Source organism: Cynocephalus volans, chromosome 8 (genome assembly GCF_027409185.1).
Source record: "Cynocephalus volans isolate mCynVol1 chromosome 8, mCynVol1.pri, whole genome shotgun sequence".
Lineage (NCBI taxonomy): Eukaryota > Metazoa > Chordata > Mammalia > Dermoptera > Cynocephalidae > Cynocephalus > Cynocephalus volans.
This window is the reverse complement of record NC_084467.1, coordinates 78,205,147-78,277,235: the sequence shown is the minus strand read 5'-3', so window position 1 is coordinate 78,277,235 and position 72,089 is coordinate 78,205,147. Positions and strand designations below refer to the sequence as shown.

General features: G+C 36.7%; 1 protein-coding gene and 1 pseudogene across 1 annotated transcript; both read left to right on the top strand.

The window, feature by feature from the left end:
- LOC134384201 (microtubule-associated proteins 1A/1B light chain 3B-like) overlaps window positions 1–144 on the top strand; it is a 369-nt pseudogene extending 225 nt beyond the window's left edge.
- Window positions 145–21,514: 21,370 nt separating this feature from the next.
- LOC134384200 (guanylate-binding protein 4-like) lies at window positions 21,515–58,275 on the top strand. The gene is given in 11 exon segments (XM_063105790.1): window positions 21,515–21,704; window positions 29,622–29,749; window positions 31,547–31,656; window positions 31,864–32,060; window positions 43,031–43,279; window positions 44,356–44,636; window positions 55,270–55,360; window positions 55,363–55,479; window positions 56,523–56,624; window positions 56,972–57,162; window positions 58,054–58,275. Coding segments are annotated over 11 exon segments (1,878 nt in total).
- Window positions 58,276–72,089: the final 13,814 nt, after the last annotated feature.

The following is a 72,089-nucleotide window of genomic DNA, read 5'->3' as shown; positions in this document are numbered from 1 at the left end:
GCTGTTTATGAATGGACACAGTATGGTGAGCTTCTCCACCCAGACCTCAGAAGTGTATGAGCGAGAGAAGGGTGAAGATGGGTTCCTGTATATGGTCTATTCCTCCAGGATGCATTGGGAATGAAATTGTCAGTGGAAGGCTAGGAAAATGCACCTATACTGGAATTTATAAAACCCTTACCAACCAAAAAACAGGGATGCTACCAACTGAGATTGACCAGTTTTATGTCATGGCAGGCTGCCTAGGAGTTTTAGGAAGTTATTTTTGTATTTCAAGCAGAGAAACTGAGCTCCAAATGAGCACATTCTGCTTTGGGAGAACTGTATTATTTAAACTAGGCTATCTTGTTTTCAAATTCTAGAAGTTTAAAAATAAAATACTTGGCATTCTACATTGCCAATAAAATACACCTTTAAGTTATTTTAATGCTTTTCTTTCTCCAATAGGAACCTGCAGTTTGAGCAGTAATTTAGAGACAGAGATATTCAGTCTTCTCTTTGGATTCACAGAACCTACCACCTTTTCATAGAAGGGTTTCTATTCAACTAGAGAAATCTCCTAAGAGGACCTTTAAGAATAAGTAGTCAAGCATAACCCCCCAGAACACATTTGCCATAATAGCTGTCACAAAAGCAGGGTAAAACAGGGAAGTATAAGAAAACCACTGTGACTTTGAACTATAGATAGAGGTTCCCGATTTCTATCGAAAGTATACCACTGCTCTTGCAGTGTTGGAAAGTTCTTATTTGGTTTGTTCAGTAGACAGTTACAGACAGAAACCACCACTGCTCAATAGGAACCTTGAATAATCTATAATTTTAGTTTTGTTTCTTTAAAGGCACTAGAAGAGTGGCATTTTTTCTGTTTTGAATTTTTTCTGATCTAACACTTCAAACTAGTGACTAAGTGAATAAACAAGTCGTATCAGTGTCATTCTTAAGGACAGTGGTAGAAACTACAGAATAGTAAAACTAAAAGCACTAAAATTCAGATGCACTCCCTTCTACCTTTTGGCTTAAAGCTCCAGTTGACCCATGTTTTTTTATGTTAAGTGTGTAACTAAAGTATATTATTAGAAGGTTCTCACATTTTTAAGAGTAGGTCAATTATCTCTTTGGGTCAAACAACCATAGAGTTCTCCCACTTTTAAGTGCATGTCAGTTGTGAAGAAAACACAGCAAAAAGAGACATGCTTTTTTTCCCCATTCACTTACATTTTTATTTTGAATAGCTTCAATCAAAAAAGATTTCATAAGGTTATTTACAATGCTGAGTGTACAATTAGGGATATATGGCTTTTGACAACAGGGAACCATTCTTGAGCAGCAATACAAATTTTAAAATGTAAAGATGCAGTATCATTTCTGATATAAAGCTGCTGTAAAGAAATACAAGGTTGTAGAGAATTCACAAATCATAACTATTTATGATAGTAAAGTAACTATTTTATTAAATAAATGTGCACATAATTACCAAATCTAGTACATTAAAAATATGTGTAAATGCCCACAGACTGTACAAAAATTAACACTCCACTTTGTTAAAAGTTCCCTACCTCTTCCCACCATAAATATACAAGAAACTATTTTCAGATACATCAAAATTGCATACACAAAATATTAGGGTTTCTTCTAAAGCTTGAATTTTGCTGTTCACTGGATACTGTTATCCATAGCTGTTTTTGGAACAGACTACATAAACATTGACATATTTATTACCATGCCTTTGAGACTGTGCAACTTTCATAAATGTGGGAAACAAATTTAACATCTTAAATTTAACATCTTTAAGATGTTAAATACAATCTGATAATTGAATTTTTAAGCTGCTACTTAGCCATTACTTTAATTATATATTTCAATATTTAAGCCAAAGAATAAAATTTACAGTTCTGGGAATCACTAAAGAATAACATGAGCATATTTAAAATGAATATGGAAATTATAAAACAATCAAGAGAATAAGTAACTTAAAGAAAACCGTGCTAATTCACAGCTCAAGAGGTCTAAGATATACAGTTTCATAGAATCATTCTTAGAACAATTGTTCTTATCATCTAATGTGTATTAATATCATATTATACATTTTGATGGAAAACTTCTATTGTATTTTTGTAAGAATCAGCAGTGGCAATAGCAATAACAGTGACTCTGAGTGTAACTTAAATTTTTGTACAGTTACTAAACATCGTTCAGGTCTTTGCAGCATAACAAATGAAAACCACTTGGTTCTACATTTCTGGGTAACATCTGGTACATTGATAAATGTACATCAGGAAAATAATGATCAGCTAGAAGTGGAAAACATATGCATGCTACTTGTTACAGAAGGACATAGGATAAATGTCTCATGGCAGTTTAGTGTTCACAGTATTACTTTCCTGTGTTTATGATAACTGTGGGCATCGCCGAGCTTCTGAATCCTACCCATAAAGTAATTCGATCCTACCTATAATCCTACCTTTAATCCTACGTATGAAATAATTTTAAAGTAATTCTAATTTTGTTTAGAATTTAAACATTAATCAGGTAAAACAGAAAGGTAAAAAATATTTTGCACATTTCTTTTAGCTCTGTTCTTTATTTCCTCATTTGTTTTTTCTCCTGGAAATTTTCACATCACATATGCTCATTTATAATTATCCAATCCAAAATAGGTATACTCTGACCTCTGGCGCTGCCTAATAGCATAAAACAAACTGTCAGCATGTTCATACTGCTTTGAAAAAACAGCAGTTATTCAAATCCAATTCATTTTTTTTAAGCCTCATTATTGATGAGACATACGTTAAACCTTAAAAATCTTATGAGGCAAAATGCTTACTCCAAAAATAAAATTTACTATTATCCTACATCTTTAGGTAATTAAAAACATAGAAGAAGAAAATAAAAAGACACAAAATAATACAAAGCCTGGGGGGTGGGGAACAGTTATGATGAGATATTAGAAAGATAGATCTATATATAACGCCAAAATTAATGATCTTTTTTTCCTAGGGAAAAAAGCAGTGTAACATTTAACTGAAGCAAATTAGACTACTGACACCAGACATGGCATAAGATCCATTTAATGATTTGAGGAACATCTCAAGAAGGCAGTGAAGCACTTCGCTGGTTAGGAAAATAAAACCCAGGCAGTTTGTACAGAAATATAAAACCATAAATGGAAATTACCTGAGTTGTTCTATAAGCAACATCACACAAACTCACTCCTAACTCTAGGCTATCAAAGGGAACTGGTGTATGTTTGCATAGAATTATTTGGAAGAAATATTGGAATCAAATGAAAACAGGCTTTCAAGCTGTTTTCACTGGAGGCTAATTAACGAACATTTTATTTTTTATCAATCACAAACTGATTGCCTGTATATAATCACAGACTTTTTCTAATAATGGAGTTGTGAAAATAAATTTAAAGAGGTAAACTAGTCTCAAAATCTAATATCTAAAAACCTTTCAAACACCAATTTCTCCTGTACTCAAAATAAAGAATATCACTGAGGGTTACAGTAAAGAAAATTCTAGAAATGTATATAAGATTTAGGTTACTAAATGAAGACATAAGACTTTACCAACTGATTGTTAATTTATCTGTCAGGCCAATACCTTTTCTTTGTTTTGCTTTTATGAAAGCAAAGCTCTCAAATCAGCTACTATATCAGAAGGGACATAAATTGAATAGTGCCATTCTGACACACAGGATCAGAAAATTCTAAAATTATATTCTCCTGAATAATGCTCTTCTTCTGCCACACTGAGACTGATTCACTGCTATATTATAATAATGATCTAACATGATCCATTCTCCTCAACTAAAGCTTTAGCTTCTGTTGTTGTCTGAGATTTTGATGGCCATTCTGGGTCAACCAAGAGCCCCAGCTCCAGACACATGTGCTTTGCCTTTGTATCTTCTTTCTACAGCCCAGGGTCCAGGATAATTATTAATGTCAAGAGTTAAACATCTCTCCATGTCCAACCTAGAATAAAGGACCAGTGCTTCCCACTACGTGCATGGGGTTCACTATTTACTATTTTCTCGGGAGTTTCGCAGAAAGGTTAGAGTTATACAATTTTAGACTGTACATATAGCAGTTCACAACTTGCCTTTGTGTATTTAGAGGTATAGAATATCTGTATTTGTTAGTGAAAAATTGTTTACTGTAATGGAGGGGAAAAGCAGTATTACTGCATCTGGGCCCTCAAATGATCATTAAAGAAATTCCTGCCACATGCTCTCCCCACTGCAAGCATCTGTCCACATGGCTAACTTTTAATATGTATATTTTTATATTATGCAAATTGTTAATCAGTCTGTCTTGTTCAGATTGTATGTCATTATATCTGACATTCTTGTAACTACTATGTGATCAATAAGATTCCTACTTATTGTACCTGCTGAGAGGGGTGACCTATATACTGCATTACTGGGTGGTCACTTTATTTATAGGATCTTTAAAACAGGTACATTTTTAATGAACTTAGGTGAATAAAGGCATAACTAAAATTGTCATAAAAATAACTTTCTCATCAACATAGCTTTCTCTCCAGCTCCGTAAGACCTCTGCTCAGGGACAAGGAGGCTATGATAGAGGAAGAGTATAAGTTGCTGACAAAAGTGAGAGAGAGCAGTCAGGGAAGTAAAGCAGGTGACAAATGAAGCTAGTGCCATTGCCCAAAAAATCAAGAGAGGAATTTCCAGAAGGCAAGGTCAAAGTTGTCTGAGAGAACAGGGAGGTCAAGGTAAGCAAAGATGTTGCCTTTAGTGTGCAGTACAGAAGATTCTCTAAAGAGAAAGTAGCGGGGCGGAATTGTACTTGAAGGGGTTACAGAGTGAGTGGGGAACCTCCATACCATTTTCCATAGAGGCTGCACCATTTTGCAGTCCCACCAACAATGTATGAGAGAGTTCCTTTTCCTCCGCAACCTCGCCAGCATTTATCGTTCAGAGTCTTTTGGGTTTTAGCCATCCTAACTGGGGTGAGATGGTATCTCAGTGTGGTTTTGATTTGCATTTCCCGGATGCTGAGTGATGTTGAGCATTTTTTTCATATGTCTGTTGGCCATTCGTATGTCTTCCTTAGAGAAATGCCTATTTAGCTCTTTTGCCCATTTTTTAATTGGGTTGCAGATAGATCTACCATATGACCCAGCTATCCCACTGCTGCGAATATACCCAGAGGAATGGAAATCATCAAGTCGAAGGTATACCTGTTCCCCAGTGTTCATCGCAGCACTCTTTACAATAGCCAAGATTGGAACCAGCCCAAATGTCCATCATCAGATGAGTGGATATGGAAACTGTGGTACATCTACACAATGGAATACTACTCTGCTATAAAAAAGAATGAAATAGTGCCATTTGCAATGACATGGATGGACCTAGAGAGAATTATATTAAGTGAAACGAGTCAGGCACATAAAGAGAAATATCATATGTTCTCACTTATTTGTGGGAGCTAAAAATAAATAAATAAATACACAAAAAAAACCGTGGGGGGGGGGACGGAAGAAGACATAACAATTACAATTCCTTGAAGTTGATACGACAAGGGAACAGAAAGGAGATTGTTGGGAGGGAGGGGGGAGTGGGAGGAGGGAGGGAGATTTTGGTAATGGGCCACAATAATCAACCACATTGGATATTGACAAAATAAAATAAAATAAAAGTGAGTGGGTATAAAGAAATGAGTCTAGTGTTTCTGAATTATTTCTAAAGGAAGAAACCCACTGATTAAAAATTATGATTTTTCATGAATCTTCTTCATCTCTCACTCCACATCTCAGTTTTTTCTTTCTTGGTCTCAGTGTCAGTGGGCTGTTTGTACAGCATCAACTTAATGTTTTTTTCTTCTTGTGAAAAGAACACATTTGGAGCCCTTTCAATTTCTTAGCTGCAGTCAGAGCAGTACTGAGTAATTTCCATCAAAGACAATGGTAATTTAATTGTGTCCCTAGTCAACACAGTGTCAGTAAAGAAAATGGCAATCCTAATGCATTTCAAGCTCTCAGTTTAGGCCTCATGTCTACTGGTTCATAATTCAACACAGCACAGTAGTGGCACTCGGGGATTTGCTGCCCACTATGACACCAGGATTTCATCTGATCTTGTGTCCCACATCAGGCTCAGCTGCAGTCTATTTATGTGCTGTTCATTTTTAAGAAAACTTGTAGCCATAATTGAAAACGGTTTGGAGGTTTCTGAAACAATTATGGTTAGAACTCACATACAACCTAGGAATCCCACCACCAGGTATGTACCCAAAGGAATGGAAATCATTATTTCAAAGGGATACCTGCACTCCCATGTTTATCACAGCTCTATTAACAATAGCCAAGATATGATACCAACCTAAATGCCCATTGATGGATGACTGGATAAAGAAACAATGGTATATATACATAATAGAACACAGACATAAAAAAGAATGAAATTCTGCTATTCTCAGTAACATGGATAAGCTTACAGAAAATTATGTTAAGTAAGCCAGACACAGAAAGAGAAATACTGCATGTCTTCACTCATAAGCAGGAGCTAATGAAAGGAGAGAGAGAGAGAGAGAGAGAGAGAGAGAGAGAGAGAGAGAGAGAGAGAGAGAGAGAGAGGATGGAGGGAGGGAGGGAAAGAAAGAAAAAAAATGAAAAACCACAATAATAGGTTAAACACTCAGAGGGAGAGAACAGATCTATGATCACTAGAGGTGGGAAAGGGGGAGGGGAAGGGGGTTAAGGAGAAACTAGGTAATGGACACAAAGAATAATTACAATTTGTAATAATGAGGATGTTAATAATACTGATTTGATTATCACATATTGCACATAAATACTGATAGTCAACTCTGTTCCCCATAAATATGCATAATCAATTATGTTTCAAGTGTAAAATAAAATATTAAAAAATCAATTTAATAATTAACTAGGAAAAAAAATGATGGTCAAGTGACATGCTATAGATATGATAGAGCTTCAAGTCTTGCTCCAAACAAACACTCTGTAGCCAACACAATATATTGATTTTTTTGTTGTCCCTATTTATATTCTTGCATTAGGTTAATATCAAATATATGAAGAGCCATTTTTATATCTTACATTACTCTCCTTAATTTTTTAAATATACAGAATACTTTATGGTAACTATTTTAATGTCTTTTTCTGCTAATTCTAAAATTTGTTTAAACGCTACCTTGGTAATGATTGATTAATTGATGTCCTCATTTTGGGTTGTATTATCCTGGTATTTTGTATGCCCTGTAAATTTTATTAAATTCAGACATTTTGAATTTTACTTTGTTCGGTGCTATTTCTATATTCCCTACATAGTCTTGATAATATTTAGAAAGTTTTCTTTTTAAGTTTTGTTTTAAAATTAATTTAGGCATGACTTGAGCAGCGCTCAGCCTTGGATAATGATTTGCTTATCCTGAGGACTGACCCATTGGTGTACTCTTCCTAATGACTCATGAGTCATAACGTTTGTCAGTCTGGCTGGTGGGAACAAGCACTATTTTCAGTCCTATGAGAGCACTGATCCCTCTATCCCTTTTGGATGGGTCTTTCCCCAGCTTTGGATATTTCCTTACATCCATTTAATGATCGGTACTCAGAAAATATCTAGGGGAAGTCTGCAGTTTTCTCTTTGCACAGCCCTCTGTTCTTTTGCCCAATAAATTCTAGCCTCTTTTGTTTCTGTGGACTTTCATTCTTGTCCTCATATCAGGGAGTCCACTGGGCTTCTATGAGACCACAAACATTTAACCCATGAGAATCAGGTAGTCCTCGGTCATATTTACCCAAAAGAATTTTAATAGTCTAAGAATATTTTCTGATGTTATTTGAGTTTAAGACAATCTTTGATTAGAGCTCTTAATTCAGCTCATGGTCAAGGTTTAAATTCTATAGTTGCCTGCATACCTGAACCACAGGAGGGAAGAATCTTAAGAAGTAACTGGCATTTGGGGCTTTTAGAAGAATTGTTGGAAAAAGGCAAGAGGTCTAGGCAAGGGGAAGAGGAAAAGAGTATATGGAGGTGTAGAAGGAGAGACATAAGAAGGATAAGTGGGAAAGGAGAGGGCTGAATATAGGGAGGTAAGTAGAGGCAAAGAAGGGAAGTTTTTACTAATAAAATTAGTCTAGTTTCTTATTGTTTAAGTTTGTGAAATTGCTCGTTAGTTTTGGCCAAAGAATCTTTTAGTAAAGTAATCTTTGGTTCAGAAATTTATTTGGAGGCCTCTGCATAATAATCCAAAAATGCTATCTGTTGGGCCTGAGAAATTTTATTTTCTTTCTTTTCTAAGGTGCCTCTCAAATGAACAATTTTGTTCAAGGCAAATATTCCCCAGAGTGGCTACAGAAGGCCCAAATTATCCTTAGTGAAGTTATGTCATTTAGAAAACATAGTTGAAAGAGTTAAAATTGTAATAAGAGGCTGGCTGCTTAGCTCAGTTGGTTAGAGCTTGGTGTTATAACACCAAAGTCAAGGGTTCAGATCTCCATATTGCCCAGGCACAAAAGAAAAACAAAAAAATAAAACAAAACCCCCAAACAACCAAACGAACAAAAAAAAAGGAAAAAAAACTGTAATAAGAGTACATATCAGAAGCAGGAGGAAGGGATTTTTCCTGGAAGAGGAAAGGATTTAGATTCAGATAATTCCGTGAGATTTGGTGAAGGTCTGTAAGAATGTAATCCTTGTGTCCCTCATGTCTGGTGCCTCCAGCCTGAAAGTTAGCCTCCTCCAAATGTAAACCCAACAACCTGTGCCCTCCAGCAGCTGGAATACCAGAAATAATGCTCTCTGGATCAAAGCCAAACTCTTAGGACAAAAACTGGGATAGAAGGAGAAGCTCGTCCAGTTTTATTGGTGACCCATAGCAAAGTTTGTCCTAATGGATGCTCATGAGGTGAGAACTGCAAACTCCCCAGTCTGTGAGGTCAGCTGGAACAGGGGGCTTATAGGGCCTATGTATGTGTTCTTTCCTTGATGCAAAACACTCCTTCGTATGAAGAAAACAACTTTTAAACAGCAAAACACAAAACAGTAACACACATACACACAAAATCAGCATAAAAAGGACGAACAGGTATTGTCTGAATCCACCAAGCATGCTAAACAAGTGGGAATCAATAACAAAACCAGGTACCAAACTGAGAATAAATAGCCAAGGAATTTAAGGCAAGGAGAGTGGAGTCAGGCTGGCGCTGACTGGCCACACTAGCATGGACTGTGTAGCAAGGCACAAGGGGTTTCTGTGAGTACTGCACCTGGTCATAGGCTAGGATCTGCAGTGACAGTGCAGTGAAAGCTCCAGGAAAATTGTGGAAATAGACGAAGGCCATGCAAACCGAACAAGCAATGGCTATTCAGAACTTGCTGTAGCAAGGGAATCAGCTACCATTACTTGCATTTGGCAGAGACTCAAAGGCAGGCAGAGGAGAGGAAAAGGTTTATAGTGGCAAAAGCAAAAGTTTCAGGTATTCTCTGATTGCAGGTTGTTGCCATGGGGTAGCTGAGAGAGTGCTAACTAGAAGCAGGGCATCCTATCCATTTGTTTAGAGAAACTTATTTGGCCTTCTCTGGTTGGTGCTAAGTTGGAAGCAGAGTCAAAAATTAGTGAAGCTGTCAGTTATTGATCAAGTACCAACCATTTTGGGTCAATTGCTACAGAAGTTGTGGTTTGGCTATTTAGGCTGTTTGCTAAAAATTTGGGTCATAATTCTATTTTTATATATGATCTGGTTGTTCACCATTATGTATTCAGTCTCTCAAAAGCAATTGTTAAAAACAGATTAGTGTGTACTAGAACATATTGAGAATGCTGTCTGCTCATTTGGCTTTACTATCTATCTCTTTTGAGTGCTCCCTTTAGGACAATTTTTTAGCATCACATGGCCTGTTCACCAGTACTCTTGTTCCAGAAAAGGCCACAAGTCTGCAAATAAATATTTCCATTTCTTTGTACCTTAATACACTTAACAGGATGATGAGTTAAGAGAGTCCACTTTGTTATCTTAATCTTTTCCCTGTTTTCAAAAGACAAACCCATCAGAAATCTCTTTACTAAAGGGTCTGCATAATTTCAAAACCAATTTTTTTATACATGTTTTGGGAGGTATAACATTGACTACCATCACCTGCGTATAACACGTGTTAATCAAATTAATATTATCAGCATATTCATTTTTACAAATCATCATTATTCTTTATGCCTCTTACCCAATCTCTTCCCACTCCCTCCCACCCCTAGTAAACATATATTTATTCTCTCCTTCTGAAAGATCAACATATTATTGTCGATTTTCTTTCTTTCTTTCTTTCTCTTTCTTTCTTTCTTTCTTTCTTTCTTTCTTTCTTTCTTTCTTTCTTTCTTTCCTTCCTTCCTTCCTTCCTTCCTTCCTCCCTCCCTCCCTCCCTCCCTCCCTCCCTCCCTCCCTCCCTCCCTCCTTCCTTCCTTCCTTCCTTCCTTCCTTCCTTCCTTCTTTCTTAGCATCCACTTAAGAATGAAGACTCGTGGTAATTTTCTTTCTGTGTCTGGCTTATTTCACATGCAATTTTCTCTAGGCTCACCTACATTGCTGCAAATGGCAGAATTATGAAAAGAAGTCAGCATGTGCCTGGAATGCTTGTGTAATATATGTGAGCCCCTCTAGATTATGGACAGGGTATTAAATGGCAGATGTTGACTTAGGGACAGGATATTCAAAGTTAATAAGACATGTCTTGTCCCTCACTTGCTGCATCTATAAATGAGGAACCAGGTTTATTATGACTGTGTCTGCTATTTTAGGAAATCAGACCTAAAAAATAATATGATGCTTCTTCATTCAAGTCTTCTTAAAAGTAAACTTCAAATTTGAGACAAATGTTGTTATATTGCAATGATCCAATAGATTTTATTTTTTTTTCCAATACAGTGGTCTCTAGGACTTGTTTCAAAAATAACATTTGAAAGTTCTAGTTGAGGAATCATGTCAAATCTCCGTATCTACTGGCAGAGCACCAGCAATTCCATTCATGGCTGTTGAGTCACTGCCTTATACTCAGAGCTTTCAGTTTCATATTAGTCTACTTCCATTACAGACTTTGCTTTACTTCTAATTATATGGCCGCTGAAGGAAATCCAGAAAACCCCACAACACTGGAGAAGAAAAGTAACAGCACAAAGATTGAGTGAGAGACAGAGAAGTGCTAGAAAACACTCCTCTTAAACTGAGGAGAAAAAGGAACAGGTAAGAACTCTTACTACTTTTTCATCAAAGCAGCTTTCTCTTCAATTCTGAAGGTTTGCACTCTCCAAAATAGAGTCTGCAATAAGACTGCGGCAGGACAGAGCAGGTATTTATCAGGGTCAGTTAGTTTCCTTAAAAAGGACCAGCATCAAGATAGACTGCAGCTAAGCCTGAGGTGTGACAAGAATTCAGAAGAATTCCTGGTGTCAGCAGGCAGCAGCACATTCCAAACGCCACTATTGTGCTTGTGCTGAATTAGGCACCAGCAGATGTGGGGCTAACTCGAGAGTTTGAAATGCCTTAGGATTGTCTTTTTCTTTGTTGATTTTGTGTTGATTGGGGAACACAAATAAATTACCATTGTTTCCGATGAGCTCAATACTGCTCTGACTGCTATTAAGAAACTGAAAGGACTACAAATGTGTTATTTTCATGAGAAGGAAAGTACATTAAGTCAAATACAATGTAAAAGCCCTCTGACAAAACTGTTTAAGACAAAAAAAGAAAAAACTGTAACCCGGAGTGAAAGACGATGAAGATTCTTGAAAAACCGTAATTTTAATCACATGCCTGTACATTTTTTCCAGGTAGTTTTCTTTCTTTAGAAATATTCCAAACCCATGAGATCCAATTTCTTAGTGCCCACTTAACTCCTTATCCCTTGTAAAGTCTAATTCTGCCCCACTGTTTTACTAGAGGGCTGCTTCTTTTAAGTATCTCCTATTGTATATCGCTAAAGGCAACATTTTTGCTAATCTTGTCTTCTTTACACTCTTGGGCAATTTTGACCCCACCTTCCGGAAACATTTTTCTCTGCTTGGATTCCTTGATAAAGCATTAGCTTTATTCATCACTTGCTTATCCGACTGCTCTCTCTCTGTCAGCTTCTCCCTCTGCTCCTTCAAATGGAAACAAAACAAAACAGAAATCTAGAAGTGTGTGGTTGGAAATATAGATATTTTCTTTTAACAACTTCCTCTCTAGAACTCTTGTTCTTTTCCTCCTACTCTTAATCTTTTTCTTTTTTTCTTTCCCATGTTTTTCTCTCCTCTTGTTCTCTCTTTTGACAACCAAGTATAGTGATATTCATTATCTACTCACAGCCCCAACATAACCCTAGGAACTAAATTTTACTTTTTCCATATTTTAGAAAATGGGCTTCAAGATGGTTAAGTGGCATGCCAAACATCATACTAATTCTTGTTCCAAACACATCATACTGACTTCAGTGCTGCATTCATTCATGCACTTGTCTTAATATGCAAAAAATTCTTTTGTATATCTTCCAAATCTTTCCTTAATTTTTGAACATACAGAATATGGTTATAATAACATCTGTATTTTAATATGCTTTTCTAATTCTACATGTGTAAGTTCTGTTTTCATTGACTTATTTATCTCCTCATTTTGGATTGTATTTTCTTGTTACTTTGCATGGCTGGTAAATTTCTGGAAAATAATTCATAAGGTTTGTTTTTAGTACAGTTTTGGATTTACAGAATAATTGAGCAGATAGAGAGTTCCATAAACTCACCAACAAAGATTTCCCTATCATTAACATCTTGCCATAGTGTGGTACATTTGTTACCTTTAATGAGCCAATATTGTTGCATTATTATTAACTAAAGTCCACAGTTTACATTAAGGTTCAATCTGTGTTTTACAGTTCTATAGGTTTTGACAAATCCATAATAGCACGCTCCTTCCATTACGGTATCATACAGGATAATTTCACTGCCCTAAAAATCCCCTGTGCCTCAGATATTCATCCCTCTCTTTTTCACCTTGAATCTTGAACCCCTAATAACGACTGATTTTTTTTTTCAGTGTCTATATTTTTTTCCTTTTCCAGATTGTCATTTAGTTAGAATCATACAGTATGAAGGTTCTTTCAGACTGGCTTCTTTCACTTAGCATTATGCATTTAAGTTTCCTCCTACCTTTTTTGCCTGCCTAAATAGATCATTTTTTTTTTTTTTTAGCACTTAATAATAGTTCATTATCTGGATGTTCCACAGTTTATTTATCCATTCACCTACTGAAGAACATCTTGATTGCTTATAAGCTTTTGCAATTATGACTAAAGCTGATATAAACATTTGTTGGCAGGTTTTTTGTGTGAACATAGTTTTTTAAAACACATTTGGGTAAATTCCATGGAGCACAATTGCTGAATCATATGGTAGAAGGAATATGTTTACTTTTGCAAGAATCTGTCAAACTCTCTTCCAAAGTGGGTGTTTCATTTTGCATTCCCATCAGCAATAAATGATAATTCCTACCATTCCACATCCTCACCAGCATTTGGTGGTGTTTTGAATTTTGGCCCTTATTATAGGCATGTGTAGAGGTATCTCATTGTTGCTTCAACCTACAATTCCCAAATGACATATGATGTGGAGCATCTTTTCACATGCTTATTTTTCATCTGTATAACTTCTTTGGTGAAGTTCTTTTGCCCATTTAAAAAATTTTGCCCATATTTCTAAAACACTCTAGATTTTTGCACATTTTTAAATTGGGTCATTTGTTTTCTTTTTGTTGAGTAGTAAGAGTTCTTTGTATATTTTGGATACAAGTCCTTAAGCAGATATATGTTTTGCAAATATTTTCTCCAAGAGTGTGACTTGTTTCCTCATTCTTTTAACATTGTTTTCCAAAAAGCAGAAGTTTTTAATTTTAATAATTTCCAATTTGCCTCTTTTTTCTTTAATGGATTATGAACTTGGTGTTTTACTTGAAAACTTATCACCAAATCCAAATCCAAGGTCAGCTAGATTTTCTCTTACATTATCTTCTAGAAGTTTTATAGTTTTGAATTTTACATTTTAGCATTTGATCCTTTTTGATTTAATTTCTCTGAAAGGTATAAGATCTATGTCTAGATTCATTTTCTGACATATAGATGTCCAGTTGTTCTAGCACCATTTTTGAAAAGACTCCTTTTTTCCATTGAATTTTCTTTGCTCCTTTGTCAAAGCTCAGTTGATTATATTGGGGTGGATATATTTCTGGGCTCTCTAGTCCATTCCACTGACTGATTTTATCTTTTTTTTTTTTTTTTTTTGGACTGTAGCTATCTTGGTTACTGTAACTTTACAGGAAGTCTTTAAGATGGATACCGTCTACTGTCAGGCCTCCAACTGTGCTTTGTTTCTTGAGTATTGTGTTGACAATTCTGTGTCTTCTGCCTTTCCGTGTAAACTTTGGAATCAGTTTGACAGTATCTACAAAATGACTTGCTGGGTTTTTGAACGGGATTGTGTTTAATCTATAGAACAACTTGGGAGGAAATGACGTCTTAAAAATACTGTCTTCTTTTTCTTGGCTGTGGAATTTTTCCCCTTTTATTCAGATCTTTTTTTGATTTCTTTCATCATAGTTGTAGTTTTCCTCATAAAGGTCTTGTGCATATTTTGTTACATGTATACATAAGTATTTAACTTATTGTGGTGCTCATCTAGATGGTCTTGTGTCTTTTTTTATAGTGTATATTTAAGGTGTACAACATGATGTTTTAATATACATATATGATTGCCTGCTGAAATGATTACTACAGTTAAGCAAATTATCCTCTCCATCAGCTTCCATAGTTCCTATTTTTGTGGTAAGAGCACCTAAAATCTAATCTCTTGGGAAATTTTTAGTATACAATACAATATTATTAGCTATAGTCTTCATGTTGCACGTTAGATCTCTAGACTTATTCATTCTATATAACTAAAAAGTCTGTACTTTTTTGACATTCTCCCTATTTCCTCTCCCTCTGGGCCCCTGGTAACTACCATTCTATTCTGTTTCTCTACATTCATCTTTATTTTCTTTTTCTTTTTCTTTTTTACATTCTGAATATAAGTGAGATCACACAGTATCTTTCGTTCTGAGTCTTGCTTATTTCACTTGGCATAATGTCTTCCAAGTTTATCCATGTTGTCACAAATTGAAATATCTCCTTTTTAAGGCTGAATTATGACCCATTGTGTGTGTGTGTGTGTGTGTGTGTGCATATATATATACCAAAATTTCTATATCAATTCATCTGCTGATGAACACTTACATTATTTCTTTATCTTGGCTGTTGTGACAAAAATAATACAATGAATATGGCAGCGCAATAATCTCTATGAGGTGATGATTTCATTTCCTTTGAGTATATATGAAGCAGAAGTATTAATAGATCATATGGTAGTTCTATTTTTAATTTTTTGAAGAAGCTCCATGCTCTTTTCTACAGTGGCTAAAACAATTTTCATTTCTACCAGCAGTGTACAAAAGTTTCCTATTCTCCATACCCTTGAAAACACTTCTTATCTCTTCCCTTTTTTATAACAGACATCCTAAAACATATTAGGTGACATCTTGTGTTTCTGAATTGAATTTCTCTGATAATTAGATATATTAAACACTTTTTCACATAGTACCTCCTTGCCAAATGGACATTTGCTTTGGAAAATGTCAATTCAAGTCCTTTGTCCATTTTTGAATATTTTGGGGGTATTTTTTTGCTTAAGGAGCTTTCTGAGTTCCTTATATTTATTGGATATTAATTCCTTGTCACATATAAGCTTTGCAAACATTTTCTCCAACTCTTTTCATTTTGTTGATTGTTTCTTTTGCTGTGAAGATTTTTAGTTTGATGTAGTCCCACTTATTTCCATTTTTGTTGCCAGCACTTTTGGTGTCAAATCCAAAAGATCATTGCCAAAACCAGTGTCAAAGAGATTTCTCAGCTAATTTTTGACAAGGTCACCAAGAAGGTGAAAAAATAATCTATTCAATAAAGGATGCTGGAATGGAAATCAAAAATGGGCAGGAGTAGCTATTCTTATATTGGATAAAATAGATATTAAAACAAAAACTATAATAAGAGACAAAGAAGTCCACTATATAATGATAAAGGGATCTATCCAGCAAGAAGATATAACAATCGTAAATATATATGCACTCAGCATTGGAGAACCCATCATGGAAAATGGAATGGAGGTTCTTCAAACAACTAAAGATAGAACTGCCATATTATCCAGCCATCCCACTGCTAGGTATATACACAAAGGAATGGAAATCACCATGTCAAAGGGATACATGCATTCTCATGTTTACCATAGCTTTATTTACAATAGTCAAGAGTTGCAACCAACCTAAATGTGCATCGATGGATGACTGGATAAGGAAAGTGTGGGATATTTACACAATGGAATACTATTCTGCCACGAAAAAGAGTGAAATCCTGCCATTAGTAGCAACATGGATAAACTTAGAGAAAATTATGTTAAGTGAAATAAGCCAGGGACAGAAAGAGAAATACTACATGTCCTTATTCATAAGTAAGAGCTAAAAAATAAACAAATAATTTTTTTTAAAAGAAAGAAAGTGCAATGATCACAATAATACTTTGAAATTTCAAAAGGAGAGAACAGAACCAATGTTACCAGAGGTAGGAAAGGGGAGAAGGGAAAGGAGGGTAAAGGAGGAATTGGTAAAGGGCTATGCAAAATGATTACATTGTATAATGTTAAACATACTAATTATCCTGATTTGAACATCACATATTGCACACAAGTATTGATATTCAATTCTGTACCCCACAGATATGTACAATCAACTATGTTTCAAAAATATAAATAAATAAATAAATAAATAAAATATATGGTGCTGGGAAAACTGGATATTCATAGACAAAAGAATAAAATTGGACCCTTATTTTACACTATACACAAATATCAGCTTAAAATTTTTTAAAAACCTAAATGGAAGACCCAAACCTGTAAAACTCCTAGAAGAAAACGTGTGAGAAATCTTTTTGACATTGATCTTGGCAATGATTTTTTGGATTTGACATCAATAGCACCTGCAACAAAAGCAAAAATAGACAAATAAGACCGCATTAAACTAAAAAGCTTCTGCACAGCCAAGAAAACAACAGAGTGAAGAGACAATCTAGTGAGAGGTAGAAAGTATTTGCAAACCTTATATCTGATAAGGAGTTAATATTCAAAATATGTAGGAAATCAAACAACCAATTAGTAAGAAAACAAATAACCCAATTATAAAAGGGAAAAGAATCTGAATAGATATTTCTCAAAAGAATACAAATGACCAACAGATACATAATAGGGTGCTTGACACCACTAATCATAAGGGAAATGCAAAGTAAAACTACATTGAGATGTCACCTCACACCTGTTAGAATGGCTATTATCAAAAAAATGAAAGATAACAAGTGTTAGTGAGGATGCGGAGAAAAGGGAACTCCAGTACACTGTTGGTGGGAACATAAATTGATAAAGCCATCATGGAAAATGGTATGTAGCTTTCTCAAAAAACTAAAAATAGAATTAACACGTGACCCAGCAATCTCACTTCTGGGTGTATTTCCAAAAATAAATAATATCATTATGTCAAAGATATATCTACTGTCATGTTCATTGCATCATTATTCACATTAGGCAGGATATAGAATCAACCTTAATATCCATTAACAAGTGAATGAATAAATAAAATGTGATATATACACACAATGAAATACTATTCAGCCACAAAAAAGAAATGAATTCTGACATTTGTGACAACATGGATGAACCTGAAATACATGATGCTAAGTGTTATAAGCTAGCCATGGAAAGATAAATATTTATAAAAGTAGTGAACAGAATGCTGATTGCCAGAGTCAGAGAGATGGGGGGATGGAGGGAAGGAATGGGCAGAAGTTGACCAAAAGGTACAAACTTCCAGTTAGACAAAAGCAATACGTTTTCAAGATTTATTGCACAGCAAGGTGACCATCGTTAATAATATTCTATTGTATATTTTTACAATTGCTAAAAGAACAGATTTTAAATGTTCTCACTAAAAAAAAAATGATAATATGTGAGATGATGGATATGTTATTTATCTTGACATAATCATTCCACAATGTATACATGTATCACAACATCACATTGTACCCCATAAACATGTATAATGATTTGTAAATTAAAAATAAGAACAGAATAAAAAACCAGATTGTCCATTTCTCCTTGTGTGCACAATGGTAGCTGTATCTTTATTTATTTATTTTTTTTTGAGCATGACCTTTGAGCATCATGTTGATGCTCATATCTTGCTGAACGTTTCACTTGAGATGGAAAAAAAAGGGTATTCTGCTCTTGTTGAAATATTCTATAAATGTCAGTTACATCCAGTTGATTGGTGGTACTGTTGAGGTCAACTATATTGTTTTTGATTTTATGCCTTTTGGATTTGTGAATTACTGGTAGACATTTGTTGAAATCCCCAACTGTAATAGTGGATTTGTCTATTTCTCTTTGCAGTTCTACCAGTTTTTCTATCATGTACTTTGAGACACTTTTGTTAGAGGCATACATATTAAGGATGTTATGTCTTCTTGGTGCATTGGTGCTTTTATCATTATGTAATTCCCTTCTTTATCCCTGGTAATTTTCCTTGTTCTAAAGTAGGCTTTGTCTGAAATTTATACAGCTATTTATACAGCTATGATTGGTGTTAGTGTGGTATATCTTTCTCAATTCTTTTACTTTTTAATCTATCTGTACCTTTATATTAAAGTAGGTTTTCTTTAGAAAACATAGTTAGATCTTAGATTTTTTTCTATTCTATCAATCTCTGTATTTTAATTGTTGTGTTTAGACTATTTTTATTTAAAGTAATTATTGATATTATGTTATTTATATCTACCTTGTTTGTGACTATTTTTCATTCATTAAACTTATTCTTTCTTTCTAACCTTCCCCTCATTTTCTGCCTTCTCTGGTTTTAATTGAGCATTTTATATCATTTTATTTGCTCTTCCCTCTGAATATATTGATTATATTAAAAAAATACTGATTCCTGAAGATCTTTCAGTATGTATCTACAACTAATTTAAGTCTGCTATCAAATAACACTGTACAGAATCATGGGTATTGCAGTTACATTATAACAGAGAATCCCAATTCCTCCCTCCATTATTTATAACATGCTTGCCATTTATTTCACTTTTCCATATGCTATAATCACCTGATACATTGTTGCTGTTATTACTTTGAACAAAGTGTTTTATCTATTGGACAAATTAAGAACAAGCAAATTAATAGTTTATTTTACCTTTATTTCTTTTCTGATGCTCTTCCTTTCTTTATATAGATCTGATGTCATTTTCCTTCTCTCTGAAGAACACTTTTACTATTTCTTGTAAGGCAGGCCTACTAGTCACAAATTTTCCTCAGTTTGTCTGAGAAAGTATTTCTCCTTCATTTTTGAAAATAATTTCACTGGATACAGAATTCTAGATTGGTGGTTTTTATCTTTTAACAGTTTAAATATTTCACTTTATTCTCTCCTTGCTTACTTGGTTTCTGAAGTGAAGTCTGATGTAACTCATACCCATGTTCCTCTATAGGTAATATGTTCCCCACCCATCTTTTTTTCCCCCAAGATCTTCTCTTTGGCAGTAAAGCATGGATTCAGCATTTAAATCCAGGCAGTTCTCTCCAAACACATTACATCATGCTGCTTTTTAAAGTTAATTTATTAACTAAATTAATTAGTCATCCCTTTCTTTCCATTTATGTCAGTCAGTCCCTATCTATCTTCCTGTCTCTCAGTGCCTCTTTTAAAAATGTTGTCGATGTTTTCCTCTTTCAATCTATATTACATTATTCATCTTTTTACTTTGACACCATCATGTCCATACGTCTATTATAAAAATTTTTCTGCTTATATTTCAATCGAGGATATATCATCTATTTGCCAAAATGGACCCTGTGTTCTTGAGATACTCATGGTTACTGGAGCAGAGACTTCTATTTATCTTCCAATATCCATTCCCTTCTCCTCCCATTGTTAAAGAATACTTGATTTTTATATAGGTACGTAGCAACCCACTAGAGAAATTAAATATCTCTACCTTTTTTGCGGATGGCTTGGCAATGTGAGGCAATTCTAGGAAATGCAGTTTGAGTCATAGTGATATGTGTGAGATCTAGCATCCAGGAGGTGTCTCTAAGGGAGAGGCCAAACCACTTCCCTCCATCCTTCTTTTGCTGGATAGAAGGTACATGTGATGTGAGCCATCTTTTAGCATGAGGTGGCATGTTAAAGGATGGGTAAACAGTACACAGAAGGCACCAGTGCCCTTGGTGACTCTGCGAAGCAGAACTATGACCTCTTGTCCTTTTGACTCACATAAGAGAAAAATATATACTTTTAGCTTTTAAGCAAGTTTTCTGAGACTTTTCTATTACCCACGGATGAGTCAAGTCCTACTTAATATACATTCTAGCATATGAAATTAAATTAAAATCTAAGATGTAGATATAAATATAAAATCTAAGATATAGACATAAATGTAAAATCTAAGATATAAAGAATATAAATATACTTTTTATTCTGGTATTGAGCATGGCATCAAGCTCATCAAATAGACTATTAATAAATGCATAAAGGTAATACATGAGACAAGATATTATTAGATTCATGCCTTTATAAGGTTATATGAAGTCCCTAATGACAAAATACCTCAGTAGTTTATAAGATGATGCTGTAGTTATAGCAGTATTCATTTGTACTACACTATGCATCATAAAAACTTCGTATGTGATTAATCAGAAAGCTCCTGCAGTTGCTCTATTAAGAAACATATCAAATATAAAAAGATGTTTATTTGAGGATGTTGACTCTGATAGATAAGTTTTTGTAGCAGGTAGTGTAGCAAACCAGGTTGATCACTGTTCAAATCTTGCTTCTGCCACTGACAGACACTAAAACCACTAACAAACCATTCAGCCTATTTATATTACCTTTACTCATCTATTAAAAATTAGTAAAATTATTTAACATTTAGGGCTCTTGTAAGAACCAATAGCATCTGTACAGGCCTCAACATGCACAGGGATTTATTCACTACAATATTATTTTTCAAGAAATTTTCTTTTTTTACTTTATAGAGTTATAGTTGACATATAATAAATCATATTATTACCATTTTTAGTGCTCTTTTTTCCCATGCATGCATGCACATTTCATCTGATATCATAAAAATAGGTTTTTAGAGATTAGTAATCTCCTATTGGTCACCATCAATATCATCAGGGATTATAGGCATGATAGAGAAAAAATTCTATGATCTGTCAGTGTTAGCTAAACACTTTTCCCTTAGAAATATAAGGAAACTAGGATGCTTATATACACATCCCCAAGCATGAAGCTAATAAACACGTTTCCTGAATAACCATTAGAGATGACTGGGTGGTCTTGTAATATACTGAGTAGCTTTTCTGGGTTACAGGAGACCATGACATCTGAATTCGCCATGATGGCCCCCATTTGTTTAGTGGAAAACAAGGAAGAGCAGCTGACAATGAATCCAGAAGCCTTACAGATTCTTCACAAGATATCACAGCCTGTGGTGGTGGTGGCCATTGCAGGGATGTATCGAACAGGAAAATCCTACCTAATGAACTGCCTGGCAGGACAGAATCATGGTGAGTGTTGTCCGGGGCTATTTGCTTAGAACCAATGATATAATACAGGTTAATCACACCTAATGTAAAGTCATCTTTAGGAAGAGGCTACCCCCTCCCAATGAAGAAAACTTGATTTCTCAACTCTAAACTTATAAGCTCAACCTCATCTGTCTATGAAATCTCACACTTTTCTTCAATAGTAAAGAGTTCTCCCAACCCTATCTTGTTCTGTAGATCTAGAACACACTGTCTCACACCCTCACTAGAGCTCACCAATATTTTTATTTCACGGCAATTCTTCCTCTCTGTTCTTACAGTCTATGTATGTATTTCTAAAAAACAGTTTAGTCGCTTTGTCCTTCAACTATGTGTGGATAATATTATATTGCATGTATTCTTTTCTATGCTGCATATTTGTCTCATTAAGAAGTTTGCACAAATTATCTACTATCTTCTGTATATCTGTAATTTATTTTCACTACTTTATAGTTCACCATTTTATGAAGGTACCACAATTTATTTCTTCATTTATTGTTGATTACCATTGAAAATTATTTCTAGGTTTTTCATTTTTTGTAGTTAGGCTATTATAAATATTTTGTACTTTTATCCTGGTGACCAGATTCTGAAACTTCTCTTGTGTAATATGCCCAGAAATGGAATTGCTGGGTCATAGGGTGTGTGTATCTTCAGTCTTTCTAAATAATATCAAACAGATTTTCAAAATGTATGTGCCGTTTTCATGCTTATTAGAAATAACTGAGATTTCTCCACATCCTTACCACCACTGGGGAATGACAGACAGTCTTTTTACTAATGTGGAGACTGTTTTTTTATGACATATGCCTCACGAAAATTTGAGCACATTCCAAAAGATGTATTTTCCATTTGTATTTTGTATTTTGTGAAGTTTGTCAATTTCCTGTTGTTTGGGGTCTGGTATTGGAGAATTGCAGTCTTCTTTTGGATGGAATCAAGCTTCATTGTTTTCTCATGCTTCTCATATCTCTGCTTTGATATCTGGTGGTGTAGTTACTTCTTTTAATTCCAGAAGTGACTTTGTTTTTTTTGTCTTTTTCGTGACCGGCACTCAGCCAGTGAGTGCACCGGCCATTCCTATATAGGATCCGAACCCGCGGTGGGAGCGTCGCTGCGCTCCCAGTGCCGCACTCTACCAAGTGTGCCACGGGCTCGGCCCATCAGAAGTGACTTTTTAAGTGATTTTTTTTTCCTGTAAAAGTATTCTATATTGACAGTCTGGCTGAGCACTTTAAGTTTCTATCTGGGTGAGTGCAATAGTGCAGACTTTGTGTGACTTCTTCAACTGTATTCAATCTTACAGTTGTGTGTGGGTGCCTTTGTGGTCTAGGCAGAGGAGTCCTCGGAAGTTTCTTGTTGGGGTGGGTGCTCTGCTGTCAGTGGGTAGATGTATACTGTTCCTGGTGGGTCTGTAGAGGGCTACTGGCTCAGCTGTTGAGCCTGGAGCAAGCCTGTGTGGATGCTGCAGGACCCAGCAGCTTTCTAGAGGGGTGCTGTAGGGAGGAAAAGCAGCTACCTAATCAGCTGGTGGTTTGGAAGTAGTTATACAGAGCTGTTGCAAGGCCTAACAGCTCTGAAGGTGACTGAATGATCAGCTGTTGAGCCTCATGCAAGCCTGTAAGGGTACAGCTGAGGTCAGCAGCTCTCAGAGGCCTGCCTTGGGGCATCAGAGCCCCTACCTGGCCCGCTGTTAGTGTTGGAGCAGATATACACTGAAACGATAGGTCCTGGGATCTCTGTAGAGGGCCACTGGCTCAGCTGTTGAGCCTGGAGCAAGCCTGTATGAATGACGCAGGACCCAGGAGCTCTCTGGAGGTTTGGTATAGGAAGGAAAAGCTGCTACCTTATGACTGTTGAGCCTGATGTGAACCTGCAAGAGTTTAGCTGAGCTAGAAGCACTATAAAGACCTGCCTTGCGGAGGGGCTGCTGCATGATTTCAGACACTGGGGGTTCAGTCACTGTCTGCTTGTGCCCCAACCCCACTGGCACCCAAGTGAGCACTGTAGAATGCAGGCAGTGCCTCCAGACAAAGGATTCAGGCTCACTCGTTCTGGTGCAGGGGTCTAGGCTGCAAATAGCTGGAATTGTGGCCCTGCCAGTTCCTGTGTGAGTGTGTGGAGGGTTTTGGTGGGAGGTGGGGTTGCCTCCAGGTTAGCTGTGGGCTGTGTGGGCACTTGTGGGTTCAGCTCCCACAGGCCATGCAAGGTGGGCCACAAATGTGGGGAACTGCTGCACTTTAGTGGATTTCTCACTCAGTAGGTCTGCTTACGTGCCTGGGGGAGAGTGGGTGATGAGTGACTTCAAACATGAGTTCCAAAGAGACTGGGGGACTCCCATGAGGTGGGGATCACTGGCGTTTGTAGCAGTGGTGGGAATAGCTTGGGTCTTTTCCAGCTTACCTTCTCTCAACTTGGTCCTGGGCTGGTCCCTGTGGCAGGACTGAGGCTGAATGCACTGCTCTCTACTCTGTGTGGTGCCATTCCCTTCTTCCATGCTTCACAAAAATCTCCTCAGTCTCCTGGTGCTCTGCACCATGATTTCTCAGGTTCCAGTCAAAATACATGTTTGTCTATTGTTTTGGTCTCTTTTCATGGGGAATGAACTAGTGCCGGACCTTTCTAGTCAGCCATTTTAGGGGGAAAAAAGGACTTTTTGTTTAAGATGATGCACCATGTATTATTTTAAGGTCTTACTTTCTTGCTGGCTCAGCATGTCACTAAAATCTCAGGAAATTTACACCTCTCTCTCTCTTTTCATTCTCACAGTATTTCCTCCTTCCCCCTTTCTCCCGTTTTAGTTTTCAATCTCCCACTGGCTAACAGCAAAATATTTTGATTTTATATTTTTCTTAAAGAAATTCTTTATGACCAATCAGGGGAGAGCACTTTTCATTGTCTGCCCAAAATAAAATCATAGGTTTTATTAGAGAGATTAAAGACTAAAAAAATAAAATGAGAGATAAACATTAGTTAGGGCATTTCAACACATCATTTTTGTTTTCTACTCAATATGACATCAACTAAAAATGAGGCAATTTCCCTGTGCTCTGCTGAGGAAATCCCCTGGTCTCAGAATTTTGTAACTGTGCCACCCTTCCGTATTATGGAAATGACAGAAAGAGACTGGATCCTAGTCAAGATCCATGAGGAGTGTCAGGTCACAATGCTCTCTCCTTGGCAGTGACTTGCTTTTCATTTGTTGACCTGTGATGACTAAGAGTGTGACCAATAGTTACTCCTCGCCTTTCTTACTGGGGGCACTGAAAGTTGTATTCACTCTATACCAATCAGCCAACAATCAAATGTTACCTCTATGTAGAAAAGTGCAGACCAAGCCATGTCCTAGTACTCTTTCCTTGAAGAAAGCTCAGTGTGTGGGGACTGGATGGCTTCAGCCGTACTGGACCCTGCTCCCCTATGTAATTCACCACATCCACTTCTATTCTCATTTGAAGGAAGCATTAGCATATGGCAGATTAATATCTTGGACTGTTAGATAAAATATACCATCTATAGTTTCCTGGGAAAGTCCTCTTTCCATTGTGGAATTAGTCCTTTGAGGAAAAAAAGCGTGGAATACTCCCAATAATTTACGGCCTTCCCTTCTCTCATATCGTCCCTTTTGAGGTAATAATGGAGACTCATCATTTGCTTGAAGAGGAGAAAGAAAAAGAGGACAGAGAGAGAGAGAGAGAGAGAGAGAGAGAGAGAGAGAGGGAGAGGAGAAAATACAATCAAAACTAATATATCAGTCCAGGTCCTGCAACACATGGGTGTTCCACCTGACGGGTAACTGAGAATGTTTAATGGACATAATATTTACGAGGGCTTAGAGAGGGTAAAGGGAACCAGTGCGAGGTGAGAATGTAGCCCAAGCATGCAACAGCAATCACAGAGAAGCCATTATCAACCCTGAACTCAGACAGGCAAACAGAGGATGCATACCAGAGCAGGTCAGGGACCAGAGCTATGGATGGTGCTGCATGAAAGAAGCTGTGACCTCAGGAAGAGGAACAGCCACTGAGACACCGTGGGCCAGCAGGATGAGAGTGAAATAACACATGCTGTTTTCCATTCACCTGCTGGTTCTCCCACTGTGTGAACTATACCAGAAGTTGTAGGGCAAGGAATCTCTCGTGATATAGGCCACACAGCCAGCCTCCTGGAGCACTGACCAAGGTGCAGAGAATAAAAAGTGAATCAGTAGGAGAAAATGTGAGGGGAACAAAGACAACTGATATCTCCAAATCTTAAGTTATAAATCTGTTTGTATTCCTCCTGGATATCCTGGATAGGGTAAAGGGCATAAAGAAATATCATGATTTGTAAGAATGAATATGCTAACGATAAATAAAAAATAAATCTTATCCACCATGCTGGAAATTATAGTCCTTCCTTAGCAACATATAGAACCTTGGAGGACTCATTGCCTCCTCCCTCTTTCTTAACTCTCCTACCCATTAACTCTCAAAAATTTATCCATTACCTTCATTCTCTTGTCTACTACTTCCACCCTAGTTGACCACCACATTACAACAAACTGCTGACCTGTGCCGACGTCAGTGTAGGCCACATAACACCAGGCCAGAGTCAGGAGGCTTGTTTTGAAGTGCAGACTATTTTTAACTAGGTGTGCCAACCAGTTAGAGTTTCTGAGTTTCAGTTTCATTATCCACAAAATGAGTCATTGGACTAAAGGGCCACTGAGTTTATCTAACCTCTATAATCCCAGAAGCCTTCTAACTACTCCAGGATCTCAATTCCTAATTACTCCTCTATTCCAATATCACACTCATTTTTCTAAACATATTTTTTGTTTTGTTACTATTTATTTCAAAACCTTAAGTAATTTTGTCATCAAAAAGTTGGGTCTCATTACCTACGCATTGAGAGCTGTACAATATTAATTCTGCAATTGCATTTAAAGACTCCATCCTTACTATTCTGCTACTGGAAGCCTTTTTCAGCAGAACTGGACTAGACTGGTTGATCAAACTGTCTTTCCCATGTCAGTGACTTCTCCATTTAAGTGGCCTTGTCTTAACCTAGCCCCAAGTAAGAAAAAGGAGGCATTACATGAAGATAAATAGAAACACCGAATTCTCATCTCAGCCCTCTCTCTAATTCTACATATGAATGCAAATTGTATTAGTCTGTTTCTGATGCATATAACAAAATACTTGGAACTGGGTGATTTATAAGAAAAGGAAATTTATTGCTTACTGTTTCAGAGACTGAGAAGTCCAAAGTCCCGGAACACATCTAGTGAGGGTCTTCTTAGGTGGTGGCTTTACAGCAACATAGGGGTCTCACATGGCAGAAGACAGCAGAGCAGAGAGAGAGAGCTTCTCATGTGCTCTTCTTTTAAAGCCTTCAGAACCACATTCCAGACCACCATTATTAATCCATTCACTACAGCATGGTCCAACAATCTACTCACCTCTTCAATGACCCATCTTTCAATTATCGTGATAGGATTTCTCACCTTAACACTGTCATGATAGGGGCCAAGTTTTCAACACCTGGAACTTTGGAGGACACAACTTAAGCTTCAGTGAATTTTGGGGGGCATTTAATCCATAGCATTCTGCCCCTGACCCCCCAAAACTCATGTCCTTTTCACATACACTTACGTTTGCTTAATTCCCAAAGTCTTAACTTGTTTCAACTCAAAGTCTAAAGTCCCAAGGTCCCATCTGTGAAATCAAAAAAAGCTATCTACTTCCAAGATACAATGGTGAGACAAACATAGGGTACATATTCCCATTCAAAAAGTCAGAAATAGGCCAAAAGAAAGGGGTAACAAGTCCCAAGTAACTCTGAAACCCAGCTAAGCAGGCATTAAATCTCAAAACCTGCAAATCTTGTAACTTGACTCCATGTTTGACATCCTGTGCATGCTGGTATGAGGGATGGGTCCCCAAGTCCTCGGGCAGCTATATTTCTATGGCTTTCCTGGTCTCAGGTGATGCTTTAGCTCCCACAGTCTGGCATTGCACACTGCTAGATCCACAGTTCTGAGGTCTCCAGGAGGTTCAGCTCTCATGGCTCCACTAGACATGGCCTTGGTGAGGTTTCTGTGCTGCAATTCCAACCCCACATTTCCTTTTGGCATCATTCTAGGGAATACTCTATATGGTGACTTGGCCCCTGTAACAGATCTCTTCCTGAGCCCCCAGGATTTTCCATAGATCCTTTGAAATTGGGATAGAGTCTCCCAAGCCTCAATGACTCTGGCATTCTGCCAGCCTGCAGACCTAACACCATATGGATGCTGCCAAGGCTTCCAGCTCGTATTTTCCAAAGCTGTAGGTCTAGCTATGCCTGGGGCTAACTTAGCCACAGCTGGAGCAGACGAAGCAGACAGGGTGCTAGTGCTGGAAGCAATTTCCCAAGGTGCATGGAGCGTGCCTTGGGCCTGTTCCCCAAGACCGTTCTGTCTCCCTAGACCTCTGGGCCTGTAATGGAAGACGAAACCTCCAAGATATCTGAAATGCCTTCAAGGCTTTTCTCTCATTCTCTACCACATAGCCAGGCTGCTGCAAATTTTCTAAATCTTTATGCTATGCTTCCCTTTCTTCTGTACTAATCTCCTTAGCAAACAGTCAGTGGGCTACACCTTTACTTTCATGGCCAGGCTGAGAGTTTTCCAACTTTTAGCTCTCTGCTTTCTTTTGAATTATAAATTCTGGCTTTAGATCATGTCTTTTCTGCCATAATTCAGTGTAGGCTGTTGCAAGTAGCCATGCAGCTTCCTGAATGCTTTGCTGCTTAGAAATTTCTTCTTCTGAATACCCAGGGTCAACACCTTGAAGTTCCACAGTCCATAAAACTTTTTGACATGAGAGGAATGCAGCCAAGTTTCTTGCCAGTTCATAGCAAGGGCAATCTTTGTCCCAGTTTCCAAAACCTCCTTCTTATTTCTATCTGAGAACTCCTGAGTATGGCCTTTACTGTCCCTATTTCTATCAACATTCAACTCATCATCATTTAACCAGTCTCTAAGAAGTTCCAACCTTTCCCTGGTTTTCTTGTCCCACTAACATCTAGGCTTTTCTAGCCTGCTTCTCCAAATTCTTCCAGCCTCTCCCCAACATCTGCTTCCAAAACTGCTTCCGCATTTTCAAGTATTTGTTATAAGCAACACACCACTTATCTGTTACTAATTTTCTGCATTAGTCCATTTCTGTTGCTTATAACAAAGTACTTGGAACTGGGTGATTTATAAGAAAAGGAAACAGGAAACATTGTTTATAGTTTCAGAGGCTGGGAAATTCAAAGTCCAGGAACACATTGGGTGAGAGAATTCTTTGGTGGGGGCTTTACAGCAACACAGGGGTTTCACATGACACAAAAAGGCAGAGCAGAGAGAGAAAGAACTTCTCATCTCATAACCATACCCATGACCACCATTATTAATCCATTCACTATGGCAAAATCCTACAATCTAATCACCTTTTCAAAGCCTCACCTTTTAATTATCATAATAGGATTTCCCACCCTCAACATTATCGCAGTGGAGGCCAAGTTTACAATACTAAAACTTTGGGAGACACAATTTAAGCTCTAATGAGTTGGGGAGAGTGGGCATGCAATTCAGAGCCCATGCTTTTCATTTCCTCTGGAGTGCCAAATATTAATACACAGGTTAATAGAGTTTACCTTGGTTCTGTAATGTGACATAGTTTAAGACTTCAAAGGAATGAGATTAATAGGAGAAACAAAATGTTTAAGAAAACCATTAATATATTTAAAGGCTGGATTGGCTATCCATGCAAAAATAGAAGAAAACCCTCTTTCTGCCTGGCACTTACATTCTTACAAGTTTACTCACTGTAGTTCTGGGCTGTCTGAACACTGCTGTCACTGCATGTTGTTTCTCTTCTTCCCTTGCAGGCTTCCCTCTGGGATCCACAGTGAGGTGTGAAACCAAGGGCATCTGGATGTGGTGTGTGCCTCACCCCTCCAAACCCAACCATACTCTGGTTCTTCTGGACACTGAAGGATTGGATGATGTTAGAAAGGTAAGACAGAGTGTCTTGGAAAAATCTTCTTTTCTCTTGCCTTTTAATTCACCACCTAGATTAAACTTCAATGAGATATTCTTGCAAATTGCAACACCAAATTATAGATAAGGAAGTTAAATTCTCTTACCTTCAACTTCGTTGAGAGCATAAATATTTGGGTTTTCTAGGGCAAGATTCATATCTTATTTTTAATGCTGTACTTAATGACACAGTTTAATAAAGATTTTTTGAGCAGGAGAATCTAGGATTCTGTGCTGTGTACCACAGTCACAGCAGTGAACACAGAGGCTAGATGGGGAGACAAGTACATAGTATAATCAGTAAAGGGCGCCATGGATACAACCCAGTTGTATGGGTTAGAAGAAGTTTCCTGAGGAATCAACATCTGAACTGTGACTCATTAAGTCAGTGGGAGCCACCAGTTAAGGTGTATATTAGATGCAATCAATTGTTTCTTCTTGTTTGTATTAGTCTGAGTCTACATGGAAAATAGTAGCAGTAGATTACTAGCTCACATTACAACAAAAAAAGCTGAAGGGCAGGGATTTAGAAATTCTGAATTAAATAGTTTTTTAAGTTTTAAAAAACATTAAAAGTTTTAAAGTTCTCAATATAGAATAAACTATAAAATGAAATTGAAAGAGAAAATAAAACAGTACCATTTGGGCCTCACAACTTCATGCTAAAGTGTTTAAATTTAACACGTTTATTTATTTTAGGCCACACAACTTCATCTTAACATATGTTTACATTAGACAAGTGTATTCCTTCTTGATACCAGGATCTTTTCTAGAAAAACAAAAACTATCATCTTGTTGCTTACTCTTTCACTACCTCCAAACTAATTTCCAGTTAATTAATTGGATTCCAATTATGCTCCCTCAACATCTCTCAAAAAACCCAGAATGAAAAAATGAAGGACACTTCATGGTGAAATAGATTGTTCTTTGGCCCAGATTTACTTCTTTTTATCTAACTGCATTAATATAAGGGACCAAAATATACCAAATTATGCATTGCTTTTGGCAGCAAAATTTCTTGCTGAATTTAGAACATGTGGTTTTATTTGAATGGTATCTAATTCTATATCCCTGGCCTTCAAGGCCCTTCACATCTGAATCAATTTTCCATCCTTATATTCCACACCCACATATCCATACACTACCCTAATCAAATGGAATAACTCTACAATGCCTTTAGATGACTGTGCCTTTAACAATTCTGACTCAGCTTAAGTGGATTCTTCCACCTGCATGATCCCTTCATTTCCATAAGTCCACATGTTATCAGTTATTTAAAGGTTAGCTCTTTTTTTTCACTGTCCTGATTCACAGTGAGACACAGTCTTTTCTTGCTGTTAACTCATAGAGCCCTTGTTTTCATTTATTGGATTTACCCTTCCCCCCACCTTTTTCTTTACATTATAGCTTTTGTTTTCACTCCTAGCAAAGATTATTAACATGTATACAGTTGCATGTTTACTTGCTAATCTGCCTGTCCAGAAAGTCATCTTCTTGAGGGCAGAGACTGTCATATGGAACTTTGCAGCTACATGATCATATGCAACACTCTTGCATTTCGGAGATGTCTAATGAATAGGTGTTGAATTTAATTAAATAATATTGTGTTTCTAATGTTGATCATGATAGATAAAATTTTTTAAAGAAATAATTGCCTGCTCTTTAGTGTGCATTCATTAATGACTACGTTCTAGTCATCATCTTAATGAATGAAAACATTAATGAGTGAATGAAGAGTGGTCTCTTTATTCCCTTACTTTAATTTGCTTTCTAGGTTGACCCTAAGAATGACCTGTGGATCTTTACCCTGGCCGTGCTCCTGAGCAGCACCTTTGTCTACAACAGCATGAGCACCATCAGCCACCAGGCCCTGGAGCAGCTGCAGTATCCTTCCAGGAGCTGAGCTATCATGTTTCATTGAGTTTACAGTTATAGCAACTGAGACTGACTGTTCCATCTTTTCTGTGTCTCAATTGCCATAATTAGGAAGGTGACACAGGGCAAAAGAAAATGTTTACAACATTTTTTTTTTCCTATTTGAGATCTGAAAATTGTGGTAGAGCACTTCTCCTTCCTTAGCTAAGTTCCCAGTTATGTGACCGAACTGACAAAGCTAATTAGAGCAAAATCCTCCTCAACACCTGGTGAAGTAGAGGACTCCACCAACTTTGTGAGTTTCTTTCCAGACTTTGTTTGGACAGTTCGGGATTTTGCCCTGGAACTGAAGATAGACGAGCACCCAATCACAGAGGATGAGTACCTGGAGGATGCTTTGAAGCTGATTCCAGGTATCAGAGCATGGCTTGGGAGGTAGAAGGTTCAGTGTGGATGGAATCACACTGTCATTCAGCACTTGACTTCAATTTTTTATTTGACACTGGATTAAGATGCGTTTTAATAGTGAGTAGTAAATGTGTATGTTGATTGGTGATTGGTTTTCACAGGTTATTACTTACAAAACTCTAGCTGATGGAGTAAGATAACAGGAAATTTAAGAATCTGTGTTGGACCAAATCATTTTAGACTACTTGGTACTAGGAAAAAATATTCCTGGTTACAACCACTGGTATAACTTCCTAAGGCCCAAATATTTGTGCTCCTCCTGTTCCATGCTGACAAAAGTAGCTCGTTAGATTGGAAACTGGTAAAAAACAGAATCACAAAAAAATAAAATGACCTAAATTTTTTATTGTGGTAAAATATATATAACATAATATTTACTATCTTAACTATTTTTAAGTGTACATTTCTGTGGCAATAAATTCAATTGATGTATAACCATGACTACCATCCAACTCCAGAGCTTTTTACCTCCCCCAGCTGAGGCTTTGCACCCATTAAACAATAACTCTCCATTCCCCATCCCCTCATTAGCAGCTACCATTCTATTTTATGTCTCTGAATTTGACTACCTAAATAGCTCGTATAAGTGGAATTAGGTAATATTTGTCTTTTTGCAACTGGCTTATTTCACTTGGTATTATATCCTTAAGGTTTAGTTATATTATACCAGGTGTTAGAAGTTTCTTCCTTTTTAAGTCTGAATAACATTCAATTATATGTACATACCACATTTAAATGTTGTAACTTAAAAAATATATTTCGTGCAGAATATTTTATTATTGCCTGGGTAGTTACATTTTTCTGAGTAAGGATACTTATAAAAATACATTTAGTGTGTAAAAAGTGACCTATCCTTCCAGTAAGATTTACAAATGTTTTGTTTTACTTTACTCATTATTTCACTTTCTTCATTCTTACAGTCTTACCATTCTTACATTGTTACCATTTTAATACATTGGAAATATTGAGGGTTTCATTCCAGACCACTACAGTAAAGAAAGTGTAACAATAAAGTGAATCACACAAATTTTTAGATTTCCTAGTGCATATAAAAGTTCTGTGAAGGGTTCCAGTCAAGATGGTGGAGTAGTCAGTTCCTGGTGTCACTGTCTCCCACAGAGTGACCAATTTGCAGCTATTGAGGAGCAGTGACAGAGGACCCGAGATCTGCACTGGAGTGGACAGGAGCCGCCCACCGCGGGACCCCTGTTCAGGTTGCTCCCCATTCCATAGAGAGACTTTAGAGCTTCTGGGCCCACATACTCCAAGCCTGCCAGGCTGGAGAAGGCAGGCGGGAGGGACTGGCTTGGGACAGACATCCTAAGAAGCTCGGGGACCCCACCCACTGAGCCAGCTGTGTGGGAGAAGGCAGGCAGGGTGGGACTTCCAGCCCAGGCTAGTTTCTGCTGCCCAGAAGTGGCAGTCCCTTCAGGATCCAAGCCAGACATCAGGGTGAAACAAGTGGACTGTGATACCCCCAGCCACAATGACAAAACACCAAAGGAAAGATACAAGAAATATGAAAAATCAAGAAAGTACATTGCCACCAAAGGAAATTAATAACTTTCAAGGGCTAGATCCCTTAGAACAGGAAGTCTTTGAAATGACAGACAAGGAATTTAGAGTAGCTATTCTAAGGAAACTAAGTGAGATACAAGTAAACTCAGTTAGACAACACAATGAAATGAGAAAAAAATATACAGGATCTGAAAGAAGAAATCCATGCCTTGAAAAAGAATGTAGTTGAGCTTGTGCAACTGAAGGATTCATTCAACAAAATAAAAAACACAACAAAGAGTTTAACCAGCAGACTAGAACAAGCAGAAGAGAGAATTTCTGATCTTGAAGACAGGCTGTTTAAATTATCACAGACAGAACAGAAAAAAGAAAACAGAATCAAAAAATTTGAAGAAAATCTAAGAGAGACAACTGACAACCTTAAGTGCTCAAATAGCCGAATCATGGGTATTCCAGAAGGGGAGGAAAAAGGAAATGGCATTGAAAACATATTCACTAAAATAATAGGGAAAGTCACAGTTTTCCAGATTCAAGAAGCCCAAATATCACCAAACACATTCAACCCAAAAAGGTCCTGTCCAAGACATGTGATAATCAAACTGACAAAACTCAAAGACAAAGAGAGACTCTTAAAAGCTGCAAGAGAGAAGTGGCAAGTCACCTATAAAGGAGCTCCAATCAGAATAACATCAGACTTTTCATCAGAAACCCTAAAAGCCAGAAAAGAATGGGATGATATATTCAAAACACTAAAGGACAAAAATTTCCAGCCAAGAATAATTTACCCAGCAATGCTATACTTCCAAAATGAAAGACAAATAGTATATTTCTGAGACAAACATAAACTGCAGGAGTTCACTACTACACAACCAGCCCTACAGGAAATTCTCAAGGAAGTACTAGGTTTGATACCAGAAAAAGAACCATCACTGCCATGAATACACAAGAAAGAACAATACCTACCAGTGAAACAAAAATGCTAACAAAAGTGAAAAAAATAGTTTATCTATCACTCCAAGAAACCAGCAAATACAGAAGACCAACAGAAAATTAGAAAGAAAGGAACAAAAGATACTTAAGACATCTAAACAAAAATCAGTAAAATGCTAGGAGTAAATCAACACCTTTCAATAAAATTCTAAATGGAAAGGGATTAAATTCCCCATTCAAAAGACACAGACTGACTGGCTGGCTTAAAAAGATGGACCCAACAATATTCTGTCATCAGGAGACTCACTTGACCTGTAAAGACATACATAGACTAAGAGTGAAAGGATGGAGAAAGATATATCATGCAAGTAGAAATTAAAAAGAAGCTGGTATAGCTATTCTTATATCAGATAAAATAGACTTTAAAGCAAAAACCATAAAAGAGATAAAGAAGGCTACTATATAATGAGAAAAGGATCTATCCATCAGGAAGACATAGCAATCATAAATATATATGCACCTAATGTCAGAGCAGCCAGATTTACAAAGCAAGCACTATTAGATCTAAAGAAAGAGATATACACTAACACCATAATAGCAGGTGGCCCGAACACCCCACTATCATCATTGGACAGATCATTGAGGCAAAAAATCAACAGAGAAACACAAGATCTAAACAATACTTTAGACCAATTGAATTTGGCAGATGTTTACAGAACATTCCATCCAGCAACCTCAGAATATTCATTCTTCTCATCAGCACATGGAACATTCTCGAGCACAGACCACATGGTAGGTCACAAAGCAAGTCTTAACAAATTTTAAAAAACTGGAATTATTCCATGTATATCTTCTGATCACAATGGATTAAAACTAGAAATCAATAATAAATGAAACTCTGAAAACTATACAAACACATGGAAATTAAACAACATTCTACTTAATGACATGTGGGTCCAGGAAGAAATTAAACAGGAAATCAAAAAATTTCTTGAAACTAATGAAAATAATAACACATCATACCAAAGCCTGTGGGATACTGCAAAAGCAGTATTAAGGAGGAAATTTATCACATTAAATTCTTACTTCAGAAGAATGGAAAGATGGCAAATAAACAGCCCGACATTTCACCTTAAATATCTAGAAAAACAAGAACAATTCAAACTCAAAGTTAGTAGATAGAAAGATCTAATTAAGATCAGAGCAGAACTAAATGAAATAGAAATAAGAAAAACAACAAAAAGATCAATGAAACAAAAAGTTGATTTTTTGAAAAGATTAATAAAATCAACAAACCTTTAGCAAGATTAACTAAGAAGAGAGAAGACCCAAATAACAAAAATTAGAAATGAAAACAGTGATATTACAAGTGACACCTTAGAAATCCAGTAATCATTAGAGACTACTATAAACATCCATATGCCAACAAATTTGAAAATCTGGAGGAAATGGAAAAGTTTCTGGATGCATACAAATTACCAAAACTGAGCCAAGAAGATATAGAATATCTGAACAGACCAATAACAATAAAAAAGATTGAAGCTGTTATCAGAACCATCCCAACAAAGAAAAGCCCAGGCCCAGGCAGGTTCACTGCAGAGTTCTACCAAATCTTCAAAGAGGAATTGATACCAATTCTCTGCAAAATGTTCCAAAAGATTGAAACAGAGGCCATTCTCCCAAACTCATTGTATGAGGCAAACATCACCTTGATACCAAAACCAGACAAAGATGCATCAAAAATAGAAAACTACAGTCCAATATCCTTGATGAATATAGATGCAAAAATCCTCAATAAAGTACAAACAAACAGAATAAAGCAACACATACAGAAAATTATACACTGTGATCAAGTGGGATTCATCCCAGGGATGCAAGTTTGGTTCAACATATGTAAATCAATAAATGTGATACACTGTGTTAATAAAAGCAAAGACAGACACCACTCGATCATCTCTATTGATGCTGAAAAAGCATTTGATAAAAATTCAACATCCTTTCATGATAAAGACTCTACTCAAGTTAGGAATAGATGGAAAGTATCTCAACATAATTAAAACCATATATGATAAGCCCACTGCCAATATTATCCTGAATGGGGAAAAGTTGAAAGCTTTTCCCTTAAAAACAGGAACTAGACAAGGATGCCCACTCTCACCACTCCTATTCAACATAGTGTTGGAAGTACTAGCCAGAGCAATCAGAGAAGAGAAGGAAATAAAGGGCATCCAGATTAGAAAGGATGAAGTCAAGCTGTCCCTTTTTGAAGATGATATGATCCTATATATTGAACAGCCTAAAGCTCTTATAAAAAAATGCCTGAAGTTGATAAATGATTTAAGCAAAGTTGCAGATACAAAAATCAACACACAAAAATCAGTAGCATTACTATGCTCCACCAGTGAACATGCAGAAAAAGAAATCAAGAAAGTTAGCCCATTTACAATAGCTACCAAAAAAATGAAATACTTAGGAATAAAGCTGACCAACGATATGAAAAATCTCTACAAAGAGAACTACAAACCACTGTAGAGAGAAATTAAAGAGGACACAAGAAGATGGAAAGATATCCCATGCTCTTGGATTGGAAGAATTAACATTGTAAAAATGTCCATATTACCCAAAGTGATCTACAGATTCAATGCAATCCCCATCAAATTTCCAGTGACATTTTCCTCTGAGATGGAAAAAGCTATCCAGACATTTGGAATGACAAAAGACCACACATAGCCAAAGCAATCCTGAGCAAAAAAAACAAAGCTGGAGGCATGAAACTACCTGAGTTTAAACTATATTACAAAGCTATAATAACCAACAGCATGGTACTGGCATCAAAATAGACACACAGATCAATGGAATAGAATAGAGAACCTAGAAATCAATCCACACACCTACAGCCATCTGATCTTTGACAAAGACAGGAAAACTACATACTGGGGAAGAGACTGCCTTTTCAACAGGTGGTGCTGTGAAAACTGGATACTCATATGTAAGAGAATGGAACTAGACCCATACCTTTCATCATATACCAAAATCAACTCAAAATGGATTAAAAAATTAAATAAACATCCTGAAACAATAAATCTTCTTAAAGAAAACATAGAGGAAACACTTCAGGGAGTAGCAGTAGGTACAGAATTCATGAATAGGACCCAAAAAGCACAGGCAACTAAAGGTAAAATAAACAAATGGTATTATATCAAACTAAAAAGCTTCTGCACAGCAAAAAACAATTGACAATAAAAAAACAACCAATAGAGTGGGAGAAACTATTTGCAAAACATACATCTGACAAAGGATTAATATCCAGAATATACAAGGAACTCAAACAACTGTACAGCAAAAAAACAAATAACCCAATTAAAAAATGGGCAAAAGAGCTGAATAGGCATTTCTCAAAGGAAGATATACGAATGGCCAACAGACACTTGAAAAAATGCTCAACCTCACTCAGCATCCGGGAAATGCAAATCAAAACCACTTTTAGATAGCATCTCACTCCAGTTAGGATGGCTAACATCCAAAAGACTGAGAACGATAAGTGCTGGAGAGGTTGTGGAGAAAAAGGAACTCTCATTCACTGTTGCTGGTGCTGCAAAATGCTGCAGCCTTTATGGAAAATGATATGGAGGTTCCTCAAACAATTACAGATAGATCTACCATATGACCTAGTGATTCCACTGCTGGGAATATACCCAGAGGAACAAAAATCATCATGCCGAAGGGATACCTGTACTCCAATGTTTATTGCAGCTCTATTTACAATAGCCAAGCGCTGGAACCAGCCCAAATGTCCATCATCTCATGAGTGGATAAGGAAACTGTGGTACATCTACATAATGGAATTCTACTCTGCTATAAAAAAGAATGAAATACTCCCATTTACAAGAACATGGATGGACTTAGAGAAAATTATATTAAGTGAAACAAGTCAGGCACAGAAAGAGAAATACCAAATGTTCTCACTTATTTGTGGGAGCTAAAAATAAATAAATAAACACACAAACAAATAAAGGGTGGGGGGAAGAAGACAGAATAACCACAAAAATTCCTTGAACTATTTAAGTCAAGTGCACAGATATGATGTGGGGGGAGAGGAGGGTGTGGAGAGGAATGGGTAAAGGGGCATGAAAATCAATTACATTGTATTTTGAGAAGTAAAATAAAAAAATAAAAAATAAAAATAAAGTAAAGTTATGTGAACTATAATGTTGTATTAAATGTACAATAACATTATGTCTAGAAAAACAATGTACCTACCTTAATTCAAAAAACACTTTATTGCTAAATTATGCTAATAATCATGTGAACCTTGAGCAAGTCACAGTCTTTTTGCTGGTAGAAGGTCTTGCCTTGTTGATGGCTGCTGTGATCAGGGTGACCATTGCTGAAGGTTGGGGCACTGTGGCAATTTCTTAAAATTAGACAACAGTGAAGTTTGCCTCATCAATCAACTCTTCCATTCATGAAACATTTCGTTGTACCATGCAATACTGTTTTGGTTTTTTTTTTTATGGCATTTTTCCCACAGTAGAACTTCTTTCAAAATTGGAGTTAATTCTCTCAAATTCTGCTGCTTCTTTATTAACTAAGTTTATGTAATGTTCTAAACCTTTGTTACCACTTATTTATTTATTTATTTTGGTGGCTTAAATAGCAATTTATTTCACATCATTCTGGAGGCTGTGATCAAGGAGTACAAGAACAAGGTGTTGGCAGTTTTGTTTCTTCTGAGGGCTCTTCTTGGCTTGTGGATGTGGGATTTCTTGCTGTGTCCTCACATGGTTTTTCCTGTGTGCATGTTGCATGTCTGTATTCTAATCTCTTCTTTTTCTTTTATTGATTATGAATATTCATGAGATACAAAGCTGACTGTCACCTCTTTGCCCAAGATGTGAAGGCCAGATCCATACTGGCAGCATGCCCATTACCACAAATTGTGATTGTACCCCATGTCCCCCACCCAATTATCGCCAACCTCCCTCCCCCTTTCCCACACTCCATTTTGTATACCTAGGTGGTATGTTCTCTCCCTCCAACACACCACTGTGGTCTTTCTTTCCTCCGTTCCTTCTTTCTTTCTTAGTTCCCACTTATGAGTGAGTACATGTGGTATTTATCCCTCTGGGCTTTATTTCACTCAGCATAAATTTCTCCAAGCTCATCCATGTAGTTACAAATGGGAGAATTTCATTCTTTTTTATGGCAGAGTAGTATTCCATGGTGTATATATACCACAGTTTACTTATCCAGTCATCCATCAATGGACATTTAGGTTGGTTCGATATCTTGGCTACTGTAAACAGAGCTGTGATGAACATGGGAGTGCAGGTATCCCTTGGACATGATGCTTTCCATTCCTCTGGGTATATACCCAGAAGTGGGATTTCTGGATCCTATGAAAGCTCTATCTGTAGTTCTTTGAGAAACCTGCATACTGTTTTCCATAGTGGCTGTACTAATTTACAGTCCCACCAACAGTGCAGGAGCATTGCCTTCTCTCTACACCCTCACCAGCATTCGTTATTCACTGTCTTTTTGATTATAGCCAGTCTAACTGGGGTGAGATGACATCTCAGTGTGGTTTTAATTTGTATTTCCCTGATGACTAGTGATATTGAGCATTTTTTCATGCACCTGTTGGCCATTAGTATGCATTGAACAAGGGATTAATATCCATAATATACAAGGAACTCAAACAATTACACAGTAAAAAAACCAAATAACCCAATTAAAAAATGGGCAAAGGAGCTGAACAGACATTTTTCAAAGGAAGACATACAAATGTCCTTTGTTGTCTTTTCAACAATTTTCTCAGCATCTTTGCCAGGAGTAGATTGCATCTCAGCCCCCCCCCCCAAAAAAAACACTTTCTTTGCTCATCCATAAGAAGCAACTTCTTATTTGTTAGTTTTATCACAAGATTGCAGCAATTGAGTCACAACTTCAGTCTCCATTTCTAATTCTAGTTCTGCTGCTATTTCCACCACATCTGCAGTTACTTCCTCCACTAGAGTCTTAAACTCCTCAAAGTCATCTATGAGGGCTGAATCAACTTCTCCCAAACTCCTGTTAGTGTTGATATTTTTACCTCCTCCTGTGAATCACAAATGTTCTTAATGGCATCTGGAGAGATGAATCCTTTCCAGAGGTTTTCAATTTACTTTTCCCAGATCTGTCAGAGGAATAACACTATCTATGACCAGCTATAACCTTAAAAATGTATTTTTTAAATAATAACACTTGAAAATTGAAATTACTCCTTGATCATGAGCTGCAGAATGAATGTGGTTAGCAGGCGTGAGCACAACCTTAATCTCCTTGCACATCTCCATCACAGCTCTTGGGTGACCAGGTACGTTGTCAATGAGCAGTAATGCTTTGAAAGGAATTTTTTTTTCTGAGTAGCAGGTCTCTACAATGGGCTTAAAATAGTTGGTAAACTATGCTGTAAACAGATGTGCTGTCATCCATGCTTTGTTGTTACTTTTATAAAGCACAAGCAGACTAGATTTAGCATCATTCTTAAGGGCCCTAGGATTTTCCAAACAGTAAATGAACATTGGCTTCAACTTAAAGTCACCAGCTACGTTAGCTCCTAACAAAAGCGTCAGCCTGTGCCTTTGAATTGACTTCTCTCTAGCTCTGAAACTCTTAGATGGCATCTTCTTCCAATATAAGACAGGCCGTTTTGTCTACATTGAAAATCTGTTGTTTAGCATCGCTACCTTCATCAGTGATCTTAGCTAGATCTTCTAGATAACTTGCTGAAGCTTCTGCATTAGCACTTGCTGCTTCACCTTGCTCTTTTATGCTGTGGAGATGGCTTCTTTCCTTAAACCTCGTGAACCAACCTCTGCTCACTTCAAACATTTATTCTGCAGCTTTCTCACTTCTCTCAGCCTTCATAGAATTAAAGAAAGTTAGGGCCTTGTTCTGGAATAGGCTTTGGCTGAAGGGAATGTTGTAGCTTGTTTGATCTTCTATTTAGACCACTAAAATTTTCTCCATATCAGCAATAAGTCTGTTTTGCTTTCTTATCATTTTTATATTCACTGGAGTAACACTTTTAATTTCCTTCAAAAACTTTTCCTTTGCATTCACAACTTGGCTGACTGTTTAGCACAAAAGGCCTGGCTTGCTACCTATCTTGGCTTTCAGCATGCTTGCTTCACTAACTTTAATTATTTCTAGCTTTTGATTTAAAGTAAGAGATGTACGACTCTTCCTTTTAGTTGAACATGTAGAGGACATTATAAGGTTGTTAATTGGCCTCATTTCAATATTGTTGTGTCTTAGAGGATAGGGAGACATGAAGAAAGGGATAGAGATGGGGGAATAGCTCATCAGTGGGGCAGACAGAACACATACAACACTTATCAATTAAATTCATCATCTTGTACTTGTATGAGCACTGTTCATGGTGCCCCCAAAACAATTACAACAGTAACATCAAAGATCACTAATCACAGATTGCTACAACAGATATAAATGATAGCAATAAAAAAGTTTAAAATATTGTGAGAAAAATTACCAAAATACGACACAGACATGAAGTGAACACATGCCGTTGGAGAAATGATGCCAATAGACTTGTTCAACACAAGGTTGCCACAAATTTTCAATATGTAAAAAACTCAATATCTAAGAAGCACAACGAAGTGAAACACAATAAAATGAGGTGTGGCATCTTATAAATTTGCTACATGGATTTTATTTAGCACGGTGGATAACTGATGGCATCTGGAAGTAATATCCATTTTTATTTATTTATTCATTCTTTTAAAAACCATTTATTGAACATCTGATAGATGCCTCAGAATCACTTGGTAAGGCTCTATGAAGTCTAATGTATAGATAAGTGGTGAAGTCTCTAAGTTTCATTTAGGTCAACCATACTCTTTGCAGTTTTTTGCTGCAAGAATTCCTAAATATATTTATGGTGTGTGTATTTTTTTGCTCTGAATTTTGAAAGTTTTTCTTTGTTGATCTGGGCATTATCTTGCCACCTCCTGATATTTTTATAACCAAATCCTACCCTTTTTTTTCTGGCATTAATTTATTTTAGGGCCTCCATTTTACCTCTGACATGGAGAAGTAGGATCAGAAAAGTACCTCTGATCATTTCTTCATTAGTCATTATTCAATAAATATTTAGTAAATATTTGACCCATCAAATTTCATGCCAGTTCTGAAGAAACCAACTACAATTATTTGACATGGAGCAGATGCCTTTCCTTCCTCTCCAGAATTGTGTCTTTGACTCTCTGCTCTGAGAAAAAATGGATTCTTCTTCCCTTTGGTGATTAGCATGAGATTGATTTGCAGTGAAGTAACATGTGTTTGGATTAAGAAGATGTACAGGCACAGGAGTTGCATTGATGCAAAGACTTATGGAAACAGAAGTATTCAGTCCCCTCTCCTGAAGGCTGTCCCATAATTGATTGCTCTTTCTCCACTTCTGTAGGCAAGAATTCCAAGTGTATTCAAAATTTCAACATACTCAGAGAATGTATCAAGCATTTATTTCCAAAACGGAAGTGCTTTGTCTTTGACCGGCCATTGAGTGATAAAAATCTCTTATTTCATATGGAGACTGTGTCAGAAGACCAGCTGGAAGGGAATTTCCACATGCAATCAAAAAGTTTCTGCTCCTATATCTTTACTCATGCAAAGGTCAAGACCCTGACAGAGGGAATTATCGTCACTGGCAAACGTGAGTCACCTTTGCCCAAAAGCATGTCTCTGTACTCAGTGTGGTAAAACTTTGATTATACTGAGGGTTTTTCAATAATTTGCATCTGTCTATGAATATAAAGTAGTAGATGTTCATGCCACAAATAGAAAACCATGTTTTTTAATTAAAGACTCCCTATATGAAGATTTACTGATGCCTAATATGTTTCAAGAACCTAATCCGCTTGTTATAAAATGACAAGAGAGAGTTGAAGAAAGAGCATATCTGTGTTTTAAGGAGGTATCATAAGGGATAAGTACTTCCCAATGAGGGTATAAAAGATATTTTGTGAATTTACGTGAATAAGGTAATAAAAGGGAGACCCTAAGTCCCTGAAAGCTCATTGAGGGTTTGAGAAACAATATTAAATATAACCATCTGCACTGGGCCATGTTTATGGACATGTGACTTATGCGGTCATGTAGTGTACCATGCTGAAATGGGCCCATACTGGGTTTTTTTTGTTTTTTTGTTTTGTTTTTTTTTTGGGTTTTTTTTTTTTGTCTTTTTCATGACCGGCACTCAGCCAGTGAGTGCACCGGCCATTCCTATATAGGATCCGAACCTGCGGCGGGAGCATCGCTGCTGCTCCCAGCGCTGCACTCTCCCAAGTGCGCCACAGGCTCGGCCCCCATACTGGTTTAATGCTCTTTGTCACTGTCTTTAAATCCTTGATAATTTTTTAAAGAAAGGGCCCCACATTTTCTTTTTGTTCCAGGCCACATAAATTATGTAGCTGGTATTCTTTATGCCCTTTACTTCACCTACCAAATGTATTATTTTATATTTTACTTGAATAGGAGAGAATTTTTCCAGAGTACTCTTGAGTATATAGGCTGTGATTAGTAATTTAAGTTATAATATAATAAATTTGAGAAACAAAAAGAGTTAATGGGAAAAATAATTCTTCATTAGAAGGAAATAGATTCACGAAAGATAAAAATAAAAATTCATTGTAAAGAGGGTTTTTGTGATTTTCAGCATGCTGATCCGTAAAATATAAAGTTCTCAGTGAGTGAGAACTTTATATTTATACCATATCTTACCTTATTCAGGGCTGGGGAATCTGGTGGAGACCTTCACAGATGCCATCAAGAGGGGAACAGTTCTTTGTTTGGAGAACACAGTGACAACTCTGGTCCAGCAAGATAGCACAGTGGCCATGCAGAAAGAAGTCGACCACTACAGCGAGCAGGTGGCCGAGCAATTGAGGCTTCCCATGGATATGCCCCAGGAGCTGCTGGACATGCACATAACTTGCAAGAGGGGAGCTGTTGGAGTCATCGTAGAGCACTCGCTTAAGGACAACCCGTGGGAATTCCAGAAGAATCTCATGGTACTTGGTCCTATCATTTGTCCTTCTTGATTCCTGTCCTTCTGGAATCATGCCTACAGTGCACCTTTTTGATCCGATGGCTTATCCCCTTGTCATTGTATAAGGAGCATGTATTCTAGTGATATAGGGTTCTACTGGTTAAAGCTCACCCTTTTTCTAAAATATGAGCATTTTATTTAATTTTTCTATTGCTGCATTACAAATTACCACAAGTATAGAAGTTGAAAACAACTCACTTCATAAAGTCACCATTCTATAGGTCAGAATCTTTGCATGAAATGTCTGGATTCTTAGCTCAGGCTCTGTATCAGTTTGCTAGGGCTGCCATAATAAAATACCACAAACTGGGTACAGATATTGATTTTCTCAAAGTTGCAGAAGCTAAAAGCTCAAGACTAAGGCATTGGCAGGTTAGGTTTTATGCCGAAGCCTCTCTCTTCAGCTTGTAGACAGCCATCCTCTCCCCACGTCTCTACATGGTATTTCCTCTATGTGATGTGTCCTAATCTCCTCTTCTCATAATTATACCAGTTATATTGGACTCATTCTAATAATGGTATTTAACGTTAATAACCTTTTTAAGTATCCTACTTTCAAATACAGTTACATTCTGAGTACTGTGGGTTAGGTCTTCAAAATATGCATTTGAGGAGAACACAATTTAGTTTACGGTCCCCCAAATTCCTGTTCTTCTCACATGCAAAATCCATTCACCCCATTCCAAAAACCCCAAATCTTAACCCAATTCAGCATCAAATTTAGGTTCAAAATCTTATCTAAATATCATCTAAACCAGGTATGGGTGAGATCTGAGGTACAATCTATCCTAGGGCAAAATATTTTTCCAGCTGTAAAACCTGACATTAAGTTATCTGCTTCCAAAATGCAATGGTGGGACAGACATAGAATAGATATTCCCATTTCAAAAGGGAGAAATTGAAAAGAATAAAGGCGTTACAGGTCCTAAGCAAGTCTACAGCCTAAAACGGCAAATTCTATTAGATTTTAAGGCTTATGAATAATCTTCTTTGGCTCCATGCTCTGTCCTCTGGACCCACGGGGCTCGCCCTGCCTGTGGAACCACCAGGAAAATGGTCCCACCCCACCCCATCGGCCCTGTGTGGTGACACTGCCTTGGGCATCAAACTGACCCCTTTGAAACTGAGGAGGATACAACCCCTGCCTGGGCCACATTGACTTGTGGTGGCAGTGGCAGCACTGCTGACCTCTGGACTGCTTTCAGGGTCTTTTGTCCCTTTTTTGAGGGATAACACATGTTCATAGCTCTATTGATCCATCCTGTAGAATCCCTAAAGTATGACAGCTTTTTTTCATTTTTGTCCTGTCTCTGTCCTCTTCAGTTTAAGCTTGCTGTGTTACTGCTGGTATAATCCCATCTCTAGTCCTGGTTTCTGCTAACGTGGCTGACTGGATCCATAAGTCAAGCTACCCTAATCTCTTTAGAAAATGATGTTCTAGCACACCCTTGTTATTCTCCTCCAAACATAGTTTCTTATTTTTGCAACATGGATAGGCTGAAAATTTTCTAATTCTTCAAATTCTGGTTCCTTTTTGTTTAACAATTTCTTCTTCAATTACTGTCTCTTCTTGCGTGGTACTGAAAGCCAGCAAGGAGAAAACAGGATGTACTTTCTACACTTTGCTTAGAAATTTTCTGTGTTAAATATATTATGGCTTACAAGTTATACCTCCCACAAAACACTAGATCACAATCTGGCCAAGTTCTTTGCCAGTTTATAAGAAGAATTGCCTTTTCTCCAGTTTCCAATAGCGTGTTTATCCTTTCTGTCTGAGAAATTAGAGAAGCATCTTTATCATTTATATTTCTACTGACATTCTGTTAATATTTGTATTCTCTAAGATCATAGAAAATTTCTCTATAGTTCTCTTTTCTTTCTGAGCCCTCATCAGAATTTTCTTAAATATCCTTATAATTACTCACAATCTTGTCAAGGCAATCTAGGCTTTTTCTAGGCTCAAAACTCTTCCAGCCTCTACTCATTACCCAGTTTCAAAGCCATTTCCGCATTTTTAGGTATATGTTACGACAGCCCTTCCCTTTCTGGTCTCATAACCTGTGTTAGAGTTCTCCAGAGAAACAGAACCAATTGTGTGTGTGTGTAAAATAACTCTTATCACATTGGAACAAATGGACTATATATTTATCTGTATTTTAGATAAGATCATAAGTACCTTGCAACCAAAAGTTGTCTTTAGTATTATATCTCCGTTATTTAGAAAGAGTGAAAACAAGAAAGGAATCTTCTTTTTTACCTGTAGATGGCGGCGGGGGGGAGGGGCAAGAGGGGGAGGGAGAGTGAGAAAGAGAGACTTTGAGTAATTGGCTCATGCAATTGTGGAGGCTGGCAAGTCCAAAATATGCAGGGTAAGCCAGCAGACTAAAGACCCAGGAAAGAGTTAATGTTGCAGTATGAGTCCAAAGGCAAGAAGATTCTGGGAGAATTCTCTTTCACTTGTTGGAAGTCTGCCTTTTTCTATTAAAGTCTTCAGCTGGTTGAATGTAGGCCAGTCACATTGTAGAGGGTAATCTGCATAACTCAAAGTCTACTGATTTTTTAAATTATTTTTAATTTTTGTACTGACACATAATAAGTGTATATATTTATGGAATACAATGTGATGTTTTGATACATGTATACATTGTGTAATAATAAAATTAGAGTAATTATCGTATTCATCACATCAAATCTTTAACATTCTTTAGTGGTGAGAACATTCAAAATCTCCTCTTCTGACTATTTTGAGATATGCAATACTTTATTGTTGGCTATAGTCACCCAATTGTGCAATAGAATACCAGCATTTATTCTTTCTTTCTAATTGTTACTTTGTACTCATTTACCAACCTCTCCACCCCTCCCCTTATACTCTCCAGTCTCTGGTAACCACTGTTCTATTCACTACCTCCATGAGATCAACTTTTATAGATTCTGAATATGAGCCAGAATATGTGATGTCTGTCTTTGTGTCTGCATTATTTTATTTAATAATATCCTCCAGGTTCATTCATGTTGTCACAAATGACAAGATTTCATTCTTTTTATGGCTGAATAGTATTCCATTGTACATTTATACCACATTTTCTTTGTCTATTCATCTGTTGTTGGACCCTTAGGTTATTTCCATATTTCGGCTGTTGCAAATAGAGCTGCAGTCAACATGGGAGTGAAGATATCTCTTCAACATACTGATTTTATTTCCTTTGAATATAAATTCAGTAGTGAAATTGATGGATTATGTGATAGTTCTATTTTTAATTTTTTGTTTTCCATAATGGTTGCATTAATTTACATTTCCACCAACAGTATAAAAAGTTCCATTTTCTCCATATCCTCTCCTGCAATTGTTATCTTTTGTCTTTTTGATGACAGCCATTCTAACTGGAATGAGATGATATTGTGGTTTAGATTTGCATTTACCTGATGATTAGCGATGTTGAGCATTTTTATGTACCAATTGGACATTTGTATGTCTCTTTTGAGAACTGTTTATTCAGGTCTTTCTCCCATTTTTTAAATCAGATTAATTGGTTTTTTGCTATTGATTTGAGTTCCTATATATTCTAGGTATTGATCCCTTGTCAGATGTATAGTTTGCAAATATCTTCTTCTATTCTGTAGGTTGTCTCCTCACTCCGCTAGTTGTTTCTTTTGCTTTGCACAAACTTTTTAGTTTGATGGAATACCATTTGTCTATTTTTGCTTTTATTATCTGTGCTTCTGCATGTGGATTTCCAATTTTCTCAGCATTGCTTTTTGAAGAGACTGCCTTTTTCCCAGTGTGTGTTCACAGTACTTAGTGAAAATCAGTCAGCTATAGATCTGTGGATTTATTTCTGGGCTCTCTATTCTGTTCCATTGGTCTATGTGCCGATTTTTATGTCAATACCACACTGTTTTGGTTACTATAGCTTTTTAGTATAGTATATTTTGAAATCAGATCAGGTAATGTGATGCCTCCGCCCTTTTTTTTTTTTTTTCCTCGAGATTGCTTTGACTATTTGGGGTTTTTTGTGCTTCCATACATGGAGTTTGGACATGTTGTCCCTCCAAAACTCATGTTGAAATCGGATTCCCAATATGGCAGTGTTGGGAGCTGTTTGGGTCATGGGGATGGATCTCTCATGAATAAATTTATACCTTCCTTGGGAGGACAGTAGTGAGTGAGTTCTTGCTCTGTTAGTTTCTATGAGAGCTGGTTGTTAATAGGAATCTGACACTGTCCCTCCATCTCTCTCTCTTGCTTCTTCTTACCATGTGATCTTGTACCCACCAGCTGCCTACCATTTTTGACATGAGTAGAAACAGACCAAGGCCCATGCCAGATGCAGCTGTCCCAGAATTGTGAGCCAAATAAATCTTGTTATATATAAATTACAGTCTTAGGTATTCTGTTATAGCAACACAAAAACAGACTAATACACATGTATTTATAAAGTTTTTGAAGTTCATCCTGTTAGTGATTTGCAGTTTTTTACTATTGTGGTCAGAAAAAATACTTGATATCATCTCTATTTTCTTAAATTTCTTAAGACTTGTTGTGTTGCTTAACTTATGATCTTTCCTAGAGAATGTTCCATGTGCAGTTGAGAAAATGCATATTGCACAGTTGTTGAATGGAATGTTCTGTAAATGACTGTTAGGTCCATTTGGTCTACAGTGCAGTGTAACTACAATGTTTTTTGGTTGATTGCTATGGTTTGAATGTGGTTTGTCCCTGCCAAAACTCATGTTGGAATTTAATTACTAATGTAATGATGTTGGGAGGTGTGTCCTTTAAGGGTGATTAGGTCAGTGATATGGTTGATGTCTTTCTCACAAGTCCGGGTCAGTTCTTGCAAACTGAATTGGTTTTTGTAGAACTGGGGTAGTTCTTGCAAGAGCAGGTTGTTATAAAGCAAGGTAGCCTCATGTATTGGGTCTTCCTCTTTCACATGTCTGTTTCCCCTTCTGCTCCTGTACCATGTTGTGACACAGCACAAGTTTCTCATGAGAAGCTAAGCAGATACTGGAGTCATGGTTCTTGGACTTCCCAGCCTCCAGAAATGACTGCCAAATAAGCCTTTTTTCTTTATAAATTACCCAGTCTCAGATACTCTGTTATGGAAATAGAAAATGGACAAATAAAATTGGTACTGAGGAGTGGTTGTTGTTACACACATACGTGAAAATGTGGAAGCAGCTTTGGAAATGTGTAATGGGTAGTGGCTAGGTGAATTTGGTGGTTCAAGCTACAAAAAACCCTATGTTGCCATGAACAGAGCATTAAGGGTAATTCTGACAAGGGCTCAGAAGATGAGAAAACTAGGGAATGTCTGGAACTTCTTAGAGACTGGTTAAGTGGTTGTGATGAGAATGCGGATAAAAATATGGACAGTAAATGCCATTCTGATGAGCTCTCATATGAAAATGAGGAATATCCGACTAGGAACTGGAAAGAGCTGTGAGAGAAAAGGAAAGCAGAGCAGACAGATTTGGAAACTTTGCAGCCTGCACATGTGGTAAAGAAAGAAAGATCATTTTCAGGAGACAAAACCAAGGCTTTGGCATGGAGACCATTTGGTAAGAAGATTAATATGGCTAAAAGAGAGCCATATAACAACTATCAAGACAATGGACAAAAAGGCCTATAAAGCAACTTAGAAATCTTTGGCGATTCCCCTCCTATCAGTCAGAACGGTTTTGGGGGATGAGCCCAGGGCACTCACCATCTGGTCACTACCCAGGGCCGCCTTTGGATTCTGTTTCTTGAATTCCATTGCAGCACTCCTGGCCTCTCCAGCTGTGGATCAGTCAGCCCCAGGTGTGGCTTAACAGATTGCTCTAGCCATCCTCCAACCACCACTCCACCAGATGTAAGCAATAAACCTGATGTCATTCACATGATGCTAATGCTGCAAGCAAGCAGAATGCAAAAGCTATGGAGGTGTGGCTTCCTCCATCCAAGATTTCAAAGGATTTTGCAGAAAACTTGAAAGCCCACACAGAAACCTACTGCAGTGTTGGAATCACAGAGATCCTTCACTAGAGCAATGCACAGTGGAAATGTGGGTTAGGGACTACCACCACAACCCCAGAATGGTAGATCCACCAGCAGCCTACAAGGCCTGCCTGGGAAAGACACAGGCACCAGCATGCAACCCCAACCTGAGAGAGCACCCACATGGTCTGCATCCAGCAAAGATATGGGAGTGGGGCTTCTGAAGCCTTGTGAACTGACCCCCCACCCCAGCATGTCCAGGAAGTTACACATGAAATGAAAACTATTCCGGAGCTTTAAGATTTAATGTAAGCCCTATTGGGTTTCAGACTTGCTTTCAGCCAGTTGTTTTTCTTTTCCCCAATCTCTCCCTTTTGAAATGAGAATGTTTACCCTATGACTGCCCCACCATTGTATCTTGGAAGTAATAACTTTTGATTTTACTGGCTTACAGTTGAAAAGAATTTGCCTTGAGACTCATATGAGACTTTGGTCTTGGGACTTCTCATTGATGCTATGGGATAAGGCTTTGGGACTTTGGGGATGGAATGATTGTATTTTGTGTGAGTTTTGGTGGCCAGATCAGAATAAAATGGCTTAGATATAGTTTTCCTCTGCCAAAATGCATATTGAAATTTCATTGCCAATGCAATGATGTTGGGAGGTAAGGTCCTTAAGTCATCATTAGGTCAATAAAATGAATTAATATCTTTCTCATGAGACTGGGTATGTTCTTACAAGACTGGATTAGTTCACAGGGGATTGGATTAGTTATTGGAAGAGCAGGTTGTTATAAAGCAAGGTGGCCTCTCACATTTTACTTCCTCTTTGCACACACCTACTTCTGCTTTTGCTTCTCTGTCATGATGTTAAAAAGCAAAAAAGCCCTTACCAGAAGCTCAGCAGATGATGGCACCATGCATCTTGGACCTCCCAGACTTCAGAATCATAAGCCAAATAAACCTCTTTTCTTTATAAATTACCCAGTCTCAGGTATTCTGTTATATAAATAAAAAGCAACAAAAACATTAGGTTTTTGTTTGAATGATCTGTTCATTGCTCAAATCAAGACAGTTGAAGTCTCCTACAATTACTGTATTGCAGTCTATTTCTCCCTTTAGATCTAATATTTGCTTTATATATTCAGGCACCCTGGTGTTGGGTGCAGATATACTTTCAATTTTTGTAACCTATTGCTAAATAGTTCCCATTATCATTACATAATGACCTTCTTTGTCTCTTTATACAGTTTTTGACTTAAAGTCTATTTTATCTGATATAATTATATCTGCTCCTTTTTGCTTTTGATCTCCATTAATACGAAATATCTTTTTATAATTCTTTCACTTCCAGTCTATTTATGTCCTTACAGGTGAAGAGAATCTCTTGTAGGCAGCATATAGTTAGGTCTTTTTTGTTTTGTATTGTTTTTAATCTACTTAGCCACTCCATACCTTTTAATTGAAGAATTTAATCTACTTACATTTGAAGTTATTATTGATAGGTAAGAACTTACTCTTGCAATTTTGTTAGTATTTTTCTGGTTATTTTATAAATCCTTTGTTTCTTTCTTCTCTATTGTTAACCTTTGTGATTTGGTGGATTTCTGTGGTGCTAAGCTTTGATTTTTTTTCTCTTTCTCATATGTGTATCTGGTGAAAATTTTTTCTTTGTGATCACCATGGGATTAACATAAAGAATCATGTAGTTATAACAGACTGTTTTAAGCTGATAACAACTTAACTTTGGTCACATAAAAATACTCTAGACTTTTACCCTGCTGTTCACAGTTTGTATTTTTATTTCCTTTATTTACATCATTATATATTGTTTGTTCCTATAGCTATAGTTACTTTTGACCATTTTGACTTTTAGCCTCTACACTAGAGGTTTGAAATATTTAAATAGCATCATTACAGTACTGGACTACTCTATGTTTGAATATAAAATTACTTCTACTAGTGAGACTTATGCATTCATGTTTTCATTTCCAGTTGTAAAAGTCCTTTAGGCATTCTCCTTAAGGCCAATTTAGTGGTAGTGAATTCCCTCAGCTTTTGCTTCTCTGGTAAAGACTTTATTTCTCCTTCATTTTAAAGGACAGCTTTGCTGGGTAGAGTGTTCTTAATTGGCAGTTTTTCTTTTAGCACTTTGAATATATCATTCCATTTCTTCCTGGACTGTAAGATTTCTATTGAGAAATATGCTGTTAGTCTTTGGGGAAGTTCCTTATATGTTACTTGATGCTTTTCTCTTGGTGCTTTCAGAATTCTCTTTTTGACTTTTGACAGTTTGATTAAAATGTGCCTAAGAGGGAACATTTTGGGGTTGAATCTATTTAGAATCTTTTGAACTTCCTGTACCTGGATGCCCATATCTTTCCCAAGACTTGGAAAGTTTTCAGCTATTATTTTGTTAAATATGTTTTCTGCATCTTTTTCCATTTATTCTTCTATTGGAACTCCCATAATGTGAATATGTTTGCTTAATCATGTCCCATAATTCCCAGAAACTTTACTCACTCTTTTCTTATTCTTATTCATTTTTTTCCCTTCTCTCTGACTGGGTCATTTCAAAAGAACTGTCTTTATGTTGAGAAATTCTTTCTTCTTCTTTATCTAGTTTGTTTTTGAAGCTCTCAATTGCATTTTTATTTTAATTTATTGAATTATTCAGCTCAAAGCTTTCTGTTTCTTTCTTTTTATGATATCCATCTCTTTGCTAAATTTCTCATTTAGATCATGGATTTTTTTCCTGATTTTATTGAGCTATTTATTTGTATTCCCTTGTATCTCACTTAATTTCCTTAAGATCATTACTTTGAATTTGTTTCTGGGCATTTCACAAATTTCCTTTCCTTCAGGATCTGCTACTGGAAGAATCATTGTGTTCCTTTGGAGGCATCACGATTTCTTGATTTATCATGTTTTTTGTGCACCTATGTTGATATCTGTGCATCTGGTGGAATAGTTACCTCTTTATGAAATAGCTGTCCATAGGAAAAACTTTTCCCTGCAGATGAGTCCTAGGGTGTTGGTTGGGTAGGGTGAGTTGGCTCTGGTCCAGGAAAGATGTGTAGTGTAGTCTTGTTAAGTTTCCTTAGGTGTTATCCATGTCAGCAATGTTTGCATGTGCTCGTGGTGGCAATGATGCAGCTCTGCTGGGGTCATGGCACTGAGGGTGTACACATGTCATATCCACTGACTTGGGGATGATCCACCAAACTGGTTCTCAGTCAGGGGCTGTGCACAAGACAATCCATCCAATTTAAGGGAAGGCTCACTGAGGTGGGGCCACTGTTCTTGTCCTTGGGCCCGGGGTGTGAGTGTGTGGTGGTACAGCAGGCTCCAAGTTGAGTTCCCTGCTGTGCAGAGCCCAAGTCTCCTAATTAAAGTGCAAATATTATCTTTTTAATAAAACACCTTCACAGAAATATCTAGAATAATGTTTGACCAAATATCTGGATACTATAGTGTAGCCAAGTTGACACATTAAATCAGCCATTACAGGTTTTCACAAACTGGAAACAACTTGTTGGCTGAGCTATGTTCACATTTGGAGGCTCTTAGCAGCTTGTAATGTTATTTTAGGTCCTTGGATGAAACCAATTTTCTGTCATTTGAGAAGTTATGTCCCCATTTTCTTATTGTCTATTGTCCATGAGGGTAAGTGGGGTAGGGGTGTCTCAGCTCCAAGAAGATGCTTTTGGGACATTTCCACATACCTTGCCTATATCTTCATGCCAGCAATGGTGTATCAAACCTTTCTCATGCTTTTAATTCCCTTGACTTGATCTTTTGAGACCAGATAGAGAAATTTCTTCTTTTAAAGGACACCTGTAATCATGTGATTAGGTAATTCCTACCTGGTTAACCTCCATTTCTTAACTCAACCTCTGTTACATAACATAACCAAATCATGGATTAAATAGCCAACAAATTCCCAGGGACAATGCAGGGAATATGTACTTGGGGAAAGAAATCTTCAAAGTCATTTTAATTATGCTTACCAGAGGAACATTCATTGAAAGTACATCTTTTAATCTTTCTTTTACTAGGCAACATAATCTTAGTTCATTTTGAGGAGATGCCAGAAAACCATATAAATTGTAATTGGAACAAAAAAGAGAAAATTTCCATTTTTATATCTTCACCCAAATCCTCATTAAAAGAGCTCAAGAAGTATTTCAAACTTTGTTCAAGGTGCATTTGAGAAATTACTAGGTAGATCGCTTTTCTATGTATATATTTCTATTCATAGCAACCCAAGTTCTTTGAGAAAACTCTACTTCAAGATACAATTCACCTTTCCATTACTCATTGTTGATGTTTGAATCAGTTAATTGTACTACATCTGAGGGAAATATAAAGTTCATGTCTTCCAACCTCATCATTTTTCTGATGACGAGCCTGGCCCCAGGGGAGTTAAGAGACTTTCCACAGGTCACCCAGAAAATTGGTTAGAAGGAGTGCTAAGTCTAGTTTCTGACTCCTGGCCAATTCCTTGCCCCACTCCATTCTGAGGTTGTCAGACTACTTCTTCTAGAGAAGTGAATTGAACCATCCCTTCTAATAGCTTCCTTCTATTATATTCCTCCACATTTCCCTGGCAGGATACTATAGAGAAAAAGAAGGAAGGCGTATTGTTGTAGAATGAAGAGGCATCTGTCAATTATTGCTAGGCTGGCTTAAGCAGCTTCCGTAGTGACTAATGGAAAGCATTTTGAGAGGAACTTCTTCTGTTTCTGGAGGACAAAATCTCTACCTGGAACCAAAGAAAAAGGTTGAACTTGACTACAGTCTAGTGCCCAGGAAAGGAGTTAGGATGAAAAATAAGGAAAGGAGGAGGACGGCCACCAGAATAGAGTCAAATGGTCTTTGTAGCTCCTTCCAAAAATCTAAGGCCAGAACTTGAGTTGAGGGGGAATAGTAGAGCATGATAGTATCTTGACATATTTAGCTCTTTATATTTACAGTAAAATATTCTCGAAAAGACCAAAAATATTTATTCTTGTAGAAAGACTTTGGAATAATGAATCCAAGTAAAAGAAAATTTTTTTATTATATTACTGTTTCTAAAAACATGAGACATAATATTAAAGATGACTTTTGATTGCAAAGTTCTGCTGACCTTATCTAAAATACAGACAAATACATAGTTTATTGGATCCAGTATGATAATTTTGTTATCAAGCTGACATGCACAGATGATGATGATACTACTAATAAAAACTAATACATATTGAGCATTTGCTTCTTATACCAGGCATAATCTAAAGTCCTTTTGTTGGATAATCAATTTAATCCTCAGAATTTGGAGAAATGTAGACGCTGCACAGAGAAGTTAATAATTTACCCAAGACATGCATCTAGCAAGCAGTAAAACTGTAGAGCTGTGCTCAGAGTACTTCACAGCCATTCCAAATGGGGGAGGCATCCTAGGAAAACATCCCAGAAGAGGAGATGCAAAGTAGAAGATAAAGTACAACTTGATGTTATCTTGGTTCAGAAAGGGTAGACAAGATTCCAGGCAGAAAAAAGTAATGTGCAAGTATATTAAAACAACAAAACAACATAGGTTACATGCTTATAGAGCTGCATACAAATTTGATTGACTATAATCTGGGTAGGTTGTGAAAAGCATCTCCTGAAGAGGAGGCTGGAGAGCTAGAAAAGTTACAGATAGTTTTCAGGTCCGTAAAAGAGCTTGGAATATATTGTGGCCAGAGAAAGAAAGAACCTAATGCAGAATCTTAAGCAAGATGCAAAATTCACAAGGTCCAATTTGGCATTTTATAAAACAAAAATTTCCTTAGCAAGAAATTAGATATTTTCTTGCTGACATGTCTTGGCTCCTTGTTTCCTCAGGCAAGTGAGGTCCAGAAGACCTTCCTGCAGTCACAGGCAGCAATAAAGGAATCCATTCTGCAGGCAGACAAAGCCCTCACCGCTGAGAAGGCCTTAGCAGGTACATGGGCAGAACTCAGATCCCATTAGGGTGGGTAGGTTCCTTCAATACCCTCTGAGAGGTCTGACAGGAAGACCTTTCCCAAACAACAAGCTTCCTCTTCTTCTGTGGAAGTATTCAGCAGGACACTATGATGAATCTGAAAATAACAAGGGGACTGTGATTGTACATTAGTTGTATAGGCAGGGCCTTTTCCATTACCTTCTGAAATGTGCTTTTGATGGTGTGAACACTGTCTGAAATCAGAGACTTCACAACCACCCTTAATTTAGTTTTTCTGATCTTAAGACAGCACAGCAAAGGCATGACTGTTGTTTTCTTCTCTCTCTAAAACCTTCATGGGGCAGCAGATCAGGCTAAGAAGGAGACAGCTGAGAAGGAACAAGAGCTGCTACGTCAGAAGCTACAGGAGCAGCAACAGCATATGGAGACTCAAGAAAGAATCTTTAAGGAAAATATAGTCCAACTGAAGAGTATGGAGTGGGAAATAAAAAATCTTCTGAGAGATTGGGAAAGAGTGCTGGAGCACAAACTGAAGGTAATTGTGGCCTGGGCCTTGGTCAGTGCCTGGCAGATAATATTCAGGTACTTCAGAAAAGGATTGCCCCAAATTTTAAGCAAATTCATGACCTCTTAGGAAAACACATAATTAGTTTGATTAATTAAATCCTTAAATCCTTCTGGATTCTGATGAAGCCTGTAAATCCACAATACTCCAGAACCTTTTGTCATGTTAGAATTTGGAGTATACAAATAATAACCCCTAAGATGCTGAGCTGCTACTTATGGTGATTATAGGATGGTCTCAGTATACTCCAACTGAATACTGATTTATTCAATAGTCCTTTGAATTATTTGTACAACTATCAAAGAGACCTGAGATAATTTCATCTAGTGCTGCGAGTATCAGACTTGGCCTGATATGAACTACAGGATACAAGAAGCTCTAAAACTTGCTTCATGTGATCCTATATCTTTGTGAGTTACTCTGTAAGCACAGAAAAAAATTCTTTCTTTGACTCAACCTGGAGCTTGATAGCCAGTGTTCTATAGAGGGTCAGCAGTTTCCATTGTTACGTATGTGAGACCACGCTACCATAAGTAGAACTGATTACTGGGTTCAAACCTACATTCCCTCCCAAGAGGCATTTTACAAGCTAAAACATATTAAGTGGACAGATCTCAGGCCTGATCTAGCCCCAACTTCTCCCCACCCCCAGTGAGATGGTGCTGAGGGAATTGTAGGAAGTTTTCAACCAAGGATATTCCCACTATTTAAGTCCAAAAATATGAAAATATTGGGCAAACTTATCAAAGAGGACTCTAAGGTTATAAAAGTAGACACAAATGTATAGTTGATGAAGTTGTTAAATACAAACCCTTGATTCTCAATAATTAAGGATTCTCAAAGTGGCCTTCTTTTTTATAGCTCCAAGAAGAACTGCTTAATGAAGTTTTTCAAAAGATATGTGAGGAGTTGCATGCAGAGATCCATCAACTAAAAAAAGAGATTGAAACAACTAAAAGACATAGGTGGTTATTGACTTCAAAAATCATTGATGTGGCTGGCAATGTGTTGATTGCGGAGTTACCTGGTGCTGCTAAGCTATTTGGTGTTGGGTTGAAAGTAATCAGCTCATTAATAGAATAGACTATTTCCTGTTATGAATATTATAAAAATGAGGATTCTTTTGTTTTCATAGAGTATAATTTTTGAAATATGTGTGTCATACTATTTTTATTCAGCTAAAGTTCAAAAATAAAAAAATGTTTACTAAAAATATTAGTACAATTTATTAACATTTTGGTTAATTTATTTTTCAATAGTATATACATATGTATTAAAAGTCTATTCAGGATGAGAGGATATGGAAAGATTTTACCACAGAATTTAGTTGCTTTTATTTTAATTGACACAAAATAATTGTACATGTTTATGACATACATAGTGATATTTCCGTACATTTATGCAATGTGTAATGATCAAATCAAAGTAATTTTCATAACCGTCACCTCAAATATTTAGCATTTTTTTGCGTTGGGACATTCAAAATCCTCTCATCAAGTTATTTGAAAATATACAAGAAATTATTGTTAATTATAGTCATGTAAAAATGCTATAGAACACTAGATCCTATTTTTCCTATCTAGATGTAAATTTGTACCACCCCCTACCACCCCTTCCTCTCTACCCTTCCCATTGTCTAGTACTCTGCTCTACTTCTATGAGCTCAACTTTTTAGCTCCCACATATGGGTAAGAATATATGATATTTACCTTTCTGTGCCTGATTTATTTCACTTACCCTATTGTATTCCAGACTCATCCATTTTGCTTTGAATAACAGAATTTTATTTCTAATGACTAAATAGTATTCCATTGTGTATATATACACATTTACTTTATCCATTCATCTGTTGGTAAACAATAGTTTGATTCCATATCTTGGCTATTGGGAATAGTGCTACAATAAACATGGGGTGCAGATATCTTTTTGGTATACTCATTTCCTTTCATTTGGATAAATGGCCAGTAGTAGGATTGCTGGATCATATGGTGGTACTACTTTTAGTTTTTAGTGGAACCTTCATAACATTTTCCATAATGGCTATACTAATTCACTTTTCCATCAACAGTGTATGAGAGTTACCTTTTTAAAAAATTTTTTTTGTATCTTTGCCAGGATTTGTTTCTTTTTGTCTTTTTGATAAGGCACTCAAACTGGCATGAGATGACATTTCATTGTGGTTTTGATTTGCATTTCCCTAATAATTAGTAATGTCAATTATTTTTTATATGTTTTTTTGGCCATTTATTTTTTTTGCTTCTTTTGAGAATTTTCTACTCAGATCATTTGCCCAATTTTTTTTTCTAAAGAAAACAGAATTTACTGCTTACGGTTTCTGAGGCTGGGAAGTCCACAGTCCATGGAACACATCTGGTGAGGGACATGGTGGTGGCGACAGTGATCCATTGGTGTAGTGAATGGAATAATGGTGGTCATGGGTGTGGTTTTGAGGCATTTGCTCAATTTTTAATCAGATTGTTTGTTTTTGCTGTTGAGTTGTTTGAGTTATTTGTATATTAAGAATACTAATCCTTTGTCAGATGAATAGTTTGGAAATATTTTCACCCATTCTGAAGATTGCCTTTTCACTCTGTTGATTGTTTTCTGTGCTGTGCAGAAGCTTTTTAACTTTACATAATACCATTTGTTTATTTGTACTTTTGTTGGCTGTGCTTTGGAAGTCTTATCTATAAAATCTTTGCCCAGACTAAGATCTTCTAGCATTTCCCCTATGATTTTTTCCTAACAGTTTTATCATTTGGGGTCTTAAATTTAAGTCTTAATTCACTTTCAGTTGATTTTTATATATGGTGTGAGATAGCAGTTTCATTCTTCTACGTGAAACTTTTCTGCATTTTCTCTTTCTGAGAAAATGTTTTCTCAGTACCATTTATTGAAAAGGCTACCCTTGCCCAATGTATGTTCTTGGCACCTTTTTCAGAAAGCAATTGACTGTAAATTTGTTGATTTATTTTTGGATTCCCTATTTCATTCTATTGGTCAATGTGTCTGTTTTATATCAGTACCATATTGTTTTGGCTACTATAGCTTTGTAGTATATTTTGAAGTCAGGTTGTGTGATACCTCCAGCTTTGTTTTTTTTGTTTTTTGTTTTTTTGTTTTTTGCTTAGAATTGCTCTGGCTAGTTGGGGTCTTTTGGGGTTCCATATAAACTTTACAATTTTTTTTCTGCTTCTTTGAAAATTGTCATTGGAATTTTGATAAATATTTCATTGACTCTGTAGATTGTTTTGGGTAATATGTCATTTTGACAGCATTAATTGTTCTAATCCATGAACATGGGATATCTTCCTATTTTTGTGTGTGTCTTCTTTAATTTCTTTCATCAGTGTTTTGTAGTTTTCACTATAGAGATCTTTCATCCCCTTAGTTGAATTTATTTCTAAGTATTTTATAAATTTATTCCTAGGTATTAATGTTATATAAATTCCTAGGTATTTTTCATAACTGTTTTAAAGGGGTTGCTTTTTTGATGTTTTTCTCAGCCAGTTCATTATTGGTATTTAAAAATGCTACTAAATATGTTGATTTTGTACTCTGTAACTTTACTAAGTTTGTTTATCAGATCTAAGATTTTTCTTTTTGTGTGTGTGTGTGTGGATTCCTTGGGTTTTTCTGTAAATGAGATCATGTCACCTTCAAATGGAGACAATCTGACTTTCTCTTCCCCAAATTGATGCCCTTTTTTTCTTTTTCTACCCTAATTGTTCTGACTCTGGCTTCTAGTACTGTGTTGAATAATAATAAAGAAACTGGGCATCCTTTTCTTCTTCTAGTTCTTAATGTAAAAGCTTCCAACTTTTCCTAATTTAGTATGATGTTGGCTGTGAATTTGTCATACATGGCTTTCTTTGTGTTAAGGTATATTCTTTCTATACCTAATTTGTTGAGTATTTTTATCATAAACAGATGTTAAATTTTTCAAATGATTTTTCTGCATTTATTGAGATGATCGTAAGTTATTTGTCCCTCATTTTGTTGATGCAATATATCACATTAATTGATTTGAGTATGTTGGATGATCCTTGTATCCCTGGAATAAATCCGATTTGATCATGATGTATAATCTTTTTGATGTTCTGTGGAATTCTGTTTTCTAGTATTTTAGAGAGGACTTTTGCCTCTTTGTACATTAGGGATATTGTACTGTAGTTTCCTTCTTTTTTGTGTGTCTTTGTCTGATTTTGGTATCAGGGTAATACTGGCATCTTAGAATGGGTTTTAAAGAATTCCCTCCTCTAATATTTTTTGAATCATTTGTGAAGAATTGGTGTTAGTTCTTCTTTAACAGGTTGCTAAAATTCACAGTGAAGCTATGCATTCCGGGGCTTTTTTGTTTTTTCTTTTTCTTTTCTTTTTTTTTATTACTCAACATTTTTTTGATTATACATATTCATGGGGTACAAAGCTGACTTTCAGCACCTATGACCAAGATGTAATGATCATATCAATGCTATCGACATACTGCTTACCACAAATTGCAATTATTCCCCATGTCCCCCACCCAATTAATTTCTGACCTCCCTCTCCCTCTGTCCCTCTAACCCCAGCAACAGTAGTTGTGCTCTCTCCCTCTGCAAGTCCAATGTACCACTGTGGTCTTCCTTTCCTTCCTTCTTTCTCTTTCAGCTCTCACTTATGAGCGAATATATGTGGTATTTTTCCCTCTGTGCCCAGCTTGTTTAACTTAGCATAATTCTCTCCAAGCTCATCCATGTTGCTACAAATGGCAGAATTTCATTCTTTTTTATGGCTGAGTAGTATTCTATAGTGTATATATACCACATTTTCATTATCCAGTTATCCATCAGTGGACGTTTAGGTTGGTTCAATATCTTAGTTATTGTAAATACAGCTGTGATGAATAGGGGAGTATCCCTTTGATACGATGATTTCCATTCCTTTGAGTATATACCTAGAAGTAGGATTGCTGCATCATATGATAGATCTATCTGTGGTTATTTGAGAAACCTCCATACTGTTTTTCTTTATGGAAGATCTTTTATTACTGATTTAAACTCTTTGCTCAGTATTGGTTTTTATTTCTTGATTTCTATTTCTTCTTGCTTTAATCTTAATAGGTTATATGTGTTCAGCAACTTACTGATCCTCCTCTAAGTTTTATAATTTTGTGGTGTATAGTTGCTCATGATAGTCTCTAATGATGCTCTGTATTTCTGACATATCAGTTGTAATGTCTCTTTTTAGTTTCTAATTTTATTTATTTGGGTCTTATCTCTTGTTCTTAGTCTAACTAATTGTTTGTTGATTTTATCTTATCAAAAATCAATTTTTTGTTTTATTGTTCTTGTAATATATTTAAGTCTCTATTTTGTTAAGTTCTGCTTTATCTTTATTATTTCTTTCTCTGCACTAATTTTGGGTTTGTTTTTGCGTTTTTAGTTACTTGAGGTAAAACATTATGTTGTTTATTTGAAATCTTTCCAATTTTCAGTGCAGGCATTCATTACTATATAAACCTTCCTCTTAGTAGTGCTGTTTCTGTATTTCATAGGTTTGGTATGTTGTATTTCTATTTTCATTTGTTTCAATAAATTTTTGGATTTCCTCATTAATTTTTTCAATGACCTATTCATCACTCAGGAGCATGTTGTTTAATTTCCATGTATTTGTACAGTTTCACAGTTCCTCTTGTTATTGTTTTTTAAATTTTTATTCTGTTGTGGTCTGAAAAGACACTCGATAATTCAATTTAAAAAAAAATTTTTGTGACTTGCTTTGTGGCCTAACATATGATTTATCATGGAGAATGTTTCAGGAGCTGATGAGAAGAACACATATTCTGCTTTAGTTTCCATTTTATACTGCCATCCCAAGTCTTTGTGCCTCAGAGGATCTTCACCACCTCTTTGCTGTATTCCAGTGTTCTCCCCCAGACACTCTATTTAACATGTGGTTATGTACTCGTTGTTCGATTCTTTTTTAAAGAGGAGGCAAGTACTGAGTGCCTCTAGTCAGCCTTCTTGATGACATCTCTCTAGCCTCTTTGTAAAATAAAAGTGTTTTAAATAAAATTGTTAGAACCATGGATTTATAGTCAACATATTCTAGTCAAATCATTAAATTATTTTTGTTCCATTCTCATACCATGGGTACATTCTAAGAGCACAATGTAGTGAACACTTTAAAATTAGTACAGCCATTATAGAAAACCGTATGGGGATTTCTCAAACAGCTAGAGATAGAACTATTATCTGAACTAGCAATTCCACTACTGGGTATATACCCAAAGGAATGGAAATCATCATGTCAAAGGAATACCTGCACTCCTATGTTCATTGCAGCTGTATTTACAATAGCTAAGATATGGAACCAACCTAAGTGTCCATCAGTTGATAACTGGATAAGGAAACTACACACGTGTGTGTGCGCGCACACACACACACACACACATAAATTAATCTGCCTAAAAAAAATGAAATTCTGCCATTCACAGCAACATGGATGAGCTTCGAGAAAATTATGTTAAGTGAAATAAGCCAGGCACAGAAAGAGAAATACCACATGTCCTCACTCATAAGTGGGAGTTAAGAAGGAAGGAAGGAAGGAAGGAAGGAGGGAAGGAAGGAAGAAGAGAGAGAGAGAGAGAAAAAGAAAGAAAGAAAGAAAGAAAGAAAGAAAGAAAGAAAGAAAGAAAGAAAGAAAGAAAGAAAGAAAGAAAGAAAGAAAGAAAGAAAGAAAGAAAGAAAGATCACAATAATTCATTGAACTTTCAGAGGGAGAAAACAGAATTATGATTACTAGAGGTGGGAAAGAGGAAGCAAGAGGGGAATTAGGGAGAAATTGGGTAATGGACACAAAGAATAATTATGTTTTGTAATGATGAACATGCTAATAATATTGATTTGATCATTACATATTGCACACAAATACTGATAGTCAACTGTACCCCATAAATACCTATGAAATACCATAATCATGAAAAATAAAATAAAAGTGGAAAAAATGTTGGAATCAGACCAAAACAGTGGAGTAGAAGCAAAATGGCTTCATTCTCCTTCACAGAAAACTAGAGACAGCTATCCAGTGGTAACACTATCAATGGGAATATCCCAGAACTCAAAACTGAGGCTGTGATAATCCTTGGGACCACAGAGAAGTGAAAGAACATAAGCAGATGATAAGAGAAGCAGACCTTTCCAACTACAGTGCTCCCTTGCCCTCAAGCTGTCAGGCATTACACAGGAAAGTTCCCCAGATTCACAGTTTTTACAATGGATAAACTGAATTAAGGTTGACATCCAGCTTTTCCACCATTGTGGGTTCCTTTTCTAGAAAATTGTTTCTACATTAAGCCATGTGGAGCTGATGAGTACCTGTAGGAAGAACATTCCTGAGGGCAGCTATTGACAGAGTGGAGGTGGGGCTAGCAAAGGCCAGCCATCAAAGGAGATGCCATATCAGAGATGCTGTTCAGCAGTACCACTCCGAAGGAGGTGCTCCACAGGTTCCTGGACACAACCCCCTAGCCAGCCCTCCCACACAGCTAGTCCCCTTTAGGACCAACCCCCCAATCTGGGAAGAACAGTGCTTTGATCTCTGTGGTTAGAGATGTGGCAAACCTGGCCTTAGGATGCCTCTAGTGCCAAAAAGGAGGCAACAGTTTCCTGCTAAGGGAAGTCAATAATCAATCTTTATAGTAACTTCAGACAGACTTAAGCTAGAAAAACCACACTAAGCCAGACAGTGGAGTCCAGATTAAACAAATAATCCTTCAATGTATAGACAAACATACATCCATAAGAAAGAAGAGCAAACAGGGAACCATAACCTCACCAAATGGACCAAACAAGAAGCTAGAGACTGGACCTAATAAGATGATAGTGTGTGAACCCTCAGATCAAGAATTCAAGATAGTACTTTGAAGAGACTCAGGGAGCTCCAAAATAACACAAAAAGTCAATTAAGAAATTTATCAGAGAAATTTTACAAAGGGATTGAAGTAATAAAAATGTTGGAATGATCCTCTATTGGAATTTTATCCTTATACAATGTTTGTGCATCGATATGGATTTGGTCAGGAAAACAGAGCAACCACCATGCATTACAGAATGAATGTATTTTATGTGAAAAGTGTGTGAATATAGGTCTAACATAAATGATGTAGGGGAGCTGGGTGTGACTATGTCTAAAGTGGAGACTTGGTGGGATAAACAGAGTCACTAAGCACTTCAGCCTAAAGCACTAGTGCATGTAGAAAAGTAGGAATCTGTGGGGAAGTTAAAAAACCTGTGCCCATCTGACTGCCAGTGTTGACTGGAAAGGTCTGCTGAACAGTTGCATCTGAGCACTACTTTGAACGAAGCTACAACTTTTCAAGAATAACAGCACTGGCCCTGCTTTTGACTTCCAAATAGCCTTTGAAGCTTGCAGGCAGACTATATAAAGTCTATTACAACTATTACAACTCAATAATAAAAAATCAACCCAGTGAAAGCATGGACAAAGGATCTGAACAGAAATTTTGCCAAAGGAAAATATACACGTGGTCATCACGTACATGAAAATGCTCAACATTAGGGAAAAGTAAACCAAAAATACAGTGCAATACCACATTTGACTCTTGAGATGTTTTCCAGTTTAAACCTCCAGAACAAGGTTGAGGTAATTTTTTTTACATCAACCCATTTATAAGTTACTGAACTGTTCTTTAGAAGGGTCAGAGCAATCTGATTCTCTAAAGGGATGCCCCTGAAATAAGAATTGTCAGGAATCTGGTGCTGCACCCCAGGGAGTGTCGGTGGTCATCGTCTGTGATGTAAGAAGACTAAGTCTTATATCGTGAAAGGATGGAGGAATGGAGGAGGACACCTTAAGCTGAACCTGCATGGAGAAGGGGCACAGTGGACCTGTCAGGGACTCTCAGAAAGTGACAGGAGAGAAACTTTTAACTTTTGCAAATGAATAAATATTTAATACTAGCTGCCCAGTTTCCAGACCTTACTGGAGGCTCTTTCTTCTTCTAAATACCCATTCCACTAGTTAAAATCCTCTATAATTTCAAGTTTTTTTTATGTTTCATGTTCTAAAAACACTACCACTGAACACAGGATGTACCTTTTCTCTAGTGATATAACCTTCATTCTGGCTTGCTGGCAAAGTGACATATTTATTACAGCTAACTACCAAGCAAGAGCCATTGCCTTACATTTTATGTAGATCTGAATTTCTAGTCCTCTATCCCATGTTTTTTGATGCCCAATAACATCCTGGGTGTTTTTAGGTTAGGTTGTTTTATGTCACAGTACCTACTTTCTCTAATTCTAGAATTCCCCAAGCCTGTGAATTTTGTCCCTAAAAGACCATCGTCCCTTTGTACACAAATTTTTCTCAGCTGAAGATTTGCTTTCAACAGCTTTTTAAATGGAAACTGCTTCAAGTTTGTGCTTCTCCGGAAGGGCTGGTACATCATCAGATTGTTTTTCACCAAGCTTTGTCTACGGAGCAGGATGCTAAACCGAGCCTCTTCCTGTTTGAGAATTTCCACTAGATCTCAAAGTTGAGTACTGGTGCCAAGTAAATACAGTTTCTAAGACAATGTGCTATGCCCTTATTTTGGAATTAATAGAACACAGACACAAAAATTCATTTTAATTAAATTAAGCCTTTGTTTTGTTTTGTTTTTTACTTATTTTTTTATTTTTATTTTTTTAATTGAGGCATAACTGATTATACCTATTTTGGGGGTACAGTGTTGATTATCAGTATTTGTGAACAATATGTGATGATCAAATAAATATTATTAGCATGCTCATTATTATGAATTGTAATTATTAAATTAAGCCTTATTAACTTCTGTAAGTTTAAGAAACCATCTTAACCATTATCTTTTACCAATATTATACTCTTGTGGCTTACACTATTATCTATTGTAAATTAGAATGCATTATTTGGAATAAAATATATAATCTACTTTATTCTTCTTGATAACATATCTGGAGTCAACATTTCTGAAGAGCCTTTTGTGAAAGTTGAGTTTTATAAATGATTTAATGTATTTCCAAAGGTAAAAATTAATGTGAGCAACATACCAATATTCATCAAAATGTTGTCAGGATATACCAGAATAGAACTGTTTAATTGAAAATGTATTTTAAAACCTTGGCCCATACTAAACATAATTTCCTAGGACCTTGTATACTTTATCAAAGTGTGCTATGGCATCTAGAAGGCAAATAGACTATAAATTTAAATTTCGAAAGATGTTTTTCCTTATAGCAATTATAAACCATAGAAGCTGGAAGAAAGACTTCAAATTGATTTTTTCTTTGATTGCTAAATAATAATATTAAATATTACTGATATTTTAAATAATGTATATTTTATTTCAATATATGAAATGTAAACAAAGTTTAAAAATACATAAAAGACTAAATACAAATAGTGAGTAATAAAAACAATTTTTAAAATGTTGCTTTATAGCCAAAAAGTACAAACTGGCTTTAAATTCCTCATCTCTAGACTCATATCTTTATAGTCTCATGCAAAAACAAAAGAGATAGTGAGAAGGTATTAATCAAGTTGGCTGATGTAGGACTGTCTTTACAGGGCATAGGTCAAATGCCTAGCACTCCTCCCACAAAATCTCTCTTTTTCAAGACATACATGGCCACTATGGTTAGTCCCAGTCTAAGTTTGGAAGCTGTTGTGTTCAATTTCACCACTTAAAAATATCCATCTCTGATACTGTTGCACATACTTTTAAATTATAACTTTAAATTCCATATTTTGTATTTTTCTGTTTTACCAGGTGGCCCCCCCATCTGAATTCACTCTAGTATAAGCCAAAGCAAACAAACAACCAAAAAACCTGGAAGGCAATGGGACAAAAGAATAGTGAATCTCTGGAGTAGAAAATTAAGGGTTTTCTACACACAAACACACACATATATTTCTATTATTAATGGGGGGGAAAAAGAACTCTGTTGATAATAAGAGTACTCCATAAAAAGGGGGAGAGAAAAGAAATGAAATGGCAAAGTAAAAAAAATTTAAATAAATAAATCCCTCTTTCCTGACAAAAGTATTCCTAAGAAAGAGGCAGTTGAAGTGTTCTCAAACTACCATGACTTTGCTTACATTCACACCTGGTTCTCAAGATTCATTGTGCTGAGCAAAGAAGCCTAAACCAGCTACAAAAATGTCATCAACACTACTTTGGCAAGTCCTAGCTGGGCAGAGACAAGCCCCTGTTTCCATAGCCCCGTGTGGATTAACTGCATACTTCTCACCTTGCCTCAACCAAACACTCCGGTCCCTTGCATTCTCCCTCGCATGTGGAATCTAAAAGAGTTGATCTCATAGAAGTAGAGAGTAGAGTAGTAGTCACCAGAGGCTGGGGAGGGGAGGGGAGAGGAAGGACGGGGAGAGGTTGGTCCACAGGACAAAGTTACAGTTAGATGGGAAGAATAAGTTGCAGTGTTCTATTACATGGTAGGGTGACTACAGATAATAATAACATACTGTATATTTCAAGATAGATAGAAAAGAGAATCTTGAATGTTATCACCACAAAGAAATGAATGTCTGAGGTGATGGATATGCTAACTACCCTGATTTGATTATTATACAATGTATACATGTACTGAAACATCACACTGTACCCCATAAGCATATACACCATGTACAATTACTGTTATTCTGTGGTGCACACCCCAAGTGAATAACTACAGACACTCACTGTTAAAGTCAGGAATTAGGGATTTTACTTCTCCGCTGGCTGGCTGTCTCCCCAGAAAGCCTGGTCAGAGAACAGACCCCAGCCTCATTAGGGAAGGGTTTATAAAATCAAAAACTGCATCCTCTTTGGCATGCAGGTTGTTCTGCAAGAGCAAGCGAGCCGGTTTACAGAAGCCAAAATAAGCAGGTTAAGCCATTTTTTATTGGCTACTCTACCTGTCTTCAGGCAGAGTTTCCCAAATCAGGGGTCTTCTAACAAATGGTTAACTAGGTTACTGTGGCTGTGAGTTAAACCTAGGTAAAGAAACTTTTGGGGTAAGGGTCTTCATCACACCTGGGTGTAAGGGCAAGAAGTGTGGTTACTTGAAGAGGAGTCTGCTTTAGAGAGCAACTCTGTTTTTCATCTACACAGGAAAGAGCTGGCAGTCTGTGGTTTTCTTGCTAACATAGGAACAGGCTTGTGACCACAGAGCTACAGAGTGCAGAAATGCATTTAGCTGTTTTCACACCTGGGACAAAGATGGAGTCAGTCATGTCAGCTTGCAACACTATGTGCCAATTAAAAAAAAAACAACAAAAAACTTAGTCAAACCCTCAACAGTTGACAACACAAAAAGTGCATGCCATTTTTATTTAGGTTCTGCCATGCTGATTGCAACATCCAGCTTGCTTTTCAGCTTCTAAAAATAACAATGTTTTCTCAAGAAGCCAGATGTAGAAGGAGAGTGTAAAGGAAACAGCCAGAGATTAAAAATAAGATGGAGCTTAGCTGAGAGAAGCTTTTGAGGAATAGGAGAAAATAGAGTAGCCCTCTATAAGGACTGATAGCTGCTTCCATTTTGGATTTTTCTTTATGTTGTTCAAGATTGGCTCCTCTGAGGACCTTGCATTAGGAGGGGATTTCACCAGAGAAGCGCTTCTCAGAAGACTGGAAAGGCCATTTCTAGCAACAGCTGGAAGATAATGTACGGCTTCTAAAAACAAGTCTGCTGGTACCTGCAAGGGATAGCTGTGCTCAGGGGCTGATACATGTTTTACCTCATCAAGTCTGTACGTTCTGGAGCAATTGGTGGGTCATTTCAGGAGTGCAAGACAGACAGCATGCTTCTTGTGTGTTCAGGTACATACAGCAAGAAGGGAGTGTTCGCATCTCTTACCCCCAGAGTCACCAACAGAGTCACAAGTCTTAAAGGAAGAACAAAAAGAACATGAACCCGCAATGTTCAACCTACGTTCTGAGACACCACATGTGCACAAACATACCGGACATACTGGAATCAAACAATTCCCATTGTCCCCAAGAGGAAAAGGGCAGAGAACCAAAATAGAAGACAGCATTAAGAAGCTAAGAGAGCGTGTCGTCTCAAAAATAATCCCCACAAACAAAATCTTTGTTTTCAAGTAGAATCAAAGATTTATAGATAGATGATAGATAATGGACGATAAATAGGTAGTGCACATATAGATATATAGCAAAAACCTAACTGATCATGTAAAGTAGCCATTTATTTTTGAAATTTGATCTAAATTTAAAAAGTAAGATATCTGATAGAGTGCCAGTGTTCAGGGAATGCATAGGTAGGGAGGGGAAGAGGATGCACGGCAGCAAAGAATTAAGCTGAAATTTAATAGCAAAAGCAGCTTAGAAATGAGAATCTTCACAAATACAGCACAATTGTGGCTTATAAAAGTGAGAGTCTTATGTTTTTAAAAGTTTCAGAAAGGCAACGCCATCTGGCAGTCATTTTCTCATTTTAGCCTTATGAAGTCGCATATTTCCTGTGTGTACATATTACACCATTTTCTGTTTCTTTATAACCCAGCAAGGGTAAGAGAGCCTGTTCCCCACCGAGCACAGCAGTCATGGTCATGAAACGGTTGTTGAGACAGGCACTTGAAAGGATGAAGACCATAAGTCTGATGGAAACAATAGGCTTGACAGTTATAAGGAAGAAAAGGGACACTGGTTATTAGTGGCGACACACTAATTTGGCAGGGAGTGTTGGGAAATTTTTTTTATTAGTATACATTTATTATTATACAATGTAATCAATTTTCATGACCCTTTATCAACTCCTCCCTTAAATCATTTTCCTCGAGCTGCTTAGGATACATTTTATAAAATTTACCAGACTATAAATATTTTCATCATTTCCCATTTGGGCTGACACAGAAAATTTAGAGAATGCTATGTATTTACAAAGTTTCATTTAGACAAGGGGAATGAATTTTTGAGATCTATTGAACAGAACGGGATTAGTTAAAAATAATGTACTGTATATTTCAAAATTGCTAAAACAATAGATTTTAGATATTCTTGTTACAAAAAATGACAAGTATGTCAGGTGATGGATATGTTAATTAGCTTATATAATCATTCCACAATGAATACATATATCAAAACCTCATACTGTGCCCCATAAATATATATATAATCATTATTTGTCAATTAAAATTAAAATTTTAATAAAAATTAATGTGATTGGTAGTATTATATCATGTATCGAAGGAAATGGGCGTACTTGAAATTTTCAATTAGATATTTATTTTCTGATATTGTATTACATGTAACACTTGGATTGAAATACGTCATTTTAGGTATCTATTTTTGATAGTGCTATAAAAAGGGGGTCTCTAACGATGAAGTGTTTGTACTTAGTTTTCCCATGTTATTGTCAAAGAGCCAATTTCACACAAACATATTGTAAAAATGTAATTAATACTCCACGTCTTTTTAGTCCACTCAGAACATTCTGCGCAGAGAAAAACAGCCAATGAATCAAAGCCCATAAAGATTCCATGACACAACTCTTGTCTAGATCCACTCAGAAGGCAGCAGACACAGCAAAAGGAGTAAATTAACCAAACAATCTAGTTCTGTAGCACAAAATAATGGCATGTCTTAAATTCACATATTCTGCTGTTTTTTCAGAAAATTATTGCTCATACTCAAATTCAAATATGAAAGGAAGTACCCTAATAGGAGAAAAAACTAGAAACTGAAAGAAAATGTTTGTAGCATTGTCAGCTTTTTATAATTTGTTGTTTGTTATCATTTCTTTATTTTAAATCTTTACTTCTGGATTTTTATCTTTGTATTTATTTATTTAAGGCGAACCCCTCAAAATATATAAACTCCAGGTCCCCCAAATTCTGCATCTATCCTAAAGAAAAAA